Source organism: Hibiscus syriacus, unplaced genomic scaffold (genome assembly GCF_006381635.1).
Source record: "Hibiscus syriacus cultivar Baekdansim isolate YM2019G1 unplaced genomic scaffold, ASM638163v2 tig00005294_pilon, whole genome shotgun sequence".
Classification (NCBI taxonomy): domain Eukaryota; kingdom Viridiplantae; phylum Streptophyta; class Magnoliopsida; order Malvales; family Malvaceae; genus Hibiscus; species Hibiscus syriacus.
In genome coordinates, this window is record NW_024062052.1 from 1229935 (window position 1) to 1287628 (window position 57694).

Sequence of the window (57694 nt, forward strand, 5' to 3'; positions counted from 1 at the left end):
TATGTTGCTTACGAGCCGCTCCATCCAAATAATCCTTTAACAAATGCATACTTCCACCGACTCGGGACTTAGTCTTGATCTCCGTTGCGATATAACCCTGCCACTAGCAGAAAAAACGGATTCCGAAGCTACCGTAGAAGCTTGGACGGTTAGTAAATCACGGGCCATGGCGGCTAGAATCGGAAATTGTGCTTCCTTTTCTTTCCACCAAGCCAAAATATCCAAACTTTCAAACTCTTCAAATGTCATTTTTGATAGAAAATTGCATGACATGTAATTTCCCAACTCGCTACTTGGGGTGGTAGTACGTGATCGTTTGGATTGGGAATTTACAAGAGTGTTAAAAAGATTCAAATTTATGTTACTTGGACATCTACTAGATGATTCCGCATTCATTCTCATTTATCGTGTATTACACTACTTGATCTATATTTAGTTAAATAAATTACAAACATGTATCGAAAACATTTGTTAAAATAATTTATTTGGTTTTGGACAAAGTTGGGTTCATCATCGGTTAGATTAAAAGCAAACACAATTTGTTCAATTAGTGTTTCAACCCCGCCAACATTTAACGTTGGGTTTAAAGCGGCGGCACAAGTAAAAATGGGGGGAATCTCCTTAAAATATTTTACAAGTTTTTCCTTCATTGCAAAGCCAATTTCTTGAAAAACTTCGGTTTCAAATTCAAAGTCATTTAGTCGGGTAGCCAACAAAAATATTTGATTAAGAACCAATGGGCTAGTAGGGTAATAAACACCGGATAAAAAAGTTGTTGCATTTTTAAAAACCCCAAGCAAATCGGTTATTTTGGCTATAGTTTCCCAACTTGAATCCGAATAAATGTTTGGGACATGACCCCTCTCGAAAAGCCGATCGTGAAATGTTTGCAATGTTTCTCTTTGCCTTAAGGCAGTATGCATCATCATCAAAGTTGAGTTCCAACGAGTTGGACAATCCAAATTAGGACCCAAAGCTTTTTTATTAACGGACTTACAAAATCGTTTATAATCATTTAGTCTTTTGTTGTTGTTACAAAGAACCGATTTTATCATTGTTTAAATTCTAATCTAATCGGCTCAATAACCTCCAAACCCACTTGCACGGATAAATTAATTATGTGTGCAACGCAACGGGTATGAAAAAACGCACCGTCTAAAATCGGTGAAAGTAATATTTTCAATCTTGGAACCGCGTTTGTATTATTCGATGCATTATCAAAGGATATAGAAAAAACTTTATTTTCTAATTTATAAAGACAAATTACCCTTTTTAAAAGTATAAATAAATTAGCACCGGTATGCGCTCACCGAATAATTCAAACGCGATTGTTCTTTTAATTATTTGCCAATTATCTTGATCTAACCAATGTGACGTAACGGCTAAAAAAGAATTTCCGGTATTATGAGGGGAACTCCAAACGTCACATGTAAGCGACACACCATAACGGTGTTCTTGGAATCCTAAAATCATTTTTTCCCTCGCCGTACGCCACATTTTTATAGCATCTCTTCTAAGGGTAGTACAACTTACTTGAGTATAACGTGGTTGCATTAGTTGTTGTCGTGAAATCTTCATCATCAAAGTGGTCGAACGACAATGCTTTTGTAATCACGAACTTTGTAAACGCTTCTCGTAATTTTCGTTGTCGTAAACAAAACACCACCTTGGGTGTAAGATTCGATTGACTAGGATCCGATCTTGAGCGAAGTGCCTTGCATGATTTTGTCAAATGGTTCTTCAACGTTGTATTTCCTTCCGATGCAAGAAACTTTAGACAAAGTTTACAACGCGCCCTCCTCGAGCCATTTGACATCTCACATAAATCGTAGTGATCCCAAATATCTTTGTTTCGAGTGTGTTTGATCACTCTCACGACTTCAAGGTTTCCCCCGACGGAAGATTCAGCCGTGTTACTCATGATGAACAAAAAATTACAAAAATAAGATTTGAGAGATATTTAGGTGTTGTGTAATAAGATTTGAGAAAGTTGTAATCAACCAAATACATCCCCAACCTATTTATACATGTTTAGGGTGGTAAAATGGTAATTTTTAAAGAAAAAAACGGTCACAAAACCCCCCCAACGGCTATATTAACGGCTAGTTTTTTAAACCCATACCGGTTTTTTTTCGGATAAAAACCTGTAACAACCCGATTTTCAAAATAATATTTAATTGAAATTGGAGGGTTTAACTGTGAAAATTTGGGACTGATTTGAAAGATTTTAAAACTTGGAGCTTGTTTTAAAGTTAAAGAAAATTCAGGGACCAAGCCCTGAATTTAACCTTGGAGTGTCGGCAGGCAATTGTTATATGCGTGATTTCTGTTTTGAAAAACAGAAATCAATTTCACAAATCCTTCCTCACGCACACAACTTTCAAACTCGATTCCGACGCCGTCCGAATTCCGATCGTTGTTTTAAAACCACCGTTGTGTTCATCATCGAGCGAGGAACAAACCCTTCAAATTAATTAAAGCGAAACGCGGTCAAACGTCGGTAATTTCCAGTCAAAGTAGCGACGGTTTTGTTAGCTCTATCGCCGAGAAAATCTTAAATTCACCGCTGATCGTTGCTCCGTTTACGACACCTCCCGCACCATTGTGTTCCTTGTGCCGTTCCGAGTTCACCGGTGTCAACCTTTTCCGCCGTAGACGGCGGTGCGTGAGGAGGTGGTGCATTCAAAGATTCGGTCGATTTGAAATCGAGCTCTCCGCCGTTCAAAAATTTGAACCGATCGTTGTAAGTATCTCGAAATCGCTCAAAATAATTTTTAGAATTTTTTTTGGGATTTTTAGGGCCCCGGAGGACGCCTCACGCGCCACACGCGCCGCCGCAGGGCGAGTGGCTGCTGGAAACCGGTTTAACCGGTTTTCAACCAGTTCTGACCGGTTTGACCGGTTTCAACCGGTTTGACCGGTCTGACCCGACCGACCCGACCCGACCGTTGACCCGACCCGACAGTTGACCCGACCCGACCGGACCGTTGACCGTTGACCGTTGACTGTTGACTTTCTTTGACCAAAACTTAAAATGGCTTTGACCGAGCATTAAACGACCGTTAATCTTTTCCGAGTATACCTATCCTGATAGTTTTCGACGTGCCAAATCCATTTCTGTTGTCCGTTTCATCAAATTCGAACCCGAAGGACTCCAAATTGACAGTCAAAGTAGTTGACTTTGACTTTGACCAAGAATCTGAATTTTCAAAAAGTCATACTTTATGTTTTTCGACGTCCTGATTCCGATTCCGCAATTCGTTTGGCCAAATTCAGACTCGAAATACCCCAAATTGATAGTCAAACCTGAAAAATGCTTATATACTTAAGAAGTCTAGTTTTGAACAATTAAATAGGATTTGGGACTGATAGATTATTATTGTTTGAAGGTACAAGAGACTCTCCGGATCGTTCGACAACTCGACCCAGCTCTTCTAGATCAGTTAAACCACGTGTGCCATTATTCACGCGTTCGAAAACGGTAGCAGAGCGTGGTGAAACCAGCAATCAGTAGATTTGCTATTTGAACCTATTGTCGAGGTATGTTCCCTACTTATTACTGAACTGTTTTATTGGTTTTAATATATATGGGACACCGAATTCATTGGTTATTGTTTTATGGATGCACCAATTTAATGCGACAATTTATGGAATATGGCTGCTATCTAATTTTTGTTTTGAAATGGTATATAATTACCATGTTTTTGGATTTATGGAATTTATGTCACGGTGCAATTGAATTTTGGAATTGAATTACGATGGAATAGCTCTGATCAAGCTAAATGGGCCTAATGTGACTCTTGAGGGCCCCAAGATGTTTCATTAGGTCGGCTTTCCTTTGCTGTGTGCTTTGGGTAAGCTATATGGACTTATTGACTTGGGCTTAAGGATACAAGCTTCAGAGCCTATCCTTAAGTCGGCTTTCTTTTTGCTATGTGCATAAAGTAAGCTATATGGAAAATAATTTTGAGAACTACTGATGGTGTACCAGAAAAGGGTTTAAACTATGATTTTCAAAAGTTAAACTCTTTTACGAATTTGTGAGATTACTGGACTATGATTTGTACCTATTGACATTTTATGGAAATGCTTGGACACACTGAGCCTAGCTCACCTTTTGAAAATGTTTTCCCCCTTTCAGATACTGTTGGTTAGATACCTCGGTTCGAGCACTTGGAGGATCAACATATCTCTTGAAGTAAATCAGATTGTAATGTTTTTATCTTGCAAGTTGACTTTATTTTGGTGACATGGACCTTATTTTAAATATCGGATTTTATAATGATGACTCTTTTGCTAGTACTGCTCGGTTTATTGTGATTTTGAATTTGAAGACATGTTTTAAATTAAATTATTATTTATTGGTACTATATTTTACGAGTTGGATTTTGATAGTATAATTTGTTTATAATTTCATATTATTTATAATGTGATTTTATATTGATAGAATAACTATTTCGGAAAATGTCTTTAATAATCATAATGTGATCCACTAGACTTAGTCGAAACGCATAGGCCGGGTCTAGGGGGTTACATTTATTGGTATCAGAGCTTTTGGTTTTTAACCCTCGGACTGTGTATGAGTCCACATTGAAAATACGGTTTTGAAATATTTTACAAAACGAGTTACTAAGGCCATGTCACAAAGTTATTAAGATTTTAACTATGTTTGAGACTCCAAGTGCTTATCTAACCCTAAGTTTTATCTTCTGTAGTAAACTTGAGATCCATCAAAATGAGTGCTAGACGTGGTCGTCGAACTAGCCGTGGACGAGGTCGAGTGGCTAGATTCACAGATCCGATCGATGAGATACGGGTAGATCCCCCACCTCCGATAGGTGATCATGCTCCTACGACCCCAACGGATCTGCCTCCTGCCGCTGGTATTGGCATGACTACACCGATAATAGGAGCGACCGATATTGAGTCAGAGTCTATCGAAGTTGCTTTGGATGAGAATTTTGGTAGACAATTTCTGCAGTTAATACAGGGAGCAGTCAGAGCTACTGGTGTTGTATCTGAGGTTCCTATTTCGCAGACTTTGATTGCCAATGGAGTTAGAACTTTTGGGGGACAGATAGGTAGAGCTCTTACTGAAGCTGAGGATTGGCTCCAGGATACAGAGAGACGCATGGATCAGTTGGGTTTGGACTCAACTAAGAGATATCAGGGTGTTGTGGCGATGTTAGATGGCAATGCCTACACTTGGTGGGAGTCAGTGACCAGTAGTGTTCCTACCGATCGTTTGACCTGGAATTTCTTTAAGGATCGCTTTCGGAGCCGTTTTCTGGGAGAGCGCTACTTAGCTCAGAGACGACAACAGTTTCAAGACCTGGTTCATGGAGACATGACTGTTTCTGAATATGAGATCGAGTTCCTGAAGTTGCTGAAGTATGGATTCAGTATGGTACCTACGGAGAGAGATCGATGTCGTAAATTTGCCCTTGGACTCGGATACGAGCTGCGTAGGCAAGTTGTAACCCATCAGGATGAGATATTTGATGTGTTGGTGGGCAGAGCCAAAGATGCGGAAGAGGTGGAGGTTTTAGCTTCTGGTAGAGAGCGTGTTGATCAAGATCGATCTAAAAAATTTTCAGGCCCGATGGAGTCATCAGCACAGTCCGGGAAGAGGACTCGTACTTCAGCCCCTCAGAGAAGCAATACACGTTTCAGGCCTGCAGCATCCTCACCTTTAGCTGTCAGTCGAGGCGGTTCCTCGTCGTATTATAATGGGCCCCTTTGTGAGTATTGTGGTAAACATCACTCAGGAGAGTGTCGTAAGAAGATGGGTCTTTACTATCAGTGTGGATCTAGTGGTCATTATCGGAGGGATTGTCCTCAGTTAGTTTCGTTTGAGCAGACCACTACCAAAATTCCTGTGCGTTCATAGACTACAGTACATACCCCAATTAGAGATTATAGTCAAGGAAAGACTCAAGGATCAGCGTCCAAGACAGACAGTAGAGTCCGACCTCAGCAAAATAGAGGGCCAACAGCTTCTGAGGCTAGACAGCCAGCTTTAGTTTATGCAACTAGACGTCATGATGACAGAGATGAGCCTGAGGTTATTGCATGTACATTTACTATTTATTCTACCCCATACTTTGCATTATTGGACAATGGCTCCACTCACTCCTATGTATCGAGCTCAGTATCTCGAAACCTTCAGATTCCGATCGAGAACACTGAAAATACTGTTAGTTACAAGTCCAGTAGGACAAGCGGTATTAGTGAATAAAGTATTTCGGCGTTGTCCTCTCGAGGTTCAGGGAGAATTTTTTCTCGCTGATCTTATGGAACTTCCTTTAGGGGAGTTCGATCTAATTCTTGAAATGGATTGGTTGAATAAACACAAGGTAAAGCTGGATTGAGAATACAAGCGGGCTACTCTGAAGACTTCAGATGGTCGGACTGTTGTGTTAATTGGTGAACGGCGTGGTTATCTCTCCAATATAGTTTCAGCGATGGAAATTGATCATATGATCCGGAAGGGATATGAGACCTTCATTGCTTGTATTTTGAACACCAAAGGTGCATTGTCCACGATCGAGGAGATTCGTACAGTTAGCGAGTTTCCTGATGTTTTTCCGGAGGAGTTGCCTGGGTTACCTCCTGATAGAGAGGTAGAGTTCGAGATTGAGACTTATCCGGGATCTTCACCTATTTCTATGGCACCTTATCGTATGGCTCCAAATGAACTTAAGGAGTTGAAAGTCCAATTGCAAGAATTATTCGATCGAGGATTTATCCGACATAGTACTTCACCATGGGGAGCTCCAGTTATATTCGTGAAAAAGAAGGATGGGTCGCTAAGATTATGTATTGACTATCGGAAATTGAACAAGATGACGGTCAAGAATAAATACTCATTACCCAGGATTGATGACTTATTTGATCAATTGCGAGGAGCTACTGTATTCTCTAAGATTGATCTTCGTTCGGGGTATTATTAATTGAAAGTTAAAGGATCTGATGTTGCAAAAAAAGGCCATTCGCACTAGATATGGTCATTATGAATTTTTAGTGATGCCTTTTGGTTTGACGAACGCTCCTGCAGCTTTTATGGATTTGATGAATCGGGTGTTCCGACCATATTTGGATCAATTTGTGGTGGTCTTCATTGACGATATTTTGATCTATTCTCGTACTGAGGCAGAGCATGACGAGCATTTGAAGATCGTTCTGCGGACTTTGAGAGAGCATCGTCTATATGCCAAATTAAGCAAGTATGAGTTTTGGCTTCAAGAAGTGTCATTTCTGGGGCATATTATTTCTGCGCGAGGTGTTCAGGTTGATCCCAGCAAGATAGAGGCTATTATGAATTGGAAACGACCTAAGAACGTATCTGAAATCTGCAGTTTCTTGGGCTTGGCTGGTTATTATTGACGTTTGCTGAGGGCTTCTCGATCATGATTCTCCTTTGACAAGTTGTTAAGGAAGAATGTGTTGTTTGACTGGGGCGAGGCAAACAGGAGAGCTTTGAGAAATTAAAGGCGGTTTTGACTCAAGCACCGGTGTTGATTCAACCAGAGTCCGGGAAGGATTTTACAGTGTATAGTGATGCTTCACATTCAGGACTTGGTTGTGTTTTAATGCAGGAAAGTAAGGTGGTGGCTTATGCATCCCGTCAACTGCGGCCGCATGAGAGTAACTATCTTACTCATGATTTAGAGTTGGCAGCAGTAATTTTTGTCTTGAAGATTTGGAGACACTATCTTTATGGAGAGAAGTGTTACATTTTCACAGATCATAAGAGCTTAAAGTATCTTCTGACCCAGAAGGAACTTAATTTGAGACGGCGTCGCTGGTTAGAGCTTCTAAAGGATTATGATTGCGTGATTGATTACCACCCTGGTAAAGCTAACATTGTAGCAGATGCTTTGAGTCGAAAGACGGTATCGGAGTTGAGGTCTTTAATGGCCAAGATGAATTTATATGACGATGGCACTTTGTTAGCAGAATTGCAAGTTAAGCCGACCTTGGTTGATGAGATCAAAGCTAAGCTGCCCCTTGATAGCTCCTTGCTTTCCATCTTTGAGCAAGTAGAGCAGGGGACAAACTCAGATTACGCAATTGATCAGGATGAAGTTTTATGCTTTAAAGGTAGATATTGTGTGCCTGATGATGCTGAGTTGAGGCAGACTATCCTTACTGAGGCTCATAGTAGTCCATATGCTATGCACCCGGAGGAGATAGGATGTACCGAAATTTGAGAGAGGGTATTATTGGATTGGTATGAAGAAAGACATATCTGACTTTGTGGCTAGGTGTTTGACTTGTCAGCAAGTTAAGGCAGAACATCAACATCCATCAGGTTTGTTACAGCCTATCAAGATTCCTGAATGGAAATGGAGAGTATTACTATGGATTTTGTTACTGGCTTGCCTATGACTCCTTCGAAAAAAGATTCAGTTTGGGTGATTGTTGACAGACTTACAAAGTCAGCTCACTTCATTCCTGTGCGAGTAAATTATACTTTGGATAAGCTGGCAAGATTGTATATTTCAGAGATTGTCAGATTGCATGGTGTTTCATTGTCTATTATTTCTGATCGAGATCCGAGATTTACTTCGAGATTTTGGAAGGCGTTACATACGGCTTTGGGAACAAGATTGGATTATAGTACATCCTTTCATCCACAAACTGATGGTCAATCTGAGAGAGTAATTCAGATTCTGGAGGATATGTTGCGGGGTTGCGTAATCGATTTTCATGGTAGTGGGAGAACTTTTTGCCGTTGGCTGAATTTGCTTACAATAACAGTTATCAGACCAGCATTCGTATGGCACCCTATGAAGCGCTCTATGGGCGTAAATATCGCACTCCGATCTGTTGGACTGAGTTGCGTGATAGGAAAACGTTGGGACCTGAGTTAGTGCGAGAGACGGAGGACACAGTCAGATTAATCCGTGACCGTCTGAAAGAGGCATTTCATAGGCAGAAATCTTATGCAGATCAAAGAAGGAAGGATATACAGTTTGAAGTGGGAGATCGGGTCTTTTGAAAGTTTCACCCTAGAAGAAAGTATTGAGATTCGGGCGTAAGGGTAAATTGAGTCTAAGATTTATTGGACCATTTCGTATCTTGAAGAGGGTAGGACCTGTTGCATATCAGCTTGAGTTGCCTTCTGAGCTAAGTCGTATTCATGATGTCTTTCATGTATCAATGTTGAGGAGATACCGTCCAGATCCAGGTCACATTATTCAGGTTGAAGAAGTAGAGATGAGACCTGATTTGTCATATGAAGAGGAGCCCATTCATATCTTGGAGAGAGATGAACGAGTTCTTCGGAATAGACGAATTCCAATGGTCAAAGTTCAGTGGAGTAATCGAGACCCCTCAGAAGCTACTTGGGAGACATTGGAGTCAATGGAGGCTCAGTTTCCTCAACTATTCTCATAAGGTAAATTTCGAAGACGAAATTTCTTGTAGAGGGGGAGAATTGTAACAACCCGATTTTCAAAATAATATTTAATTGAAATTGGAGGGTTTAATTGTGAAAAATTGGCGAAAATTTGGGACTGAATTGAAAGATTTTAAAACTTAGAGCTTGTTTTAAAGTTAAAAAAAATTCAGGGACCAAGCCCTGAATTTATCCTTGGAGTGTCGGCAGGCAATTGTTATATGCGTGATTTCTGTTTTGAAAAAAAGAAATCAATTTCACAAATCCTTCCTCACGCACACAACTTCCAAACTCGATTCCGACTCCGTCCGAATTCCGATCGTTGTTTTGAAACCACCGTTGTGTTCATCATCGAGCGAGGAACAAACCCTTCAAATTAATTGAAGCGAAACGCGACCAAACATCGGGAATTTCCAGTCAAAGTAGCGACGGTTTTGTTAGCTCTATCGCCGAGAAAATCTTAAATTCACCGTTGATCGTTGCTCCGTTTACGACACCTCCCGCACCATTGTGTTCCTTGTGCCGTTCCGAGTTCACCGGTGTCAACCTTGTCCGCCGTAGACGGCGGCGCGTGAGGAGGTGGTGCAGTCAAAGATTCGGCCGATTTGAAATCGAGCTCTCCGCCGTTCAAAAATTTGAACCGATCGTTGTAAGTATCTCGAAATCGCTCAAAATAATTTTTAGAAATTTTTTCAGGATTTTTAGGGCCCCGGAGGACGCCTCACGCGCCACACGCGCCGCCGTAGGGCGAGTGGCTGCTGGAAACCGGTTTAACCGGTTTTCAACCATTTCTGACCGGTTTGACCGGTTTCAACCGGTTCGAACCGGTTTGACCGGTCTGAACCGGTTTGACCGGTCCGACCTGACCGTTGACCCGACCCGACCCGACCGGACCGATGACCGTTGACTTTCTTTGACCAAAACTTAAAATGGCTTTGACCGAGCATTAAACGACCGTTAATCTTTTACGAGTATACCTATCCTGATAGTTTTCGACGTGCCAAATCCGTTTCCGCTGTCTGTTTCGTCAAATTCAAACCCGAAGGACTCCAAATCGACGGTCAAAGTAGTTGACTTTGACTTTGACCAAGAATCTGAATTTTCGAAAAGTCATACTTTATGTTTTTCGACGTCCTGATTCCGATTCCGCAATTCGTTTGGCCAAATTCAGACTCGAAATACCCCAAATTGATAGTCAAACCCAAAAAATGCTTATATACTTAAGAAGTCTAGTTTGAACAATTAAATAGGATTTGGGACTGATAGATTATTATTGTTTGAAGGTACAAGAGACTCTCCGGATCGTTCGACAACTCGACCGAGCTCTTCTAGATCAGTTAAACCACGTGTGCCATTATTCACGCGTTCGAAAACGGTAGCAGAGCGTGGTGAAACCAGCAATCAGTAGATTTGCTATTTGAACCTATTGTCGAGGTGTGTTCCCTACTTATTATTGAACTGTTTTATTGGTTTTAATATATGGTACACCAAATTCATTGGTTATTGTTTTATGGATGCACCAATTTAATGTGACAATTTATGGAATATGGCTGCTATCTAATTTTTGTTTTGAAATGGTATATGATTACCATGTTTTTGGATTTATGGAATTTATGTCACGGTGCAATTGAATTTTGGAATTGAATTACGATGGAATAGCTCTGATCAAGCTAAATGAGCCTAATGTGACTCTTGAGGGCCCCAAGATGTTTCATTAGGTCGGCTTTCCTTTGCTGTGTGCTTTGGGTAACCTATATGGACTTATTGACTTGGGCTTAAAGATACAAGCTTCAGAGCCTATTCTTAAGTCGGCTTTCTTTTTGATTTGTGCATAAAGTAAGCTATATGGAAAATAATTTTGAGAACTACTGATGGTGTACCAGAAAAGGGTTTAAACTATGATTTTCAAAACTTAAACTCTTTTACGAATTTGTGAGATTACTGGACTATGATTTGTACCTATTGACATTTTATGGAAATGTTGGGATACACTGAGCCTAGCTCACCTTTTGAAAATGTTTTCCCCCTTTCAGATACTGTTGGTTAGATACCTCGGTTCGAGCACTTGGAGGATCAACATATCTCTTGAAGTAAATCAGATTGTAATATTTTTATCTTGCAAGTTGACTTTATTTTGGTGACATGGACCTTATTTTAAATATCGGATTTTATAATGATGACTCTTTTGCTAGTACTGCTCGGTTTATTGTGATTTTGAATTTGAAGACATGTTTTAAATTAAATTATTATTTATTGATACTATATTTACGAGTTGGATTTTGATAGTATAATTTGTTTATAATTTCATGTTATTTATAATGTGATTTTATATTGATAGAATAACGATTTCGGAAAATATCTTTAATAATCATAATGTGATCCACTAGACTTAGTCGAAACGCATAGGTCGGGTCTAGGGGGTTACAAAACCGGTTTTTTTCAAACTGGTATTTTATCTGGATTGAGACTGCACAAAGAATTTTCGCAATGTAAAACACACCACATAGCATGATAGCAGCAAGAAACTATATAAATAAAATTAAGATTGATACGTTACAGGGCTCAAACATTGTAAAGAAGATTACCGAGCATTTCTGGGAGTGGGAAACTGCAGCAAACATCACAATTCAGTAAGAAGATATGAGACTGCACAAAGAAAAGCAAGGATTTACCTGACAGGAACTCTTAGCTCGGTAGAGATTGATGAGACATACAATGCAAACTCACGCTCCTCATAGAAACCGACTAGATAGATCTGGGCTAGATTCGGAATCTACAACAGAGATGTTAATCTTAATAATTACCGGAACTATAAATAAAAAGTCTATATTTTATGTTCTCTTAATATATAGATCAAGCATTATACCCTTTTACAAGCAGAAATTGGGTGATGAACCATAGGTTGTCCAGCCAAAGGAAACAAAGGCTTTGCAACGTTCAATGACAAGGGACGAAACCGAGTGCCTGCAATATGAGAAGTTCCAACAAAATCCTAAGCTATTACATGTTAAACCTTCATATTGGATGGAAATGTTAAATACAAATGAAAAAAAAAGCATTTCAATTTCAATAATTTGAAATTGTGAACACAAATGAAAAAACAAGGACAGAAACACATCAGCCATTGGAAACAAACTCCATATCCAATCCAAATAACCCGAACGGAATTATAAACAAGCAACCCAGAACATTCAAGATCGAAAATTTTCAGCATAAGAACTTAATCACAGCATAATTTTTCAAAGAACAAGGTCATACCTTTAGTGGGTCCACCCACCATGATCACAGCAACAACTTTCTCGTCTGAGCTCCCCATCTTCAAATCAACAAAAACCCAGATCTCCAATAACAACAATTCCCGAACAAAGTATTATATAACAAAAATAAGACGACCCTTTGCTAAAAAAAACAAACAAAATGAATTCACATCCAACACACGACCCAGATGAGCAAATTCGACGAAAATTCAGTTCATTCGCTACCGACCAAATAAGATCGAAGCGGCAGTGACTAAAATGTCTGAAAGTGCTGAAGTAGAAAGAAAGAAATGTTGAGAGATAAAGAACGTAAAACAAAGGAAGCGGCTTTCTTGAATATCCAGTAAAGTGTGCAGAGAATCGGATAAACGAGTAGAAATTGGGATATCCGAGGATGAGGCAGAACACTACTCGCTTACGATAAATCAAAACACAAAGGAAAGGAGAGCAAACCCCAATATAGCAAAATGAAAACAAAAATTAGAATCTAACAATTTCCTCACATAAAGAAAAGAAAGTGAAAGGGAGCAAATTCGATAGCCTTTTCGACCCACAGTATACGTTCCGCTCTTGAAAATATAGTACTTATCTTCTTCTTCCTATTTCTTCAGCTGCCCAAATGGAATAGGGTTCAGTCTTGAAAATAATGCAACGCAAAAATGAAGCAATAGTTGCAGCGGGAAGGGTTGGAGCGAAAGGGTTTGGCCGAAAATAAAGGAGGGAGCGTTTGGCCGGGTAGAAGCGGGAGAAAATGGGAAAATGGCTATTTTGGCGCTTCAATTTCATTCCTATCAAATCTATATTAATAAACTATTTATAATTAATATTAAAATAATTATATAATATAAATAATATTAATATTAACTTATATTAATATAATATATTTAATAATTTATAATTAATATTAATATAATATATAGTCTATAAAATTAATATTAATATAAAATATAGTCTATAAAATTAATATTAATATAAACTATATGTTATAAATGATATTATATTAATATAAATTATAATTAAGATAATTAACATTAATATAAACTATATAGTACATTAATATAAACTATAGTTCATATAGTTTATATATATAGTTCATATGTAAACTATAGTTCATATATATAGTATATAAATATAAACTATAGTTTATATAAATAGTATATAAATATAAATTATAGTATGTAGATTATATAAATATAAATATAAATTGTATAGTTTATATATAACTCATATATAATTTATATATAAACTATGTAGTTTCTATATAGTTCAATAGTTCATATATAAACTATATAGTATTATAGTTTATTCATGGTATATATAGTTTACATAATATATATAAAACTATATAGTTCATATGTAAATTATACTATATAGTATATATAGTTTATATAATATATAGTATATAATATAAACTATAGTATATATAGGTCATATGTAAATTATATAGTATATAAATATAAAATATAGTATATATATATATAGTATATAAATATAAACTATAGTTTATATAAATAGTATATATTTATAAATTATAGTATGTAGTTTATATAAATATAAATATACACCCTAAACTCTAATACTTAAACCCTAATATTTAAACCCTAAACCATATAGTTCATATATAGGTTCTATATAAATAGTATATATTTATAAATTATATTATGTAGTTTATATAAATATAAATTATACTATGTAGGTTCTATATAGTTCAATAGTTCATATATAAACTATATAGTATTATAGTTTATACATGATATATATAGACTATAGTTTATACATAATATATATATAAACTATATAGTTTATATATAATACATACTTTATATAACTATATAGTTTATATTACATATATATTAGTTGTTTTTATTTTTTTCTCAACTTTTAAAATGAATGCAATTTAGTCTATTTTACAATATTTTTCATATTTGATCCCTTTTGTGTTGTTTAATTTATTAAAGATTTTTTTGTAATTTCATATTTTTTCAATTTAGTCCTCCACATTTTATTTGCATATGAAATTGACCCATACTTATTACTTATTTCTATTTATTAATTGGCCCATAACTTTTTAAATGGGTATAATTTAGTACATTTTTGTATTAATTTCAACCTCAAAATTTAAAATTATTTCAATTTGATCCCTTTTGTGTTGTTTAGTTTATTTAAATTTTTATTTGTTATTTTATATTTTTTCAATTTAGTCCTCCAAAATTATTTGCATCTGAAATTGACCCATACTTATTACTTATTTCTGTTTTAAAATTGGCCCATAACTTTTTAAATGGATATAATTTAGTACTTTTTTGTATTAATTTCAACATCACAATTTAAAATTATTTTGATTTGATCCCTCATCAATGTGTGTTGTTTAATTAATTTAAATTTTTATTTGTAATTTCATATTTGTTCAATTTAGTCCTCTAAATTTTATTTGCATATGAAATTGATCCATGCTTTTTACTTAATTATATTTTTTTAATTGGCTCATAACTTTTTAAATGGGTATAATTTAGTACTTTTTTTGTATTAATTTCAATATCACAATTTAAAATTATTTCGATTTGATCCCTCATCAATGTGTGTTGTTTAATTTATTTAAATTTTTATTTGTAATTTCATATTTGTTCAATTTAATTCTTAAATTTGTATTTTTCATAAAATTGAACCATGATTATTTATATTCTTAGTGATTTACTCTAAATCATATACAATTACAAATTACAATTTAACGTTCGTGAAAGACGAAAATAATTAATCAAAAAATAAAAATTAACCCGATTTGAACTCAATCCGTATCTGATAGAGATCCGACCTGAATTTTATCTGCCAATGATGTGATCCGATCTGAACGATATCCGCCTGATGTCTATCCGAACCTGAATTAGCCTGGTCTTTATCTGCTTTGGACTTGAACTGTTTTGACCTGAACTGGAAACGATCCGAACTGAAAATGACATGACCTGAACCCGATCTGGATCTGGTGTCAAATTTACCTGACTTGACCTGTATCCGATTTTACCTGACCTGCCAAGATTCGACTGAAACCTTAACGATTACCCGATTTTACAACCCTACATCCATGGATGAGTGATTTAAACTAGCATTTTCAAAGGTTAGATTGTAATTTGTAAATTACAAATAAAATACTAATTTGTAACTTTAAGACTATGAAGTATATTTTCATCGAAATAAATATTATATAATCTTTTTACCTTAATAAAAAATAAGTGTTTAAACTATACCTTAAGTTAATTTTATGTGCTTAAAGAATTCTTCATTAAAAATATGTGCCTAATATTTTATCCGTTACACTTTTAGGTGCCTATATTTTATTCGTTATACTTTTAGGTACCTACGCAGTAACGACTATAAAAAAACTATTAAGTGACATGTGTCATTATTATATTTTAGCTTAATGTAAAAATAAGTGTCTTAACTATACCCTAAGTTAACTTTTGGTGTCTAAAGAATTTTTCGCTAATAGTATGTGTCTAACGTTTTCGACATTACACTTTTAGATGCCTAAGTTGTAACAACTGTTAGATTCGACCGTTATTTGACACATGTTTCGTTTATATATGTACTTTTTTAAGAAAAAAATTATCACCTGCACAGAAACTTTTCCCCTCCCCTGGTGCATTTAAAACCCCTTCATTGACCTTATAAATTCATAAAGTTAACTTATTGGGATTAGGGTTAGATATTGAGTATTAGGTTTAGATATTTAAGTTTGGATTTATAGATTTAAGGGGACTGACGATAACAAGAGAGATGATCAATAGTAGAATTTCAACGATAGATGAGTGACTGTTTGACGACGATGAAGGCAATCAATGATGACTGACGATAGTTGGTAATGGGGGTAGAAATGAGAGATTTTAGGGTTGTAAGTTCTTTTTTATAATTTTAGAAAAAATTATTTTTTTAAAAATTAATAATATTATCAAGTTCTTTTAGAAAAATAAAATTTTAAAAAATATATAAACATGACACATGTTTATAACTATTTTTTAATGATTATTAGTGTAGACATTTAAAATTGTAATGTCGAAAATGTTATGCACATATTATAACAAAAAATTATTTAGACACTAAAAGTTAACTTAAAATATAGTTTGAGTATTTATTTTTGCATTGAGCCAAAATATAAATATGACACATATCACTTAACGTTATTTTTAACGATTATTACGACGTAAACACCTAAAAGTATATAAAAAACATTAAGCATCTAAAAATATAACGTCAAAAACATTAAATACCTATTTTTAACAAAAAAAAAAAGTTCTTGAAATATCTGAAATTAACTTAATATATAATATTTACACTTATTTTGGACAAAAGAGGTTGAATAATACAATAAAAAAATTCTTTATATAATATAATATAGTATAAAAAAATTCTATTTAAAGTGATTGCTACAATGACCCCGTCAGCGAGGAAGCTCTTATTTTGCATCAAGCCTTTATCTTTCGGTGTTCAAAAACCAAAACTAGCGGTAAGTAGTCATCAAATAAAAGCAATGACAAGAGATAGAAATGAAAGCATCAAAGTTTGAATGTAGAGGGTTTTTTGAAATGACAGATGAACCCTTGTCGTGTCTATCAAAGAAAGTTTATGTTTCTCAGCAAATTACAAACTTTTCGAGGAGGTTTCGGTACTTTTCTAAACCTCCTTGCATTAAATAACTTATGAAGGTGTTGGGGGCCACAGGGATATACCTAGGGAGATCTTTTTGCTTATATTTATAACTTATCGTTTGCTTAAACAATGGGAGATTGAGGTTTATATAATATATATGAGAAGGGTATATTACATAAATAATCTATTAATTATAAGATATTTTATTGAATTTTTTATCTATTGAAAGTTATAAAATGATTTTTAACTATAAGATGTTATTTTTTTAATTATGTGACTATTAAAAGTTATAAAATAGTCATCTAACTATTCATATATTCTAAACTCATTATTTTTCGTTAAAAAATAATGGTCGTTTGAGTTTGAAGTTAATATGTTCATTGGGATATGATAAAATATAATATCAGAACTGTTTGAGTTATATTTTGTAGATTGAGTCTTTGTTTGTATTATATCGTTGAGCAAGTGTTTGAAACATTATATCGTCAAATAAGTGCTTGAAAACAATGACGGTGCTAGTAGACATAATTAAAATATGATTTTATCATATCTCAGTCAATATATTAACGTCTAGCTAAAACAATCGTCAATTTATATAATTAGAAAAAGAAGAATTTAAAATATATGAATAATAAGATGATAATTTATAATTTTTAATAGTCGGGAGACGAAGGTAAATAACATCCTATGATAAAACACACAAAATATTGTAGGAGTAGCATTTACAACTAGTCTGTTTTCTTATAGGACTTTCTCTCTCTCCAATTATTTAAACTTTTCTTTCTCGAACATCAAACTCTTTTATAAAATAAAACGATGTCTAGTTTGATTCTGAGCTTAAGCATAAACCATAACTCTCCTTATTGAGCGAACACTTAATGAACCAGTTTGTACCTTGTGTTTAGTACTCCTAATAAGTAACCCAATGCTCCATTTCTTGAGTCCAGAGTTTGTTTAGGTTTGGTGGGTGGTTTCTCGACATGGATTATGGGGTGGTGGGTTTGGAGGGGTTTGTGGGTTCAGAGGCCATTACCTCCCTTGCCTCGGATCCTCAGACAAAGTCTAAACCGTACGGAACTGGGTTCCTCAAGCAAGACAGATCCGGCAATAATGAAGATGCGTGGTGGAGGAGTTCAAAACTGGCCAAACTTGATGAATCCTCTTCGGCTTCCGAGGCAATGCTGCTCCACCACAGGAATACTTTATTCAGATCTAATGCCACCTCTATCTTCTCCGATGGACACCAACAGCAACGAATGCTGAGCTTCTCTGCTCCTAAGTCCGAAGCTCTTCAAGTGGACGGGAGCTACTTTCACCTCACATCGCCTGCTTATACTATAAATACAGGTATATATATGTGTGTGTCTGTCAAGGTTCTAACATGGTTGTCATTCAATATCATTTGAGGAAATATGAACTTTTTGTTTGTTTGTAAAAATGGGTCTTTTCGTGGAAATCTATGAACCTAAAACTTTGGTTTTAAAGTCTTGTCAATGCACAGGGATGTTTTCCATATTTCCTCCCCTTAAAAAGTATCATTCCTGTTTTAGGAGTGAAACACTTTTGGTAATGCTATAAGACAATAGATCCATGATTCTTGTAGCCTCCTTAAATGTTGCAGACAAGATTTGGTTTCTGGTTTACTGCACACTCCTCTTTGTTTAACACTCTTTCCCCTCCTTCTACAATAGATTAGAGAACTGCAAACCCCTTTTTTTCTTTATTTTCCACTATGCTACTTTGGAAGCCTTCAAATTTTAGGCTTCACGCCTTCAATTTTCTTTTCCTCCTTTTAACCTCATCTGTTTTTTCTTCTTGGATTTGGGTGTTCAGGCTACAATACCGGAGGATTCAATGGTGCAAACATGCATGGGATCTTAGGAGGAGAAAGAGGACCATTCACTCCATCTCAATGGATGGAACTTGGACACCAAGCTTTGATCTACAAATACATAAATTCAAATGTGCCTATACCGTCTAATCTTCTGATTCCTATAAGAAAAGCCCTTGATTCTGCTGATTTTTCTAGCTTATCCGGTGGATCCCTAAGACCAAATACGTGTAAGTTGTCTCTTCTTGGACAAACTAGCAAAACTCACTTTTTATAAAAAAATGTTCATATAAACTTTCATGGTTGATGCAAAAGTTGCAGCGAACAGTGTTCTAACTTTGTTTATGGAAACATTTGCTGCACTTTACTTTCTATTATTCTGCCGAGTACTGATAATGAGTAATGCTCTAATTTTCCTATCTTATCTTATCGGCTAACAAGTAGGGTTTCTGAATGCAAAAAATAATATGTCAAGCTAAGTGAGACAATGCACTAAACAGGTCTAACTTGACTTGCTTCATAGTCTGTTTCAAACAAAAGCATCACCGTCATGGCACTTAAATTTTCAACTTTAGCACATTGCCACTTTGTTTTCGGCCCAACAAGCGACAAGACAACTTTTTCCTGTCATTTTAAAGTAAATTAACAATGTTTTTATAAAGGTAAAAAACTAAAAATTCACCAATAAAGCAGAAAGTTAAAGATTTGTACACACAAAGATATCTGACAGGAAAGGGCTATGGGATGCATGCTTAGAGTTAGGGTAGAATCCGTCTTAAAACTTTTGTCCGATTTGTTTTTGAAGTTAGAATTTGGATGTTTCAATTTTTTTTTATGTTTTGACAGTGAGATGGGGAGCTATCCATCTTGGATTCTCAAACAACACTGATCCTGAACCAGGACGGTGTCGTAGAACAGATGGAAAGAAATGGCGGTGCTCGAGAGATGTGGTTGCCGACCAGAAGTATTGCGAGCGGCATATGAATAGGGGCCGCCATCGTTCAAGAAAGCCTGTGGAAAGCAAATCAGGCCATTCTGCTGCAGCCACTGCCACCACTACCTCCAAGTTGATGCCTGCTGTCTCATCCTCTTCAGCATCAGTGGTAGTGTCAGTCAGTGGCAGCAGCGAGTCCAATAGCCTTACCGTTGCTCAGCAGCAGTTCAAGAATTTGCAGGCAATGGCAGTTCCAGTTAACAGGTGGTAGAATTAACTTCCCACCATTTATTCCATGTTTGTAACCTGCATTATAGATAATCTGCTCATTTGTTACTTTATACCGCTTTCCTTTATAAAGGATGATTTGTAGAATTTACTTATCTACTGAATTCCTTTGAATCTCACAGTTGCCAGTCTTATTTGTACTGTTTAAGTAAAAGTCGGCTGTGAATTGTACTTTCGGTTAGCCATTGATGGATTCTAATTCTATTGGTTAATGTTGTTGTTGCAGGTTGCTTGTGAACAAAGAAACTTTGGGTGGAATATTACATGAAAGTGCACCAGGGCTCTCCATGATATCCCCCAACATCAATCTAAAATTCAAAGAAAACCCTTTCTTGATTCCGAAGCAGCAATCGATCTCGTATGAAGAGAACTCGAGAAATGAGTTCGGAGTTGTTTCCTCTGACTCATTCCTTACCCCTTCCCATAAGGACTCTTCCTTGATTAACTGCAGAAATTTGGGTTCTCAAGACCTTACTCGTCAAGCAACTGAACTGCAGCATTCCCTTCATGAATTCATGGATGATTGGCCTAAATGCCAGTCCGATCATTCAGCCATTTCTTGGCCTGAAGTTGATGTTAAATCAGACATGACTCAACTTTCCATATCAATACCAACGGCTGCCTCAGATTTCATGTCCTCAACTTCCTCTCCTAATGAAAAATTGTCCCCATCGCCTCTCAGATTATCACGTGAATTCGAACTTGTACACATGGGACTAGGTGTAGGCTGTGTTATTAATGAATCAAACCAGAGGCAAGCAAGTTGTATACCCATCTCTTGGGAGAATTCCATGGGTGGTCCCCTTGGTGAGGTATTGCACAGCAACAACTCATCAGCACTTAACCTTATGACAGAAGACGGGTGGGGATAATAGTTCTAGGCACAGATCATCTCCCACTGGAGTCTTGACGAAGACTACCTTTGCTTCTCTTTCTAACAGCAGTGCCGGAAGCAGTCCAAGAGCAGAGAATAACAAGACTCATGAAGACGCTAGCCTTTGCAATGACCTCGGTTCAACCGTCGTTCATTCTTCTCTTTGCCTGCGTTGTAAACCCCTGGAGTCAATTAGTTACAAAACTCGAGTTATTATGTTAATCCTGGGCAAAGGAAGTTTGTCTAAAATTTTGATTTTCAGCAATATTATATTGCACATGTATCGGAGTTTGATGAGTAGTGGCGGTTTGTTGGTAAGTATGGCGGTGGATAAGTTGTTTGTAATGTGGATGTACGAGGAAATGCAGTCTAATATAAGGTTAAGGAAAGATATAATTAAAAATATTAATTTGTTTAAATATTTTTGGTGAAATGCTATCTAAAATATTAATTTTGTAACTGAAAATGTTAAAAAATTAATATATTAGGTAACAAAATTAATATTTTAGATAGTGTTTTACTAAAAATATTTAAAAAATATTAACATATATTATTGTATATTTTTTTTAGTTTTATATTAAAATGTCGTACATTAGAACTACTAGTTGTAATAGTCTGTACAAGGTTACAGTTTCAATATAAACTGAATTCCACTATTCTGAACTACGAAGTATGGTACCAGCCATTATTGTGTCTAGGAAAAAAGAACCCATATCCAGGGATATCTTTCCTTGAAAATTGAAACTGTTAAAAGTGATGGGTCAGACTTTGCGGAAACAGTCATATGTTACTTTCACAGTTTCCTTTATGTTTAAGAGTCCAACCAACTTTGAACCAGCCTGGTCCCTGGATGGATGTGAACATTGGCCGATAGGCTTATTTCACTTGCCACTTCTATGTCCCAATTACCTATCCAACACTGTTCTGCAAAAGATAAGACCCCAAGCAATAATCATTATAATTGCTTGGATTTGGATAGTAGTGTTAGATACAAGTTTGATACGTATGCTCAGTTTTTTTTTTCCTTGAGTTTTTCACGTGTTTAAAGGATCCTTGGAGGGCTTGCATTTTTATGGAATATGTTGTTCTTTCTGCAGAATGGTCATATCAGTTTTCCATTAGAGTCCATTAAGCTATATTTCTCCAATCTCAATGGTTTATTTCAAAGATACAAAATTTGACAAACTCCAAAACCTAACCAGTTATACTCTTTATAGACTCACTGAATTCAAGTATCTACTCTGTCTCACATCATAGCAGCATAAATACTGATGTGAAAACGATCAAGACATGAGAATTTGCTCCTCTGATAGAAGAGACATGAAGCATGCAGAATCCTTTTGTGAATGAATGGTACAAATTTTTTATTAATTTCCTTTGCAATCCATAGGTTTTAACCAAGGAAATAAAGACCAATGAGTCGGGCAAAAGATTCTGGAAGGAAATCCTGTTATCATTTTTCATGCATCCATACACAAACCAGAGCCATTGCTCTTGTTCTCTGCTTAATTTGGCATCAAATTGTCATTAATAGAATTTCACGTTAGCTTCAATAATGCTAGTACTGAATATACAAAGCAAGCACCCACGTTCACGGATGGACCAAGGAGGTGCTAACCTTGATAATTTCAAATTCCCATATAGATTATGTACTTTCTTTATATTTTCTATTGATGATCTAATTTTACTACCTCTAAAATTTTATAATTTTATACCCTAAATATCTAATATAATTTCCTAAATTCACACATTTAACATAGAATCATGTGTCCGTCCCCGTATATGATCACCTAAGATGATGTAAATAATGATATACATGAATTGAAAGACTGCTCACCAATTCCCCTTCCAAATACTATGTGTGCTCTGCAGTCTGCTCAATGCTCATATTTTTGTAGGTGTCGGTAGGGCTGTAAATAAGACGAGACAGACCGCGAGCTACTCGAGATCGACTTGATCAAGGCTCGATAAATACTCGGATCGAATGAATTTGACTCGAGCTCGAGCTCGACTCGAGTTCTTAACGAGCCGAAACGAGCTACTCGATATTCGACTCGAAAAGCTCGTGAGCAACTCGAAAAAAATGTCATATTATAATTTTAAATTTTTTAAAATTACAATATTAAAAATATATTATTGATAATTATAAAATTTTAAAAATATATTAAAAATTCTATAATACAACTACCCTCAAATTTTAATTTTTTTAATTAATTAGTCCAAATTCAATTGTTACATTATATATTACTAAAAGAAAAATAAAAGCTCATTTAATTAAACAAATGTTAGATTACACGTATTTGGTTGATTTTTTTCTTTCTTTTTTAACTTTTTACTGCATAAATACTTGACAATGTAGAAAAATAAAATAAAAAATAATAAAAAGCAGCCTAACAATAGAAAAATTGAAAATAGTTAAAAATTATTTTTGAATAAATATTCTTATATTTATTTTAAATTAATAAAAATTATTTATCTAATGAAAAATATTTAATATATTTCTAATGATAATATTTTTAATAACTAATTTTTTAAATTGTTGTTATAATTTGAGGTTTCGGGTTCAAATATCATAAATGTCAAGGGTTTGAGCATGTAATATCAAGATACTATATTGTACTTACCTCATAAATCGGTACCAAGTCGATTAATTAATGTATTTATAATGAACCCTAAACCTAAACATAAAACCCTAAACCCTAAATACTAAACCCTAAACCTAATTATATGATAGGGGTTAAGTTATGCACATGAAGGTAATATACAAATTATGCAAAATGATGTTATGTGACTCCTAAATAAATCATTCGCATACTTATACATAAACATATTAACATGCAAAATAAATATACACAACTTGCTGATTGATACATGATTTTATCATATCTTTATGATGACTATCGACACCGTCATTGCTTTCAAGCACTGACTCACCAACATAATATTTCAAGAACTAACTCGACGACATAATGTAAACAGAGATTTGATGTACAAATACAACTACAACGATGAGATCATATTTTATCATACCTTAGTTAACAGGTTAGCATCAATATCATACAATCACCATCGGTGTCAAAACATTCGTATTTTACTCTTCTTTATTCTCATAGGAATATTTTCTATGAAATTCACTCAAAATCGATGAAAATCCATTCAAAATTTTGATATACTAATATTTCGATCTATTCTAACGATTGTCCAACAATACTAATTTTGAAATATGTTATTTGTATTTTCGAAATAATACTTCTTATTCTTCAAATTTTCAAATAGAAAACTTCAAATCCCTGAAATTTAAGAAAGTCACCAATCCTCATGTCTCCAGCAGACAAGCTGCCGCTGATTTAGAAGATTTACGAGTGTACATAAGAAACAGGGTCCTGACTCGTTCAGAGTCGGTCACATTCTGAAACAAATATATCTTATATATCTGGTGTGCACAACCAATTTACAAAAAGGTAACCAAAGGCTTATCCAGATTTGGATGAAATCAAAACTTCCCTCAACATAGAACAACACTTAACCTTATTCTTCAGATACTCTGGATTTGTAGAGAGGGCCTGAACCAAAGCACTTCTATCCTGTCAAAGGGAGTAACAATGAAATATGAGCATTTAGCATGAAGGGCATTTGCTAAAACATGTTTACGAAACCAATAATTATTATGACATATTGATGAGACAGTTTTGCTAGTTCATACGTATATACACCTCTGCTATTTCGTTGGTCAATGAAGCATCTGCTATTTCGTTGGTCAATGAAGCATCCCAATCATCCAAAACCAGTATAATATAATATATTACTAGGTGAAGCGCAGATAAGTCGAACAATTCACAAACCACGCACATCAGACAAGTTTGAAACTAGCCAACTGAAGCATGCAGGCCTTGGGTCAGATATATAAACAGCACATACAGATTCATGTCAGTAGTTACACGAATTGAAAGCAAACTTTGCAGTAATTTATCTTAGTGAAACTTAAAAAGAAATTACCACAATGATAATGTACATAAATCAGATTGTCAACCAATATGCAGACAAAATGCAAAGGGTAGTGAACAGGAATTTTACTTTTGTTGCTATATGCAAACAAGTAGAGATGGCATACCTTTACCCAAAGTGCTGAACAATCAAAATTAGTTAGAAACCAATGGTAAGGTCATGTGAAATTGTTTCACTCAGCAACTCTGGTGAAAGTGCATAGTTGGTAGAAGAGTTTGCCTTTTGCAGCCTACAATTCTCAGGATGGATTCCTGCTATCTGCCATTGAATGGTAAATATGTGATTCGATTAGCTCAAACAGACAACATGAGTATTTACTACAGTGGCTAAATAATATACATAGATCAAGTAATCGTACACCATTTGAACATCATCAGATTCTCATTAATCTCACATAAAGGAGTAAAGAAATAAAACTAGAGATGGACCCTAATTCACATGGATACCTGGCAGGCTTTTTGCAAGGAAGAATGTGTTTGATCGGATGCATAAACTACAAGCTTTTCAAGCGCATCTTTTCCAACCACCCTCAAAACATTGTCACGGGCAGCCAATAATACAACTAGAACAGCTTCACTTGCCGTGCCCTGAATCACTCTGCCACCTTGTCCTGCGACACAGTTACTGATCTCATTCCATAAACTTTAGAGATATTTTACACTTTCATTCTTGTGGTGCTAGAAAGAATTCAATGAAAATGCCTCGACCCAAAATTGCATTCTATATCAGAATTTTTTAAATAAAAGAAATCCCAAGTCCTTGCCTGCTGAAAGGAAATCTTCAGGTAGCTTAAGCATCTTAGCAAGCCAATCCAAAACAATCATTTCGAGCTCAGTTGCAGCAGGAGATGTAATCCAACTGAAACCAACAATATTGATACCAGTACTAAGCATTTCTCCCAAAAATCCAGCAACACTGCTATTGGAAGGATAGTATGCAAAATAATTTGGGCTCTGCCAGTGAGTAACCTCTGGCAATATATTTGCCTGAATGTCTGCAATCAGAAGAATATTTATTCATGAAAAAGAATACAATGCAATAACTAGAGTATTTATTTAGGGGAACCAGGATTTATTAACTCAGAGCTGTCGAGTTTCGGGAGAGAAGAAGAGGAGGAAGAAGAAGATGCACAGTATACGATATTTAGCTTGAAAGATAAAATGCCTTTCCTTCAGATGCTCCAAAGCGTTGAACTTGAGTTGGTCATGTGAGTTGATATCCCACATCGGTGGTTCTTGGGGAATAAGGGGTAAAGTCGAGTGTATAAAAGGGGACGGGTTTCAACAAATGAAAATTAACCCCACCTCGAGCTTGAATCGAGCTCAAATTTGAGCTTCAATCGAGCTCGAGTCTCGAGCTTCAATCGAGCTCGAGTCTCGAGCTTCAATCGAGCTCCTGAAATTTTTTGAGTTCGAGCCTTTTCGAGTTCGAGTTGAGTTTTAATAATATATTTCGAGTTCGAGCTGAGCTTCATATTTTTTAGCTCGCGAGTTTTCGAGTCGAGCCTACGTTTAAAGTTTTCGAGTTCGAGTCGAGCTCAGCAATACTTGAGCTCGACTCGGCTCGTTTTCACCCCTACCGTGTCAGACATTATTCAGAGATGAATTCTTTTGCTCAATTCCTAAATTAGTCAAATAATATCACAGATACAAGAAAAACATAAAGCAACAAATGAATGCTAGAAAACTTGAGCAGCAATGATAATACAGTCCACCAGAAAGCAAAGAATATAATTCAATCAAAAGTTCATGGATATAAATCACCTTAGCACAATCAACTTCTGAATTCAAAGACCAAAAGCTCTACCATGGTAAATATAGCATAATGTTATGGAAACTGTGAAAAACAAGACAACAATTACCAAATTTAGAAGAAACTCATAAATCAAACTCTGCTAAGAGGACGTAGATTTTAATTTCTTCGTGCATTTTACTAGAGGATATGTATTCTTTATCACTTTTTTCCGAACCTTCTTCACAGTTTTAGCTTTCTTTGACTTCAGTCACAGCCTGCATTTCCCTTATAGGACCTGGACGTATCCCTTGCTTAAGTGCACTTCCTCTAGGAGTAACAGAGGAAGGTAACCTCAAACTTAATGGAGGTAATGGACCGTGGGGCTTCCAAACCAAGTTGTTTTTCATTGAAAATCGTACCCTCTTCATGCTATTTTCTCAAGTTTTCATAGTTCCACCGTCTTCAACATCAGCTTCACTGGTTAGATGCCCATTCTGAAATTTTTGGTCATCCATACTCTTTGCTCTCTTTCTCTTCTTGGAGACAGCACCATTAACTTTTGGCAAATCACAAGCACTTGCAGCATCACCATTCTAACCTACTTCTGCAGCAACCTTCTCAAACTGGAGCTGAAGGTTAGAAACCACTGATTCAGTAAATGTTATAGAATCCCCATCACCATTCTGCTTGATATTAGAACTGGTATCCTCTGCAGGTAACATCATTCTCTTGATCTGCAGAGCTACATGCAGCTTCCTTGCTTTTCTTAGTCTTTTTACCACTGCCCCCAGATGCCGTTTTGACCTTTTTGCTTTTCTTCACCGCCTTCTTTGCAGAACCGTTAATATTAATTCCCTCTGAAACATCATTAGAAACATCCACCTCACTAGCAATAGGTATTAATTCAGGCACCTCATCTTCTTCACTGTCTTCATTAATCTCAGGAATCGAAATATCAATACCCAATGACGTCAAATCCTTCTTCAACTTCAAGAATTCCTCATGTAGAGCTAACACAGTCTTCCTATTGCCCTGACAGCAATCCACTGAAGAACCCAATTCATAAAACTTCGCGGAGAACCCATCACCAAACAAATGGTCCCCAACATAACCACATCGTCGTCATCATCAACATTGTCCCCAGACCTCTTAAGTTCCAGCAATCTCCTTCCCATTTTAACAAACACATCAAACACATTACTTCTTATCTTCCCAACCAAAATCTTATCATCCACTTTCCCCAAGATTCCAACTAATGGTTCCAACAGAACCTCAACAACCTCTTTTCTTATTGGAAGAAAGGGCTTTATTTCCTCGAGAAAAACTGAAGCAATGTGATAATTAACGCCATTCCCTTGAAACTTATCATCAGCTAAAAATGTTCTATCAACAAACACCCTAATCGAACGAAGCGTAAACTCCAAATCCCACGACCGTTTCTTCAACATAACAAAAAAAGCGACTCAAAAACCTACGAATTAAGGGGGTAAAACTTATCTAACCTTAAATTGTCAATCCCGGGCCACTCGCGACGCATTGTAAGAAGGAAAACAGAGAAATATTGGAGAGGTAGACTAGGTTCGAGCTTCGGAAGAACCGAGGAAAGCTTTTCGATGAGGTCGGACTGAGCCGGCATCTTGTCGGCGTGCCAAACGCAATAGAAGAGACCTTTCCAGAGCTTCTTCATCTCTTCATCGGAGATTTCACTCCGTGAAGGAAGCCACGAATTGAGGAGAGACCTTACGGCTCTGTCTCGGCTCGACTTGTCGCAAGCCGCTAGTAGATTTATCAATGCCGGGCCTTCTCCGACCCCGGATTCCGTCATATTCAGCGTGTTTAGAAATTAGTTACAGGGGTGTAAAAAGCTGATCTTATAGTAAAATTGATTAAAACCGATTGAGTCAAAAATAATTTTGATATGGGTTGCGATGATCCGAAATCGATTTGAGTCGAAATTGGGGTTGATCTGAATTTAAATTAGACCTAAAAATTATGGATCCAAACTCAAATTGCACCAGACATGAGAACGATATGAACCCGAATTATTCCGAAAATATGATACATGAACTTGAAATTGACCTAGTAAATAACTAGTATTACTGATGTTTTCAACCTGACGTGTAAATGACCCAACTTGTTATTGACTTTATATGACATTTACCTGACTTTTATATTATTATTGATGAAATTATAAGATTTTAATAAAATTTTGAGATTTTGAGTTTATAATAATACTAATTAGTATAGTATGATTAATTTTTAAATGTTATAATAAAATATTAATTATAATAATTAAATTAATAAATATATTTATTTTATTAATTATAATTCTTATATTATGATTTATAAATCTTTAATATAATCATTAATTTTATTTTATTAAGTAATTTATGTATTGAAAATTATTAATTAAATTAATTATAATGATTACAAGTTAGATTAATTTATATATACTATATAGTTTATTAAATGACCATTTAAAATTAATGAATTATATAATATATAGTTTATATATACTATATAATTTATATATACTAATGAACTATATAATATATAGTTTATATATACCATATAGTTTATATATACTATATAGTTAGAATAAATTTATTTTCTATATTAATTTTGATCATTAGATAAAAAAAATTAATTATGACCAATAAATTAGTTTTATTAAATGATTTATTTATTGATTATTAATTTTACTAGATTAAAAATTAGATTGTATAAAATATCAATAAGTTTATATCGTTATTATAATGTATAAATGATTAATAATTTAAATAAAATAATTAATATAAGTAAAGGATTAAAATAAAATAAATTTAAACTTAAGGGGCTTAACTAAGTGTTTAGAAACTATCCTATGACTAAATTAAACAAATAAAAAATTGCAAGCTGAAATTAAAAGCAATTAAAATACGCATGAAGATTAATTTGAAACAATTAAAAGTTTTAATTTAAAATTAATATTGAATTGGAACTAAATTAAATTAATTTAAATTGAGGATCCTAGTGTCCCAACAACGGTGACAATAAACATCATTAAAAATATAATTTTATCATATTATAATCAACAAGTTAACATTCAATTTAGACAACCTTCAATTTTTAACGAAAAAGGATTAGTTTGGAACATATAAATAGTTAAGTTACCGTTTTATAATTTTTAATAGTCAATGACTCAACAAAACAACATCCTCTAATTGATGAATTATTTTGTTACTTTTAATAGTTGAGAAACTCAATAAAAAGCGTCCTATAATTGAGGTATCATTTATATATTTTACCCAGAATATTAATCACATAATTATTATATGGTATGTATGAATTAAAGTAATTGTATAATAATTTAGAAATGACATTTTAGAGTGCAAAACGACACCGAGTTGCCAGGCAACTAGTAGAGAGCAAGGGCAAAACTGGCGGGTCCCAAGGTTGATTTTGGCGAGGATCAATTTTGCAATTGGCAGGAAGCTAAATTTTGGAAGGGTAAATCTGGAATTTAATCCGCGTTACGGTCTTAGAGTGCTCAGATTTTTATTACAAAGCGCGTGAGAAATACTAATAAATTGTCAAATTGGAGCTGATGGAGCCCAAGGAAAGTTGACGGCGCGTTGGAATACTTTCAAAGCGAGGGCGATTATGGTATAAAACAGGGCCAACGATTATAGACAATGACCCCTTTTTTAGTTTTAATAAAAAATTCCCTTCACCTATCTTTGAATTAATATAAAAATAATTATCTAAATTATACCTTAAATTTATTTTATATGTTTAAATAATTTTATTTAAAATAACGTTTCTAACGTTATGACCTTCAATGGTGGAACTCAACATTATTTGTTTGAGAGGCATTTAAAAAAATATATATCAGTTATAATATTTTACTACTTACTTCAACTAAAATGAAATTAAAAATTAAATACTGAATAACTTGATTGAAGTCCTCAACTTAAAGAAGATAAACAACCAAACAAAAAAGAAGACAAAAAAAATTATATCTTGAAATTTGAAATAATAAAGGATATTTTCATTCATTTAAAAATTAAACAATAATAAAAAAATGAATGTTAACTCTTTTTAAAAAAATGATAACTAAATTTTTAATACCATATTCCAATGTTATAGTAAATAAAACCATGTATATATACATAAATTAAATTTTAAGTTAAATTATATTTAAATTATTAATCATTTATACATTATAATAACAATATAAACTTATTGATATTTTATATAACCTAATTTTTAATCTAGTAAAATTAATAATCAATAAATAAATTATTTAATAAAACTAATTTAATGGTCATAATTAATTTTTTTAATCTAATGGTCATTATTAATTTATACTATTAGTTTATATATACTAATGAACTATATAATATATAGTTTATATATACTATATAGTTTATATATACTAATGAACTATATAATATATAGTTTGTATATACCATATAGTTTATATATTATATAGTTTATATATACTAATGAACTATATAATATGTAGTTTTTATATACCATATAGTTTATATATACTAATGAACTATATAATATATAGTTTATATATACCATATAGTTTATATATACTAATGAACTATATAATATATAATTTATATATACTATATAGTTTATGTATACTATATAGTTTATATACTATATAGTTTATATAAACTATATAGTTTATATAAACTATATAGTTTATATATATACGCTAAATAGTTTATATACAATATAAAATTATAAATATAAACTATATACATTATATAAAACTATAAATATAAACTATATAGTTTATATATGTTATATATATATATATTAATATATTATATATTTTTTTAATTTTTTTCTTAACTTTTGAAATGAGATGAATGCAATTTACTCTATTTTTTCATATTTGCTTCACATTTTACAATTATTTTGATTTCATTATTTTGTGTTATTTACTTTATTTAAATTTTAATTCGTTCATTTTCATATTTATTCAACTTAGTCATTAAATTTATAGTTGCATATGAATTTGGTCCATTCTAATTAGTTTGGAACATATATATTATAATTGTTTCAAAATTTTCTCAACTTTTGAAATGAATGCAATTTAGTCCATTTTACAGTTTTTCTTCACATTTTAAAATTATTTCGATTTTATCCCTTTGTTTGTTTAATTTATTTAAATTTTTATTTGTAATTTTATATTTGTTCAATTTAGTCTTTAAAATTATATTTGCATTTGAAATTGAACCATACTTATTACGTATTTATATTTTTTAATTGGCCCATAACTTTTAAAATGTGTATAATTTAGTACTTTTTTATATTAATTTCAACCTCAGATTTTAAAATTATTTTGATTTAGTCTCTCATCGCATGTTGTTAAATTTATTTAAAATTTTACTTGTAATTTCATATTCGTTCAATTTAATCCTTAATTTTATATTTTTCATAAAATTGATCCATGATTATTTATATTCTTAGTAATATACTATAGATCATGTACAATTATAAATTGCAATTCAACGTTAGCGAAAGACGAAAATAATTAATCCAAAAATAAAAATTGACCCAATTTGAACTCAATCCGTATCTAAGAAAGATCCAACCTGAATTTAATCTGCTAATGATATAACCCGATCTAAACGAGACTCGCTTGAAGTCTATCCGAACATGAATTAATCTGGTCTTTAACTGCTCCAGACCTGAACTGACATCGATCAAAACTGAAAGTAACTCGACCTGAACCTGGTGTCAAATCAACCTGAAAATGACTCGAACTGATTTGACCTGGACTCGACCTGATCCGAGTCAAACCATCAAATTTACCTGACATGTATCCGATTTTACACGACCTCACAGAATCTGACTAAAACATAAACAATTACCTGATTTTACGTCCCTAATTAGTTATAAGAAATTGTTGGGAGAGTAATTCGACGAAATTGGAGGCTTCTTCATATTTATTGCTAAAGAAGAGCGAGCAAAGAAAAAAACCCTAAGGGTAATTTTGAAAATAGGAAACCTGAACCTCCAAAAAGATGAAATTACTTACAACTATAATCTACAATATATGGGAGGTTCTTTTGTGAGTGATTAAAACGACTAATAAATGGTATGACTAGTTAAAAAGGTAACCGATTAAAAGCGTTACCGAAAATGCTATTTGTATTGATAATAACAATAGTAATAACCGAAAATGTTATCGTTGTATGTAAAATGGGCAAATAAAATATAGACTTTAATAATTTAGGTTAATTTCTAGAAGCGTTATCTATCATAGTAACATAGCAGGTTGCGCCTAAAATCTTATAAACGATAAGAAAATAAGCTAGTTACTTATTTTGTTATTAATACGAGGTTGCACCTAATATGTTATGAGAGTTTAAGTTGATGGAGCCTTAGAAATCTCTCGATAACAAAATAGTTTAATTACTTATTTTATTATAAATATTATTAACATAATAGGTTACACGTAAAATGTTAACAAAGTTTAAGCTGATGGAGGCTTAGAAATTCTACGATAAAAAAAAGTTAATTACTTATTTTATTATAAATATTATTAACATATTAGGTTGCACCTAAAATGTTACCAAAGTTAAAGATGATGAGACATTAGAAATCTCACAGTAACAAAATAAGTAATTAACTTATTTTGTTATAAATTTTATTAACATATTAAATTGCGCCTAAAATGTTAACAGAGATTAAGCTGATGGGGCCTTAGAAATCTCACGATAACAAAAGTTAATTACTTATTTTGTTATAAATATTATTAACATATTAGGCTACACCTAAAATGTTACCAAAGTTTAAGCTAATGGGGCCTTAGATAATCCAACGATAACAAAATAAATTAATTATTTATAATGTTATGAATATCTACAATATATCCAATTGCGTTTTAATATGTGTTGAAAACATTTTGATATTTTGATATAACAAATAAATTGTTAATTAATGTTAAGATTTTATTTTCAATTTAAATATTATATTCGATTCAATTACTTGAATATCACAAATATTACTCAAAGTTTTCAAATATCAATTTTTACTCCTTACTAAACTAAAAATTGAGATTTACACTATAAATATTTTTGAAATAATTTTTACAAATTATTTCGAACCACAATCGAGTCAAAATTGAGATTTGAATAGGGTAATACCGATACTGCCTTAACATTATCGATACCCCTAAAACATCGAATGCTAAATGGGTACCGATACCCCATACAATATCGATACCCTTACATATAGTAGTAATGATACCATGGTCATGGTACCTGTACTACCCCTTTGGTTTTGACTCTGAATTTTAACATAATGTAAAACGGGTACTGATACCATGTTTGGTATCGATACTACTTTATATAGTAGTATCGATACTCACTGGACGATATCGATACTATAACACATAGTAGTATCGATACTCCTTAGACAATATCGATACCGTTGAGTTGCAACGGTTCGAAATATTGAATTTTATATAGGTAGTATCGATACCCCTTAGTGGAGTATCGATACCCATACGCTCCCAGTAGTTTTTTTCAAGTGGATTTCACACTACAATAGCTCTATTGACTCCATGATCATCCCCAACATTCATAATTCATTCAAGGGGTATTTAAACAAGTGTTGAAGCCATTGGTGATTAAGAATTGAGAAACAAACAAGAGAGAAAACCTTAAACTTATTGATTGAGAAAATCAAGCCAACATCCATTCAATATTCATTTTGCTTTCAAGAACACCATTTGTTCTCAATTGTATTTAATTATTTAGTGTTCTTTCTTTGTTCTAGAATTGTGCAAACAATCTTACCTTGTGAGGTTTTCTTCTAAGTTTGCAAAATTTGTGATTTTCTCTTTGAGAGAGAGTGTCAAGAATTTGAGGTATAATTCTTGAGGGAGTTGTAAGGTTACTATTTGTCCTCAAAAGAAAGACAAATTAGTGAATTTGTGGAAAATCCTTAGTGCGGATAGGTAAGGTAGTGGACGTAGACTTTGGTTGAGAAAGTCAAACCACTCTAAATCTCTATGCAAATTATTTCTATTTTTTGTCAAAGCTTCCACCAAAAGTTTAATTGCCAATTCACCCTCCTCTTATATAATTCATCCGATCGATTGACTCAACAATTGATATCAAAGCTAGACTCATTTGAAGGTTTTACCACCTCTTAAGAAGATCCGAGAATAGTTCAATTGTTATCTAAGTCATCCATGGCCTCTACATCAAACTTCGACTTTGTTCTGGATTCTCAACCCGTCAACAAGCCTCCTTTCTTCAATGGAGCTAACTACGCCTATTGGAAGAATAAGATGAAATTCTTCATTCAAGCTAGTGATATTGGAGCATGAAACATCATGATGAAAGGTTACTCTGCACCATCCAAAGACATGGATTTGTGGAGTGAATAAGAGACGAGACAATGCCAGCTCAATTCAAAAGCAATCTATATTCTATTTTGTGCACTTGGACCAGATGAATACGGAAGAATATCATCTTTTTCAACCACCAAGGAGATATGGGACAAGCTTCAAGTTACACATGAAGGAACTGACAAGGTAAAAGAAACCAAAATTAGTCTTCTTAATCATAGCTATGAAAATTTCAGGATGAAACCAAATGAAGATATCAAAGCTATGACGGATATATTTTCCGTAATTGTTAATGGCCTTAAGGGATTCGGAGAAATAATCCCTAATAAGAAACTTATGAGGAAGATAATTTATTCTCTTCCAAAAGCTTGGCAATCAAAGAAGACTGCAATTATCGAAGCTAAAGACCTTAAGTCTTTAACTCTCAATGAGCTCATTGGTTCTCTCCTCACTCACGAAATGATGCTTCAAGATGAGGTAGATCATGAGAAGAAGGACGATGCAAAGAAAGAGATGAAGAAAAAGAAAAACATTGATGTTGCTCTCAAATCCACCAAAGATGAGAGTAACTTTGATAATGACGAGGATGAAGAAATGTCATTGCTTGCCAAAAGACTTAGAAAATTAATGAAGCCCAATAGAGGAAGAAAATTCCAACGAAATAAAGGCTTCAAAAATGAGTCCAAGGAGAAGGACCCAATCATATGCTATGAATGCAAAAAGCATGGGCATGTTAAATACGATTGCCCACAATTGAAGAAGAAGGTTCTTTCAAAGAAGAAGCATAAAGAACACGTGTCTACTTGGAGCGATGATGAATCATCCAATGAAGAGGAACAAGAAGTAGCAAACTTGTGCTTAATGGCCACTGAGGAGGATTCTCAAGTAACCTCTAACTCATCTAATTTAGAAGATTATTCTTTTGATGAGTTATTAGAGGAATATTATGAGTTGGCTTCGGATTATGAGAAGTTATTTTCAAAATATAAGAAAAATACTTCAAAATTGAAAGATGAAAAAGATCTCATATACAAGACCAACAGTGAACTCAAAAGTAATATTAAAATTGCAAGTCAAAATAGAAGATTTTGAAAAGAAAAATTCTGATTTGCAAAACTTACTTTCTAGAGTTAATGATGATCATCAAAAGAAAATTGATGATCTTAAAGCTTCTTTCGATAGAGTTGGATCAAAACGTTTTGAAAAAGGAGAAAATTCAAAATGTAACTATATTAGAAAGAACTTTAAAACTTACAATCACAGAGGTCCCCAAATAACCTCACATGGTAAGATCATTAGGAGTATATGGGTTCCTAAAGGACTCAATACTACTAAAGATAAGGATATCCTAAGCAAATGGATACCCAAGGGGACTAGGATTTTAGGGACAAATGAATATGGACCCAAAAGAATTTGGTTACCAAAAATAAAAAAGTAATCTATGATTGTAGGAAAAGGAAAATTGCTTCAAGGTACGAAATACAAGCTCAAATTCATGGTACCTTGATAGTGGATGCTCAAGACATATGACCGGAGACAAGAGCTGGTTTATAGAGCTTAACGACAGAAATGAAGGAGTAGTAACCTTTGGAGACAACTTAAAAGGTTACATAGAAGGTATAGGTACAATAGGTAATACCTCTTCCATACAAATAGAAAATGTGTTATATGTGAAATGGTTAAAGCATAATCTATTAAGTATTAGCCAATTGTGTGATAAAGGATACAATGTCTTGTTTGAATCAAACGGTTGTAAAGTTGTTGACATTGCATCTAATAGGATTATGCTTATTGGTCATAGAATAGAGAACATATACATGGTGCATTTAGATTCTATTAACATGACTAATTTATGCCTTGTTTCCAAAGATGAACATGATAGGTGGTTATGGCATAGGAGACTAGGACATACAATCATGAGTGTTTTGCAAAAACTTAATCAAGGTAATTTAGTAAGAGGCTTGCCAAAACTGAAATTTAATATTGATAAAATATGTGATTCATGTGCAAAAGAAAAACATAATAAAGCTTCCTTTAAATCCATTAATGATGTATTAACTAGTAGAATATTACAATTGATCCACATAGATCTTTTTGGGCCAATTAGAATAACTAACTTGGGTGGAAAATAGTATGCTTTTGTATTGGTTGATGACTATTTTAGATTTACTTGGGTTCTATTTTTAAGTACTAAAGATGAAACATAAGAAAATTTTATCACTTTTTCAAAAGTAAACCAAAATAAAAAAAGGTTACTTCATTTCAAGTGTTAGGAGTGATCATGGTACTGAATTTGAAAATCTTGGATTTACTGATTTTTGTAATTCAAATGGGATTAGCCATAATTTTTCAGTACCTAGAACCCCTCAACAAAATGGAGTTGTTGAGAGGAAAAATAGAACTTTAGAGGAAATGGCTAGAACCATGCTTTGTGAAAACAATTTGCCAAAATATTTTTGGGCGGAAGCCACAAATACCGCTTGTTTTGTAATTAACCGAGTAATAATTAGGCCTATTTTAAAGAAAAATCCATATGAAATTTTCAAAAATAAAAAGCCTAACATTAGTTATTTTTATCCTTTTGGATGCAAATGTTTTGTTTTAAACAACGATAAAGGCAATCTTGCCAAATTCGATGCTAAAAGTGATGAAGGAATTTTTCCGGGTTATTCCTTAAATTCTAAAGCTTATCGTGTATTTAATAAAAGAACTTTAGTGGTAGAAGAGTCTATCCATGTTGTTTTCTATGATAATCCCCTTCCAAGGAAGGATTTTTGTGTTGATGATAATGTAGGTATATTAAATGCAAATGACATGGGAGAATCATCATCAAAGGAAGAAGTGAAGGATGAGGAAACTCAAGATGCCTTCAAGAATCTAACCATTGAAGAAAGGGAAGTCACATACCCAAGAGAGAACAACTATGTCAAGGATGATGAGATTTTAGGTGATCCATCCAAAGGGGTAACTACTTGATCTTCTCTTAGGAATATTTGTAATTATGTTGCATTTATCTCATGCATAGAGCCGAAAAATGTTAAAGAAGCATTAACCAATAAAAATTGGATTATGGCTATGCAAGAAGAGTTAAATCAATTTGAGATAATTAAAATATGGACATTAGTTGAAAGACCAAGTAATAAATCTACTATAGGTACTAAATGGTGTTTAGGAATAAACTAGCGAAAGTGGTAACATAGTGAGGAACAAGGCTAGACTTGTTGCTCAAGGGACACTTAAGAAGAAGGAATATATTTTGATGAAACATATGCTCCTGTAGCTAGGATGGAAGCAATTAGAATGTTATTAACATTTGCAGTTTCAATGAATTTAAATTATACCAAATGGATGTTAAAAGTGCATTTTTTAAAGTGCTTTTCCTAATCGTGTTTTTAAATTGAAAAACATTATATGGTTTAAAACAAGCTCCTAGAGCTTGGTATGAACGTTTGTCAAATTTTTTAATTGAAAAAGGTTTTTCAAAAGGGAAGGTTGACACTACATTATTTTTAAAACAAAAAGGTAAAGATTTATTAGTAGTACAAATTTATGTTGATGATATAATTTTTTGGTTCTACTAATGATGCTCTTTGCCAAGAATTTTCAAAGCTAGTGCAAGGTGAATTTGAGATAAGCATGATGGGGGAGCTTTCATTTTTCTTGGGGCTTTAAATCAAGCAAAAGAAATATGGCATCTTCATTAATCAAGCAAAGTACGTTCAATATATGCTCAAAAAGTTTGGAATGGAGAATGTGAAACCCCAAGCCACTCCTATGAGTTCTTCTACAAAGCTTGACAAAGATGAAAGAGGTAAATGTGTATATGTTAAACTCTATAGGTCAATGATTAGCTCTTTGCTTTATCTAACCGCAATTAGACCTGACATTATGTTTAGTGTTTGCTTATATCCTAGATTTCAATCATGCCCTAAGGAATCACATCTACAAGCCATTAAGAGAATCTTTAGATACCTTAAGGACACTCATAGTACAGGACTTTGGTATCCTAGAGACTCTAGCTTTAGCTTACATGCCTTCTCGGATGCAGATTATGGAGGATGCAAATTATATAAGAAAACACCTCTGATACTTGTCAATTCCTAGGAAACATGATAATTTCGTGGTTTTCAAAGAAACAAAATAGTGTTGCATTATCTACCACTGAATCGGAATATATTTCAGCTGGTAGTTGTTGTGCACAACTTTTATGGATGAAACAACAACTTTTGGACTATGGAATTGAAGTAGGTACCATTCCTATAAAGTGTGACAATACTAGGCTATTTGTCTCACTAAAAATCCCATCAACACTCTAGAACTAAGCACATTGAAATTAAACATCATTTCATTAGAGATCATGTCACAAAGGAAGATGTAGTTCTAGAATATGTAGATACTTTGCATCAATTAGCGGATATTTTTACAAAACCTTTGGATAAATAAAGATTTTGGACACTTAGGAGAGAATTAGGTTTGACCAACCTACCTTGATTTAGTGTTTAAAATAAATTAAACACTGTTAATGATTAAAGAAAAATGCTTGAAAAATGACATTTTTAAATGCCTTCTATGCTTATAGTTAGAGGGAGTTTATGATCTTTAGTGAAAATGAAAAATATGTTCAAATTAAGCTTAAATGTGATTTGAATGATTGAACATAATTAATTTTCGTAATATGAGTTGCCAATACCACTAGAGCTGATAAATTTTACATGCAAAGTGTTTAAATGCAGATTTTTGACCATTTTGTGCACTTGGTATCGATACAAGTCACTCAATACTGATACTACTCTTTCTAGGTATCGATACTACTTGAATGAGTATTGATACTGTTCATACAGTACCGATACTACTTAAATAGGCATCGATACCTATGTATCGATACTACTGAAATATGCCTTGAAGTATCGATACTCCTTGAGGAGTACCGATACTACTCATCGGGTTTAGGCTATAAATCCCTAAAAACATCACATTTTGCCAAAACCCTAAAATATAAACACTCTCCGTCATTCAACACTTTCTCAACTCCCATCTTCCACATTGCTCCATTCCAACATCTACAAGTCAGAATTCAACTGTTTTTTATCTCTAAATCCTACCAAGATCATTAATTTCGTGCAATCAACAAAACATACCTCTCAATTCTGAATTTTTAAGGTCAATTTTTATAAAACACTGTTTTATTGATTTTTGAATCTAGGACTAGTTTTAGATCAAATTAGTGAATGTGCATTTTGTAGATTATAGTTTTACACTAGAATTTACAACTAATTTAATCAAAAACTTATTTTTTAATTTTTTTAGAAATTTCAAAATTAAATAAAATGTTTTTGATTTAATTACATTGTTTTCATGAAAACTATACATATTATCATTTGTCAAACTTCATTTTCAAAATAGTTTTCCATTTTGCCCATTAAACACTAGTGTTAGAGAACCTTGAATTTGAGGACTCATATTGAGTTTTGGGAATAATTGTTGCATACATATGTTGTCTTAAATTGGAGGTATTCCATCCTATTCCAATTTAAAACATGTCTTACAAACGTCCTAGGTTTAGTCGATCCAACCAACCACAAAACCCACCTCCAAATTCAAATCCAAATGAACCCGAAATGACTATTCTCATTTAATGCTTTAACGAACCTAACCACAGGGGTCTCTATAATAGGTACGTTAACCATTTTGAGTCCTACAATATTAGGGTAGAGATGAACTTTAAATACCTTTTTACCCTCAAAGCGTGGAAGTTCGATAACCTTTTTAAAGTAAATCCAGTTATCTTTCAACAAATAGTACACATTTTCTACTCCAATGTCGTTTTCCTATAATACGAGTCCCAAACTGCCACTGAAAGTATTCGGTCCTATCTCTTGGGCCAATACATTACCATAGACTCGGATTACATAGCTAAAACCTTTGGATTAGATAATCAAGGGGTAGATAATGAGAGAGATTTAGTGGCTTCCCCATATGAGGTCAATAAGAGTGCTAGTGTTTTAGACTATTAAGAGCGTTTCCTTCATCTAATGATCTCTTGGTGGTTTAGACCATCCGGAGGTAAATACTCATCTTTTAGAGCTATTGACATATGGTGGATCAATTGCATCCAAAACAAAAAGAAAATAAATCTCCCTCAAATTATCTTTGAGGAACTAGTAGAAACCGTAAACAACATACCTTCCAAATGAGTTGAAAGCTTAGTTTATGGTTGTCTACTTAGCAATATGTTCATCAAAGTCGGACTTAAGGTAGACCTCGATATAGCCATCCCTTTAGGTACCATAATCAACCTCAAATCTCTTTGAAAATCAGGATGGACAGGAGACAAAGACCATTGGGTTCGATCAACGAAGAAAACCCTCGGTTCTAGTTCATCACGAGCAGTTCCATCCCCGACTCTGGTTCAAGAACTCGAAGACCTTTTACGGGATGTCGACAATCCTATAAATCAAACCGAATAAGAGCCAGCTAGGCAAGACAATACAATGCCTCCATACTTTCAGTCCTTTATGGAGACATTGGACTTAAGTTTTGCATCCTTGGAGTCACACATCACTGCTCAATTTTCAGAGAATCAACGAGAATCTTGAGCAAGATACGATGCGATAGATGCTAGGATCGATGCATTAACTCGGGACGTTGCTAATCTTAGAGCACATCGATCCGATCCCGACCTTCCTACGGATGATTGAGCTATCTTGCTAGTTTTCTCAGGATTATCTATGTTTTTGAACCTATAAATTGTTTAAACATTTTGATGAATGATTTGGATGTTTGGTTGTTTATATTTGGTTGTTTTTGGATATTTGTAAGTTTTAATGATTGGTATTTTGGACTTAATTGATTGATATGTTTAATTTAGTATTGCACTTATGCATATTTCATCTTAGAAATCTTATGACCAATACCAATCCCAATTGCATATTGAATATGAATATTGAAAATGTTGACTAACATTTATCTTGGCTTGATCTTAGCAGCTAAATATATATAATAAATTGGCTATCTTGTTTACAATGTAGAGTCTTTTTGATTTAAAAAAAAGGGAGAAATCTTATAGTAAGGGGGAGTAATTTTTCAAAGTGATTTTTCTAAAGGAAATCTTAAAATTTCTAAAATGTTTTGTTATATCAAAAAGGGGAGATTGTTGAAAATATTTTGATATAACAAATAAAGTGTTAATTAATTTTAAGATTTTATTTTCGATTTAAATATTATATTCAATTCAATTATTCGAATATCAAAAATATTACTTCAAGTTTTCAAATATCAATTTTTACTCCTTACTAAATTAAAAATTGAGATTTAGACTATAAATATTTTTGAAATAATTTTTACAAAGTATTTCAGACCATAATCGAGTCAAAATTGAGATTTCAATAGGGTAGTACCGATATTGCCTTAAAAGTATCGATACCCCTAAAACATTGAATGCTAATTGGGTACCGATACCCTACACAGTATCGATACCCTTACATATAGAAGTACCGATACCATGGTCATGGTACCGATACTACCCCTTTGGTTTTGACTCCGAATTTTAACAGAATGCAAAACGGGTACCGATACCATATTCGGTATCAATACTACTTTATATAGTAGTTTCCATACTCACTGGACGGTATCGATACTACAACACATAGTAGTATCGATACCCCTTAGTGGAGTATCGATACCCATACGCTCCCAACAACTTTTTCAAGTGGATTTCTCACTACAACGACTCTATTGACTCATGATCATCCCCAACTTTCAAAATTCATTCAAGGGGTATTTAAACAAGTGTTGAAGCCATTAGTGATTAAGAATTGAGAAACAAACAAGAGAAAAAGCCTTAAACTTATTATTTGAGAAAATCAAGCCAACATCCATTCAATATTCATTTTGCTTTTAAGAAAACCATTTGTGCTCAATTGCGTTTATTTTTTAGTGTTCTTTCTTTGTTCTAGAATTATGCAAACAATCTTACCTTGTGAGGTTTTCTTCTAAGTTTACAAAATTTGTGATTTTCTCTTTGAGAGAGAGTGCCTCAAGAATTTTGGGTATAATTCTTGAGGAAGTTGTAAGGTTACTCTTTGTCCTCAAAAGAAAGACAAATTAGTGAATCTGTGGAAAATCCTGTGTGTGGATAGCTAAGGTAGTGGACGTAGACTTTTGTTGAGAAAGTCAAACCACTCTAAATAGCTGTGCAAATTATTTCTATTTTCTGTCAAAGTTTCCACCAAAATTTTAATTGCCAATTCACCCCCTTTTGGCTAATTCATATGATCGATTGACTCAACAATATGTGATTGTATCATTTGGAGGGATTTTTTAAAAATAAATATCGATACTTATGATCTGATGGTCGAGACTTTATCATTGATGAATGATAAAATATTGATACTTTTTTCTATGAAGTTCGATACTTTAGCATTTGAAAAAGTTGATGAAAATTAAAATAGCGATACTTGTTTATTTGAAAAATTGTTCAAGTTAAGATCGAAAATTACTTATGCTATATTGTTCGACACTTGTTCATTTGAAAACATTGTTCAAGTTACTTATAAATTGTAATACCCAAAACATCGAGTCAGTGACTAAAGTGTAAGAATTTAAAAATTAGTGGTTAAATTGAGATAAATTGAAAAGTTCAAGGACTGATTTTGGAATTTGTGTTTAGGACTTTTAGCAAAGATGGAAAAAAAAGGAAAGGCAAAGAGGGCTTTTAATATGAATGAACTTAAAATTCATTTTTAAAGGCTATATAAATGTGATAAAAAGGAAAAAAGAAAGAAAGGAAAAATCTGGAAGCTTGTTTTCTTCTTCTCTTCCCCGTGACTCTATTGTAAGGTAAGTTAATTTCAAGTTGATTGTTTCTTTCGTTTTTGAGTTGATTTTTAGTCCTTGGGTGATATAAAAGCTTAAGAAAGCTTAAAGATAACTAAAAACATGGAATTAATGAGTTATTGGTAAATTAGTAAAATTGTTTTTAAGAGAATTGATTGAAATTAATTGTATTTAGATTTTTAAAGGTATATTTGACTTGTCAAGGGTTTAGATAAGATGTTAGAAGTGTTAGAATGGATTGAGAACATGTTTGAAGATTGGGTATGATTTTTAGATTCAAGTGTTCTATAGAGATTTTTGGGTGTTAAAGGGTTTAAATGGGGTTAAAAGTATGAGATTTAGGTGAGTTTTGGGTTAATTTTGAAATGAAACAAGTGAAATCTGGATAAGAGTATCGGTATGGAAGAACAATACCGATACTATATGGTTAAATTGAAGGGAATAATATAAATTCGATGAACAATATCGATACTGATTTAAGAAGTATCGATACTGATGTGGAGGTATTGATACCATGAGTAAGGTATCGATACTGTAATTGAAAATGGAATTCCAGAATGCCAAAACGGTATCATTACTGAAGTGGGTATCGGTACCATAGAAGAGAAGTATTGGTACTGTAGGAGGGGTAACGATACTATTCAGTCTGAAATTTAAATTAGGAGTTTTAGTTCCGTTATTATAAGTGTTAATTGGTTATTCGTTAATAGAAATTTAGTATTGATCTTGAACAATATTGATGTGTAGATTTGGATTGAAAGAGTATCGAAAGAATTGACATAGTACAAGATTGATCGAAAGGAAAATGATTCCATTTAGGACTTACGTGAGGCAAATGTGAGTGCTATTTACATATTTTATATTCGATTGGAGGACGACTTGCGAGGAGGCAACCTCAAATGTTTTTAAACTAAATGATTTATATTATTTATGGTTTTAGTTAAATCATATTTTAAAAGTAATGTTTAAATTGTATTGCTATGAGTATAAATATATTATATGTGAAATACTATAAATATATGAATTATGTGAACATGTTCTATGGAACAAATGATAATTTGAATAAGGGCATATGAAATGCTATGAGTATATGATCTATGCAAATAAATGATAAGTTTAGAAAGGCTATGTAAAATGTAATAAGTACATTAAATATATGGATATGATCTACGTGAATATGATATATATATATATATATATGTTTTAGCGAAAATACCCTATGTGAATGTACTCTATGTGGATAAAACATACTTTGAATAATGAAATAAAAAATATTTATATGGTTAAAGGCCAAAATATATTTTATGAGAATTAGGGGTAAAGTTAGTATGCCAAGAGTCGAGGGTTTTACGCGATCCTTCGGGATAAATCTATGTGGTCATTCGAGATAATTCTACGCGGTCCTTTGGGAAAAATTCTACGCAGTCCTTCAGGACAAATCTACGTGGCACTTCGGTGCAAATTCTACGCGGCACTTCGGTGCAAATTATATGAGCAGTGGTGATTGCATTAGTGCACAACCTCAATGCACTCACATACCTTGAGTTCTCAACGATATACGTTGGGCTAATTAAATAAATGGATATAATTAAACAAATTGATATGAATTGAACAATAATTAAAATCCTATTCTATTTATATGAAAAGTAAATTGATTTCATAGTAAGTATTTTCCATAAAATGTTTAAATAAATGTTGTATGGTTTTATTTAATTATTATGCCTCACTAAGTCATAGACTTAGCGTATGATTCTTTTCACACATAGGATTAAAGAGCTTCGAGGAGGAAGTTGAATAAGCAAGGGCAAGACAACATACTTGTGAAGATTTTCAGATCAACGAAATTTGAGTTGTAAGTGTCTCTGTTAATTGAAATGTTGTTGGCATGTACTAATAATGTTTAAAATTGTAGATGCTCTGATATGATATTAATTTTTGGTTTTTTGTCAAATAAAAGTAAAAAGTGAAAATTTTATTCAGATTTTCAAAGTTTTCAACCATTAAAAGTCAATGTGACATCTTAGATTTGTATCCAAGTCGAGTACGGGTCAGGGGTGTTATATTTATTGGTATCAGAGCTTAGGTTGAATCAAGTTTTCGAAATAGAACGGTCATTCGATTGTCAAAATTGTTTGGTTTGTTCATGCCAACGAAATAACAAGTATCTCTGATCTGATAGTGTAATGAGTATGATGTCATTGCTAGTCTAGTTAAGTGATTATATATTAATAGATGCCATACTACGAGGGCTCCCATAGTGAAAATGACATGACGTTTAGGAATATTCGAGTGTAAGGGAGAAGTTGAGAAATGTTGGATTTAAAATTTATTTCAGAATAGAAAGTGATGATTAAATGTTTAGGTCACAAAAGAAAGGATGAATAATATATAAGTCTCTACCGAAAATTCAGAATAAATTCAGTTACAAATTAGACATCTCCATTATTAAGCCCTAATAGATTGTTATTCAAGGTCAATGATTTAGAAAGATTCGGAAGGAAAGATTCTATAGGAAACAAGTGCGAATGATTAACTTCCACGATAAGATGTAAAAACGATTTGTATTGATAAAGATTTCTTGTTAAGGATTGACGAGTTTCGTAGTTAAAAGTATAGAACCATTTCTTTATAAATTGGATCGAATATTAGAATTAGAAGAGATTAAGGCTAGTTTGGCGAAATATTTTGAAGTTGAACTAGATTTCATTGATATTTATGTGTTAGGGAATCAAATTCCCAATTGTACCTGAAAGCCAACGATAATTGTACTTTCCAATGATAGTAGAGTATGGATAAATGGTAGAAAGTCTAGTGTGCACATGAACAGTGTTTGAGTAGAAACTTGAAAAGTTATTTTGAATTCAAAATCTTTTGGATCTAGCTGATTATTCAAAAGATTCATAAAGAACTCTTAATGACCCCTACCTACTAAGCAAGTTAGTATTAAATGAGGAAATGTAAGAAAGGTAATAATAAGATCAATTGGAATATGATTGTTTGGAAAGCAAGTCAGAGAAGTAATTGCAATGTTATAGAAAATGTTTGAAAATGATTCTAATGTGGTAAAGAATACAAATTAAGCGGGTTTTGCTAGAAATAAGAGAAAAAATATTTTGAAAAGTGTATGTAGATAGGACTCAATTTGAGTAATTATGGTGCATGTAACAAAGACCACATATTTCATTCCTGTTCGAACTGATTTTTAAATGGATAAGTATGCGGAACTATACATTAAGGAGATAGTTAGACTACATGGAGTGACATTTTTAATTGTATCTGATGGGATCTAAGGTTTACTCCAAGGTTTTGGAATTATTTGAGCAAGGTCTTCATAATTCGATCTAATTTTGGTACTATTGTCCATCCATAGATAGATGGTTAGTCCAATCAGGTTATTCAAATTTTAAAAGTTATGTTAAGGCATGTGTGATCAAGTTTAAAGGATCAAGAGAAAAATGGTATGCTAAGTTAACCAAACATAATTGTGGATTTTATTAGGTTGTATTCATTGACCATGTAGACACAACTAAAAGAGATAAAGACATATATATATATATATATATATCTAGGAAGCCCGAGATTTAGTTGAAGTATAGTTTCCTAAGAATGTTTTTGAATTTCAAAGTTATTGGGAATTGTTGGTTTATTGAAGGTTCCTAAAGAATTTTCCAATGATTATTTTTTCCTCTGACCAAGTTTTAAGGATAGGGATTTTACTTATTTGGACTATTAAGTGCCAAGAAATTATGAAATGTTAAAAAGAATATTGACATAAGCTCCAATGCCAATATGTTTAGAATTTGGAAAAGAAAATATGAATTATAAAAATGTGTCTTATAATGGTTTAGGGTGTGCGTTTGTACAAGAGTACATGTTTGATCTATGCTACAAAGTAATTAGAGAATGATGGAAAAAATCATCTAACTCATGATATCGAGCTGACAATAATTGAAGTTAATTAGGGTTATAACACTACTATCTATGGTGAATGACACTATATCTATATGGATCTCAAAAGTCAAGACTATGTGTTGAATCGAAGGAGTAAAAAGAAAGGAAATGGATTAATCCCCTGGAGATTGATGAACTGTTTATTAAATGCAACATGAAAGGTTAATGTGGTGGTTGTTGCGACAAAGCTGAAATACATTTTATTTTGAAATTTTGGAATCCATGATTGTTTTTAAAGAAAGATTGTGTATTGTTTGTATAATTAAATTAAAGCCTTTACTGTTGGATCGATTAAAGGATTAAGAGAAAAGATGTAAAGAGTTATCATTGAGTTTGTTTTAAATGGTTGACATGTCAGCAAGTTAAAGTAAAGTATTAAGATCATTCAATATGAAGACTTATATGGATAAAAGTGTCAGACACCATTAAGTTGGTTAGAATTGAAAGATCGAGACTTAATAGGGCCAAGTCTGATCCAAGAAGTTAAAGAAATAAATGAATATTATTCAAGATAATCTTAAGATAGCCTATGCAGATTTGAAGAAAAAGGAAATTAAATTTCAAGTAAGTGATAAAGTGTTTCTCAAAGTCTCACATTGGAAGAAGATTCTTCGTTCTGGACTTAGAAAAATTTAGTTCTAGATTCATTGAACTTTATGAGATCTTAAAAAGAGTTGAACCAGTTGCCTATCAGTTATCATTGCCACCAGAAATGGAAAGGATTCACAATGTTTTTCATATTTCGAGGTTCAGGAGATATCGAGCTGATCATTCTTACATCATAGCACCGGAAAAAATAGAAGTTTAATCTGACCTGACCTATGAAAAAAGAACAAATATAGATTTTAACATATGAAGTTAAACAACTAAGAAATAAAACAATTTCATTAAATTAAGTTCCATGGATAAATCATAAACTAGAAGAGGTGACTTGCGAGTATGAAGAGGACATAAGGAGACAAATTTCTCATCTCTTTTGTAATGAAAATTCGAGGACAAATTTTTTTAAGGGGAGAATTGTAATACCCCTAACTTCAGGTCAGTGACTAAAGTGTAAGAATTTAAAAGTTAGTGGTTCAATTGTGATAAATTGAAAAGTTCAAGGACTGATTTTGGCATTTGTGTTTAGGACTTATTAGCAAAGATGAAAAAAAGGAAGGGCAAAGAGGTCTTTTAACATGAATGAACTTAAAATTCATTTTTAAAGGCTATATAAATGTGATAAAAAGGAAGAAAGAAATAAAGGAAAAATCTAGAAGCTTTGGTTTTCTTATTTTCTTCCCCATGACTCTATTGTAAGGTAAGTTAATTTCATGTTGATTGTTTCTTTCGTTTTTGAGTTCTTTTTAGTCCTTGGGTGATATAAAAGCTTAAGAAAGCTTAAAGATAACTAAAAACCATGGAATTAATGAGTTATTGATAAATTAGTAAAATGTGTTTTTAAGAGAATTGATTGAAATTGATTGTATTTGGATTTTTAAAGGTATATTTTACTTGTCAAGGGTTTAGATAAGATGTTAGAAGTATTAGAAATGACTGAGAACAATTTTGAAGATTGGGTATGACATAAGTTGGTTGTGATAAGTGTTATTGAGTTTAAGGGTTTAAATTGGGTTAAAAGTATAAGATTTAGTTGAGTTTTGGGTAAATTTCAAAATAAAATAAGTGAAATCTGGATAAGGGTATCGATACTGGAAGAACATTACCGATACTATAACGTTAAATTGAAGAGAAGAGTATGAATTCGATGAACATTATCGATACTGATCGAAGAAGTATCGATACTGATGTGGAGGTATTGATACCATGAGTAAGGTATCAATATTGTAATTGAAAATGGAATTCCATAATGCCAAAATGGTATAGGTACTAAAGTGGGTATCAATACCATAGAAGAGAAGTATCAGGACTGTAGGAGGGGTACCGATACTATTCAGTGGGAAATTTAAATTAGGAGTTTTTGTTTCGTTATTGTAAGTGCTAATTGGTTATTCGTTAATAGAAATTCGGTATTGATCTTGAACATATTGATGTGTAGATTTGGATAGAATGAGTATCGAAATAATTGACATAGTACAAGATTGATCGAAAGGAAAATGATTCCATTTAGGACTTAAGTGAGGCAAATGTGAGTGCTACTTACTTATTTTATATACGATTGGAGGACATATTGTGAGAAGTCAACCTCAAATGTTTTTAAACTAAATGATTTGTATTATTTATGGTTTTAGTTAAATCATATTTTAAAAGCAATGTTTAAATTGTATTGCTATGAGTATAAATATTCTATGTGAAATACTATAAATATATGAATTATGTGAACATGTTCTATGGAAGAAATGATAATTTGAATAATGTCATATGAAATGCTATGAGTATATGATATATGCGAATAAATGATAAGTTTAGAAAGGTTATGTAAAATGTAATAAGTATATGAAATATATGGATATAATCTACGTGAATATAATATATGTATATAAATGTTCTACGTGAAAATACCCTATGTGAATGTACTCTACGCAGATAAAATACACTTTGAATAATAAAATGAAAAAATATTTATATGGTTAAAGCCCAAAGTTTATTTTATGAGAATTAGGGGTATAGTTGGCATACCAAGAGTCGAGGGTTCTATGCGATCATTCGGGAAAATTATGTGGTCATTCGGGACAATTCTACATGGTCATTCGGGACAAATTCTACGCGGTCCTTCGAGACAAATCTACACGCCACTTCGGTGAAAATTATATGAGCAGTGGTGACTGTATTAGTGCACAACCTAAATGCACTCGCATACCTTGAGTTCTCAGCGATATACGCTGGGCTAATTAAATAAATGGATATAAGTAAGCAAATTGATAGAGATTGAAAATAATATAAATATATAAGTAGTCTTTGTTATGAAATATAAGCTGATTATGAATTGAACACTGATTAAAATTCTATTTTATTTATATGAAAAGTAAATTGATTTTCATAGTATGTATTTTCCATGAAATGTTTAAATAAATGTTTTATGGTTTTATTTTACCCATTTTGCCTCACTAAGTCATAAACTTAGTGTGTGATTGTTTTCACACGTAGGATCAAAGAGCTTCGAGGAGTAAGTCGAATAAGAAAGGGCAGGATAACATACTTGTGAAGATTTTCAGATCATCGAAATTTGAGTTGTATGTGTCTTTGTTAATTGAAATGTTGTTGACATGTACTAATAATGTTTAAAATTGTAGATGCACTGACATGATATTAAGTTTTGTTTTTCTTTGTCAAATAAAAGTAACAAGTGAAAATTTTAGTCAGATTTTCAAAGTTTTCAACCATTAAAAGTCAATGTGACATCTCAGATTCGTATCCAGGTCGGGTATGGGTCGGGGTGTTACATAAATACTTGAGTTTTAAACTTTTTATATAAAATGTATGCAAATAAGTTTGAAAATTAAAATATCAAAAGTTAAAATATCGATACTTATGCAAAATATCGATACTTCGGTTTCTCCTACTTTCTTATAATGTAACCATTAAGGTTTTACTCCCTCTTATAAGGAACCGATAAAAAACAAAACATGACGCAACCGATAATGTTACTCCTACTTATAAGGTAATTAGTTGAAAATAACAAGGTACAACCATTAACGTTACTCCTACTTATAAGGTAACGGTTAAAAACAAAACAAGGTGCAACCGTAAACGTTACTCCAACTTATAAGGTAACCAGTTAAAATAACAAGACACAACCATTAACATTACTCCTACTTATAAGGTAACCTATTAAAAATAACAAGGCGTAACTATTAACGTTACTCCTACATATAAGGTAATTGATTAAAAATAACAAGATGCAACTGTTAATGTTACTCTTACTTACAAAGTTACCCGTTAAAAAAATAAGGCGCAACTGTAAATGTTACTCCTACTTATAAGGTAATCGGTTAAAAATAACAAGGTGCAACCTATAACGTTACTAAAAAATGTTAACCGGTTAAAATAAAAAAAGATCGATAGTGTAAATATTGATACTTTAATACAAAGTATCGAAACTTTGTTATGAAGATCGAAACTTGTTATGAGAATCAAAACTTGTTATAAGGATCGAAGCTTGTTAAAAATAATAAAATATTGAAACATTGATGAAGATAAGATTGAAAGATAATATATAAGTACTTATGTTATGAGGATCGAAACTTGTTGTATAAAATTTGAAAGTATCGATACTTTGCGAAAAAGTTCAATACTTTGCAGCCTTTCATTTTCTATGTTTTTTTTTTAAATTCGAAAGTATTAATACTTTACATCCTTCTCGTTTTCCATGTTTTTTTTAATTTGAAAGTATCAATACTTGTGAAAAGTATTGATACTTACCAATTAGATAAATTTGCAAGTTACACCATTGTAATTAATATATTAGGTATAAGTCAACATTTCTAGTCGTGCTAGATCGATTTTATTAAGGTTCTTTTCAGATTTCGATTGTGCCTTTTTTAGCCTTATATTAGTATGTTTTTCATTAGACAACCCTACAATCTATAGTTCAATTCTTTCTTGTCACGTTCGGGAACAATTACCCCATCCTATGTGGTATTTTATGTCTTATTCGAATTTTAAGTGGTTTTAACTTCTAAAGTTATTGCATGAACAAAACAATTTTAATGATTAAGGAATTGTTATTATTTTTAAAAATTTTGAGTTCGGTATCATGTATGTCAAGAATATGTGTATATAATGTCAAATGATTAAGAGTTTTTTTAACATATACTATCTTGTACTCACATATATTATTCAACAAAAAAATCTAAAACTATTAGAGCAAACATATTTGGCCAGTTGATTAAATTCCTCATCTTTATTTTTTTCATATTCCTCCAAATCATGTGTTCTAGACCCACTGAAAACATTTTATTCTTTTCCTTAGAGTCCAACGTTTCCCTCCCTTCTGAGTAAGATTAAGACTAGATTTAAAATTTATAAAAAAAACGTCTAAAACTATCATGAATTGCACTCTTTTAGGATTATACAAAACTTTAACGCCTAACTTATACTACTTTTAAACATTTAAAGTATTTTGTATCGACTATTATTGTAGCTATATATATATATATATATATATATATATATATATATATATATATATATATATATATATATATATTTATTGAGAAGCTTGAAATTGTGCATATAAGTTTCTCTAATTCTTTTTAGAGATTTTGAATTTATTAGTTTTCTAAGTTATAAAACTGATTGTATTGAGGATAATATTGGTCAGTCTGAGTGTATGCATCATAATAGATCTTGTAGTATCCAAAATATGTCGGATCATAAGTGTTTCGTTATTGTTGATTAGGGAGAATATGTAGGTTAAGAGGATTGTGAGAAGAAGAATGAAGATTGGTTTGATCTTTTGGGTTTTGGGGTCCATTTTTGATTCATATATGAAGGTCAAAAGCTCTCCATGCTTACAACATCAATTATTGATGGAAATAAATAGGTTGTCGGTTGTTGACGGTCCAGTCCTTTTGATTTGTGTGGAGAGTTGCATCCTATGCAAGGATGACTGTTAGTTGATGATTTTTGAGAGATGGAGAAGAAAAAGTGACGTAGAAAGGAGATTATTTTATGTAGAAGATAAAAGAGTTCAAGAGAGAGGCATTCTTTCATCATTTCTTTGGGATATAAATATCTCATCTATAGGGTGGATGGTGTTAAACTCAGGGTTATCAAGCTTGTTAATAGGTCGACGTACTATGTAGATATGACTGTCAACTATCAAATTTGATTCTGTCAAAAATCACACTAAATATTGAGGAATATGAAATTTGGGAAACGATTTCAATAGAAGGTGATTTCGAAGATGATATGATATTTTCGAAGAACTTTTGAAAGCTTTGATTAGAGGAAGTAGTCTATTAAAAATCTTTATCAACATAAATTTGGTAATTTCTGGAGAAACTTCCTAGCAACTTCTACTGGTATGCTTCTTCTGTGGGAGCCACTAAGGATCCAGTTTGGAAGATGGTTTGGGCAAATTTAGAGCCACCGAAAGTTGAAGCGTTTGTGTGGAAGTTAGTCCAACACAGAGTTTCGGACGTGGGGGAGTTGGTTAAACGTGGAATGCCTATTGGTGAGTCTGCAGTATGCCCTTTTTGCAACTTGGAACAAGAGTCGGTTATTCACTTATTTTGTCACTGTAAAGACAGTTGGGGTGTATGCAAAAAATTGAACTCTTTGTGGAGGTTCAATCTCGTCATCCCAGGTAATATGAAATCATTTATGCTAATGTGGAACAACCCTGCTTTCTAGAAAACGGTTAGGCCAATATGGAATATGGCGTTTTTCAGTATAATTTGGTATATTTGGCTTGGTCAGAATGAGGCCACTTTTAATTGGAAAAGCTGGTGTTCGAATCAAATTTTTGATATGGCGCTATTAAGAATTGGGTTTTGGGTTAGATGTAAATGGCCTTACTCTTTCTCCCATATTGTGGATTTTGTTAGCTGTTCTAATGTTGTTTCAATCAGGTTGTGAAGTGTTGTTATTCTGTTTTTAATGCTTGGAGCTAGAAATTCTGTTTGTTGTTCTTGTCAAGGAAGTGTTGTGAGGCCTTGAAATTTTTTTTGTTATTATCCTTAAATATGTTGAGTGGTGGTGTGAATTTCTTGTTATCAGTTTATGTAAAATTGCTGCTGATGTTATGGTCCTAGTTTGTGGTTGTGCTTTTCTGTTCTGGGTGTGATGTAGTCCTGTGACCTGATCGTTAATTTTGTTTGTAATCTGGATTGATGCTACGGTGATGGTTTACTTGTGATTGTTCTATGCAATTCGCTGTTGCAGTTTTTCTCTTTTGGTGATACTTGTTGGGTTTTTTGGCTGTGTGTTAAAACTTAGAAGAATAACATTATGGAAAATAGAAAGAACGGAATAATGCAATGGGAAACTAGAATGTAGGCTAAAGCTATCGCTCAACCCTTAGTTAAATGACCTGTTAATATAGCCATGTTGATTGCTTTCTTCATGAGTTAACACCGTTAGTTTAACCCAATAATGGACAGCTGGCTTAACCACCTAACTAATCCTAACACAATCAATTAACAAAACTAGTAGCTAACAGCTCTAGCTGGCAAGATTTCCAGCTGACATTGCTTAACTCTCAACATTCACCCCATTTTTTCAATTTCTTAAAGAAAAAAAACTTAGTTCTTGTGCAGCTGAAGCCTTTGCAGCGAGAACACATTGAGCTTTTGCCGTAACTCCTAGTTACTTGTCCATGACTTTTTCCCTAACAAAGTGTACATCTAAGTCCACATGTTTAACTTTTGCATACAAAACTAGATTAGCAACCATGACAACAATACTGGTATTATCACACCATATAACCAGAGCTTGAGACAACTCAACATTCATATCATCTAGAATTGCTTTAACCCAAAGAACCTCAGCCGTTGTGTCAGCAAGGCTTTTGTATTCTTCCTCAGCTGTTGATCGAGACACCGACCTTTGCTTATGTGAGCTCCATGACAACAAATGACTACCTAAGTAAACACAATACCCGAAAACTGATCGCCTATCATCAGGGTCACTGCCCCAATCTGCATCTATAAACCCTTGTTCAACCATAACCCATGATCCATTGTACCTTTTAGGTAACGTAGAATGCGTTTAACTCCTTTCAAACGAGCTTTACAAGGGGACTGCATAAATTGTTATACCTTATGAACAGTAAAAGCAATATCTGGTCTAGTATGACACACATACAATAGCGCACCAACTGCATTTCGTTACTGTTGAGCATTCACTGAAGCTCTTACATTTTCTGAACTCAACTTAGGAGTAATAGGTAAAGGTGTTTTCACTGGTTTAGCATGCACATTAAACTTGGTCAACAACACTTCCACATACTTCTTTTGATTAAAAACATCTCAGTTATTGTATGAACAAATTCAATACCCAAAAAATAGTGAATAATCCTGAGATCCTTTAACGAGAACCTGTCATGAAGCTACTTCTTAACCTCGTTAACACGTTTTTCAAAAGAAACCGTTACAAGAATGTCATCAACAACACAACAATATATGTGATATCATGTTTTATGCCATGAATGAATAAAGAGCTATCAGCTCTAGAAGGTCAAAATCCCATATCACACAGGCGTTTTTGGAGCTTATGATACCAATTATGATGGACTTGTATAAGTCCATAAAGGGCTTTTTGAAGCTTGCACACTAGCTTTTCTCCACAGTCATCAGTCTTCTCGAACCTTTTTAGTTGAGTCATGTATACTTCCTCCTGTAGATAACCTTTGAGGAAAGCCTTATTAACATCTACTTGAGAGACTTTTCATCCTTGTGAAGCAACAACCGATAGTAACACATTTATCATGAAGAATCGCACCACAAGACTGAAGGTGTCAACAAAGTCGCATCCTGGTACTTGAGAGTACCCTTTTGTGACAAGCATTTCTTTGAATCTATTAACAGAACCATCCGAGTTGTGTTTAATACGAAACAACCACTTACACCCAATGGCCTTTCGATCAGCTGGCAGAGAAACCAACTTCCACGTGTTATTATCAGTTAATGCCTTGAATTCCATTTCTACAACAGCACACCAATGTTTATGTTGTAGAGCATCCTACACATTCAGAGGAGTCTCATTAAATAAAGCATTATAAACCTTAGGTTTGAAGATTCCTGCTTTGTTGCGAGTGATCATGTGATGCCTATTTGTGGTGTGTTGAGCATCCACACAATTATATTCATCAGATACAGTCATGCTTGAATCACCCTCGTTCCTGAACACTTGCTGAACCATTTTGGTCATCATTTGGAGCAGCACCCGAATGCATAGGCTCACTGTGAGTAGCCTCTAGTTGAGCAGCAACTCTAGACCTAGCATGTGGCTCTACCTCCATTATGTGAGCTCTATCATGATGACCAACACTTACACCAGGTGTGTGAGACGAGTCTGCCACAGTATCATTTACCAAGTTAGGTATATTAACAGGATTATCGCACCCAATATCCTCGTGATCGGTCAAGCTGAGCTCCTTGTAAGGGAAAGGGACAACTCAGTCAACTTGCTTACCACGTTGATTAATATCAGCACGCTGAGACACACATGGAAACACATTTTCATCAAACACCACGTGTCGAGAAATATACACACGACCTGATTCATCAAGGCACTGATATCCATGATGCTGCGGAGAGTAGCCAAGAAACACGCACGTATTAGACCTGAAGTCAAGCTTGTGCCGATTGAAAGGTCGAAGACATGGGAAGCATTAACAACCAAAGACTCTAAGAAACTGATAATTGGGTATCTTACCATACATCTTCTCAAATGGTGAGATTCCTCCAAGCAAATCTGTAGGTAACCTATTGATTAGGTAAACTACAGTAAGAACAACATACGACCAATATTTAAAGGGGAATGCTGACTGAGCTAGAAGTGTTAAGGTTGTATCAATGATGTGCATGTGTTTGCGCTCAACTACACCATTCTGTTGCGAGGTATGTGGACATGTAACTCTGTGTTTAATTCCTGTAGCTGCAAGACAACTCTCTAACCCTCGATATCACC

General features: G+C 33.3%; 2 protein-coding genes and 2 pseudogenes across 3 annotated transcripts; 1 reads left to right on the plus strand and 3 right to left on the minus strand.

The window, feature by feature from the left end:
* Positions 1-12065: 12065 nt before the first annotated feature.
* On the minus strand, positions 12066-13043 carry LOC120199043 (mannose-1-phosphate guanyltransferase alpha-like). Of its 2 annotated transcripts, none has more exons than XM_039200252.1 (4): positions 12937-13043; positions 12662-12727; positions 12270-12367; positions 12066-12176 (listed from the first exon to the last, which is right to left on the minus strand). In XM_039200252.1, exons 2-4 carry the CDS (start codon positions 12717-12719, stop codon positions 12072-12074), a joined length of 261 nt encoding a protein of 86 aa, XP_039056183.1. In that variant the 5' UTR covers positions 12720-12727; positions 12937-13043; the 3' UTR covers positions 12066-12071. The 2 variants fall into 2 exon arrangements, with proteins under 2 accessions (XP_039056183.1, XP_039056184.1); XM_039200253.1 differs by lacking the exon at positions 12937-13043 and adding an exon at positions 12797-12885 and having other exon boundaries at positions 12662-12719.
* Positions 13044-18051: 5008 nt separating this feature from the next.
* Positions 18052-22102, plus strand: LOC120199034 (annotated as a pseudogene).
* A 2439-nt stretch (positions 22103-24541) lies between these two features.
* On the minus strand, positions 24542-26459 carry LOC120199035 (phenylacetaldehyde synthase-like). Its single transcript, XM_039200247.1, has 5 exons — positions 26372-26459; positions 25997-26227; positions 25680-25843; positions 25340-25491; positions 24542-24812 (listed from the first exon to the last, which is right to left on the minus strand). Exons 1-4 carry the CDS (start codon positions 26457-26459, stop codon positions 25372-25374), a joined length of 603 nt encoding a protein of 200 aa, XP_039056178.1. The 3' UTR covers positions 24542-24812; positions 25340-25371.
* A 556-nt stretch (positions 26460-27015) lies between these two features.
* Positions 27016-32958, minus strand: LOC120199092 (annotated as a pseudogene).
* Between the last annotated feature and the right edge of the window lie 24736 nt (positions 32959-57694).

Coding starts and splice junctions, on each gene's coding strand:
- LOC120199043 (XM_039200252.1), bottom strand. CDS start 12,719: ATGGGGAGCTCAGACGAGAAAGTTGTTGCTGTGATCATGGTGGGTGGA. Junction 12,368..12,661: donor GGTGGGTGGACCCACTAAAG/GTATGACCTTGT, acceptor CTCATATTGCAG/GCACTCGGTTTCGTCCCTTG. Junction 12,177..12,269: donor CAATTTCTGCTTGTAAAAGG/GTATAATGCTTG, acceptor TCTCTGTTGTAG/ATTCCGAATCTAGCCCAGAT.
- LOC120199035 (XM_039200247.1), bottom strand. CDS start 26,459: ATGTGGGATATCAACTCACATGACCAACTCAAGTTCAACGCTTTGGAG. Junction 25,844..25,996: donor TGAAGATTTCCTTTCAGCAG/GCAAGGACTTGG, acceptor ACTGTGTCGCAG/GACAAGGTGGCAGAGTGATT. Junction 25,492..25,679: donor CCTTGCAAAAAGCCTGCCAG/GTATCCATGTGA, acceptor ATTCAATGGCAG/ATAGCAGGAATCCATCCTGA.